At 28.1% G+C, this 72089-nt stretch overlaps 1 long non-coding RNA gene across 1 annotated transcript; it reads left to right on the top strand.

Moving 5' to 3' along the window:
- The first annotated feature begins 4711 nt into the window (after positions 1–4711).
- On the top strand, positions 4712–55086 carry LOC139864572 (uncharacterized). The gene is made up of 2 exons (XR_011764488.1): positions 4712–4777; positions 54886–55086. It is a non-coding gene; the product is annotated as an uncharacterized lncRNA (long non-coding RNA).
- Positions 55087–72089: the final 17003 nt, after the last annotated feature.

Here is a 72089-nt window from a genome sequence, read left to right on the forward strand (position 1 = left end):
ATCTTAAAAGTATGAAATATGGAAATATCAGTTTGCCTTAACTTTTGACATAATTAAAGGTGATTTCCGGAATTCAAGGGATTTAAAGGAAATCTTTATAATCTGTATAAGATTTGATTCTCCGGTAATTAAGGAAATTAAAATTGCCTTGATTGTTGTGTCTAGAATTTTGCTATAAATTAGCTTCTTTTGTTTCATTATCTTCACCACTTATATACTTTCTTTCTCGATTCATACTTCCAAAGATTGTGAAAATGCTCCATCCAGTTCTTATCCTGGATATTTTTCTGACTATCGTTTCTGTCATTCTTCTTTTTCATTTACCCCCAGAGGAATCTGTTTACTTCTACAATTACCTTGGGGTTATGGTGTTTTTAATTCTTCCGTGTCTTTATGTTGCTATACGCATTGATATACACGGTTTGTAATTTCCGTGTTATTATCGGGCTTTATATTTTCCCTTATATGTCAGAGCTCTATGCTCTTGTTTTTCCTTCCCGACTTCAAGTCAAGCGAATAATGGTCTAGAATTCGTAGGTATGGATGTCACACCCCCAAAATGGACCAGGGGTAATTGTGACCAATCATATCATAACACAGTTGTATAAGCGAGAACGACTCTAAATGAGACGTTTTATTTATTAAATAAACAGCGGAAGCATTATTCAAAGTTTTACATCATAAGAGTATAGTAAATGGAAAATGTCTTAAACAAAATGATAAATATGAATGATGGACTCCATGCAAGCAGCAAAGCATACATCAATCATCTAGTAGCAAGTAGCAGCTAGCTCAATCGTCACCTAAGACAAAACACGCTTAAAGTGTCAACCAAAAAGGTTGAGTGAAATTCATAGGTTTATAAATAATATCCAAAGTTTTAGACCACAAGATTTAGTTTAAAGTTGATTGATATAGAAATATCAATCTAAAAGTGTTGCTGCATTTTGTAATATCGCTACTAAACAAGTTTACCCTATGACACCTTGTACTGTCAGTGTCGTGGAATCATTATTATGTAACCAAAGACCAACGGTCGAATGGTTAGAGACGTTACTCTCAATAGGCCTACTCACAATAATTAAGTTTGTATTTAAACGTAGCAATTAACGATATTACGGTAGGCATTTAGCATGAATCAAAGCATGACAGCATAGTTAACAATTTAGTACTTGTGTCTAAGCGTAAAACAGTTATAAAGCAAGCATGTGTCTTACCCCAAAAGTTATAAAATAGTTATGAAACAGTAAAAAGTGGGGCTATGAAGTTCACCTTAGTAGCACACGAAAGAATTGAACGGAAGTACGTGACCGAGATCTCAACCTAGAGATAGAACGTATGATCAGACATTGCCTAACAGACAATAGTATATAGTACTATATTGATAGTAATGGTTCACTAAAGAATTTCCATTTTCGGAAGGTTACTATTTATGGAAAGTTTCCACTTATAGTAATTTTTTAATTTTAGAAAGTTCGGGTTAATCTTTAGCAAGATGTTGTACAACTCTACTCAAACTTCGTTGCTATCAAATAAGTCAGGAATGACCAGATGTTACCGGGGGCCCAGGATTCTTGACCAGAATCTAAGTCATGGCATTCTAGATCCACAAGCTTACCCATAAATGGCAACCTAGCATCATTCACTTACGACCGTGAGTAGCGATGAAGTTCACATGAATTATACATTAACTTTGATTAACCTTCACTTTAGGTGTATACACACAACGAATTATTAATGTACTTAATAATTATATATGTGATAATATAACCTAAGTTTTATTTAATATTTAGTTATTATACCTTAGTATGTCTTATATATATTAAATATAATTACCTTTAAATAAATACCTAAATTACTTCAAAAATAATAGTGTTTTATTAAAACAATGTAAAATTTGTAATAAATACTTTTAACCAAAAATAAAATATATATAATTTTTTTCTGAGTTTTTAAAACTTATATAGATCTGAAAAAATTATAAAAATAATTACTTGGGTCGAATTGGTATTTATTATATAATTAAACTCTATTATTATGTAATTCGAAGGTAAATTAAGAATAAATATAAAATAATAAAAAAAATTAAATATTTTTCTACGGGTTATTAGACTGATAGAAACTTATAAAAATTATAAAAATAATTATTTGGGTTTATTTAGTAATTATGTAGAATTAAAATTGTTTTGTGAATACATTAAGGGTAAAAATAAAAATAAATACAAAAATATAATAAAAACGTTTTCTTAAATTTTTCTACTAATCTATATGATTAACTAAGACTATAAAAATTATGTATGTAATTTTTACATATTTAATTTATTATTTAGACATTTTTTGAATAATGTTCTATTAATAAAACACTATTATTTTTGAAGTAATTTAGGTATTTATTTAAAGGTAATTATATTTAATATATATAAGACATACTAAGGTATAATAACTAAATATTAAATAAAACTTAGGTTATATTATCACATATATAATTATTAAGTACATTAAAAATTCGTTGTGTGTATACACCTAAAGTGAAGGTTAATCAAAGATAATGTATAATTCATGTGAACTTCATCGCTACTCACGGTCGTAAGTGAATGATGTCTAGGTTGCCATTTATGGGTAAGCTTGTAGATCTCGAATGCCATGACTTAGATTCTGGTCAAGAATCCTGGGCCTCCGGTTACATCTGGTCATTCCTGACTTATTTGATAGCAACGAAGTTTGAGTAGAGTTGTACAACATCTTGCTAAAGATTAACCCGAACTTTCTAAAATTGGAAAATTACTATAAGTGGAAACTTTCCATAAATAGTAACCTTCCGAAAATGGAAATTCTTTAGTGAACCATTACTATCAATATAGTACTATATACTATTGTCTGTTAGGCAATGTCTGATCGTACGTTCTATCTCTAGGTTGAGACCTCGGTCACGTCCTTCCGTTCAATTCTTTCGTGTGCTACTAAGGTGAACTTCATAGCCCCACTTTTTACTGTTTCATAACTGTTTTATAACTTTTGGGGTGAGACACATGCTTGCTTTATAACTGTTTTACGCTTAGACACAAGTATTAAATTGTTAACTATGCTATCATGCTTTGATTCATGCTAAATCCCTACCGTATTATCGTCAATTGCTACGTTTAAATGCAAACTTAATTATTGTGAGTAGGCCTATTGAGAGTAACGTCTCTAACCATTCGACCGTTGGTCTTTGGTTACATAATAATGATTTCACGACACTGACAGTACAAGGTGTCATAGGGTAAATTGTTTAGTAGCGATATTACAAATTGCAGCAACACTTTTAGATTGATATATCTATATTGATCAACTTTAAACTAAATCTTGCGGTCTAAAACTTTGGATATTATTTATAAACCTATGAATTTCACTCAACCTTTTTGGTTGACAATTTAAGCGTGTTTTGTCTCAGGTGATGATTGAGCTAGCTGCTACTTGCTACTAGATGATTGATGTATGCTTTGCTGCTTGCATGGAGTCCATCATTCTTATTTATCATTTTGTTTAAGACATTTTCCATTTACTGTACTCTTATGATGTAAAACTTTGAATAACGCTTTCGCTGTTTATTTAATAAATAAAACGTCTCATTTAGAGTCGTTCTCGCTTATACAACTGTGTTATGATATGATTGGTCACAATTAATTTTATATTGTTTTTATGTTTAAATACTACATAATTCGTATTTAATTATAAATAATATTCCATAAATTATCAAAATTATTTTTATACATCTTAATACTTATAATACTAATTATAACATGTAAAAATAATTTATATATATTAAATTCAAATTTTTAAAGAATATACCAAAAAATAAAAGCAATTCGATAAAAAATATAGAAAATATTTATTTAGGTCGATTTAATATTTATTACCTAATTAAATTTGAATAATATAAACCGAGTATATATATATAAAGAAAAGTGGGAAATAAATACAAAAACTTGATAAAATTATTTTTATAAAATATCCTACTGAATTGTATAATTAACTAAGTTTATAAAAATTATAAATATAATATTTAATGAATTAATATTCGAATTAACATATATTAGTATGATTTTCGATTAACATAAGTATATTACATATACTAAATTAATATTATTATTATAACTTACGGTTAATAACTAAGTATACTATATAATAAAGTATAATGCTTATAATGTAAGTTAATAACAATACATTATTAATAAACACTTATTTTATAACTATACTAATTTAATAATAATAACTTATAGTATATAATATAAGATAATCAAATTGTTAATACATTAATAAATATAATATAACATATAAAACTAAAATGAAGGTTAATCAAAGATAATGTGCAATTCATGTGAACTTCATCGCTACTCACGGTCGTAAGTGAATGATGTCTAGGTTGCCATTTATGGGTAAGCTTGTGGATCTCGAATGCCATGACTTAGATTCTGGTCAAGAGTCCTGGGCCCCCGGTTACATCTGGTCATTCCTAACTTATTTGATAGCAACAAAGTTTGAGTAAAGTTATACAACGTCTTGCTAAAGATTAACCCGAACTTTCTAAAATTGGAAAATTACTATAAGTGGAAACTTTCCATAAATAGTAACCTTCTGAAAATGGAAATTCTTTAGTGAACCATTACTATCAATATAGTACTATATACTATTGTCTGTTAGGCAATGTCTGATCATACGTTCTATCTCTAGGTTGAGATATCGGTCACGTCCTTCCGTTCAATTCTTTCGTGGAATACTCTTTTGTGCTACTAAGGTGATTTTCATAGCCCCACTTTTACTGTTTACTTAACTATTTATAACATTTAGGGTGAGATACATGCTTGCTTTATAACTATTTTACACTTAGACACAAGTACTAAATTGTTAACTATGCTGTCATGCTTTGATTCATGCTAAATCCATACCGTAATATCGTCAATTGCTACGTTTAAATGCAAACTTAATTATTGTGAGTAGGCCTATTGAGAGTAACGTCTCTAACCATTCTACCGTTGGTCTTTGGTTACATAATAATGATTTCACGACACAGACAGTACAAGGTGTCATAGGGAAAACTTGTTTAGTAGCGATATTACAAAATGCAGCAACACTTTTAGATTGATATTTCTATATCAATCAACTTTAAACTAAATCTTGTGGTCTAAAACTTTGGATATTATTTAAAAACCTGTGAATTTCACTCAACCTTTTTGGTTGACACTTTAAGCATGTTTTGTCTCAGGTGATGTTTGAGCTAGCTGTTTGCAACTTTGTGATGATAGATTTGATGCTTGCATGGATTCCACATCGCATAATATATTTTAGTTAATAAACATTGATTTTACGTTTTAATAATAATGTAAACATGTATTACTGCTTTCGCTGTTTTATTAACAAATGTTTTATTTAAAAAAGTCTCATATAGAGTCGTTCTCGTTTATACAACTGTGTTATGATATGATTGGTAACAATTACCCCTGGTCCATTTTGGAGGTGTGACAGATTGATACCAATCTGTCACACCCCCCAAAATGGACCAGGGGTAATTGTGACCAATCATATCATAACACAGTTGTATAAACGATAACGACTCTATATGAGACTTTTTAAATAAAACCTTTGTTAATAAAACAGCGGAAGCAGTAATACATGTTTACATTATTATTAAAACGTAAAATAAATGTTTATGAACTAAAATATAATATGCGATGTGGACTCCATGCAAGCATCAAATCTATCATCACAAAGTTGCAAACAGCTAGCTCAATCATCACCTGAGACAAAACATGCTTAAAGTGTCAACCAAAAAGGTTGAGTGAAATTCACAGGTTTATAAATAATATTCAAAGTTTTAGACCACAAGATTTAGTTTAAAGTTGATTGATATAGAAATATCAATCTGAAAGTGTTGCTGCATTTTGTAATATCGCTACTAAATAAGTTTACCCTATGACACCTTGTACTGTCAGTGTCGTGGAATCATTATTATGTAACCAAAGACCAACGGTCGAATGCTTAGAGATGTTACTCTCAATAGGCCTACTCACAATAATTAAGTTTGCATTTAAACGTAGCAATTGACGATATTACGGTAGGGATTTAGCATGAATCAAAGCATGACAGCATAGTTAACAATTTAGTACTTGTGTCTAAGTGTAAAACAGTTATAAAGCAAGCATGTGTCTCACCCCAAAAGTTGTAAAATAGTTATGAAACAGTAAAAAGTGGGGCTATGAAGTTCACCTTAGTAGCACACGAAAGAATTGAACGGAAGGACGTGACCGAGATCTCAACCTAGAGATAGAACGTATGATCAGACATTGCCTAACAGACAATAGTATATAGTACTATATTGATAGTAATGGTTCACTAAAGAATTTCCATTTTCGGAAGGTTACTATTTATGAAAAGTTTCCACTTATAGTAATTTTCCAATTTTAGAAAGTTCGGGTTAATCTTTAGCAAGATGTTGTACAACTCTACTCAAACTTCGTTGCTATCAAATAAGTCAGGAATGACCAGATGTAACCGGGGGCCCAGGATTCTTGACCAGAATCTAAGTCATGGCATTCGAGATCCACAAGCTTACCCATAAATGGCAACCTAGACATCATTCACTTACGACCGTGAGTAGCGATGAAGTTCACATGAATTATACATTATCTTTGATTAACCTTCACTTTAGGTGTATACACACAACGAATTATTAATGTACTTAATAATTATATATGTGATAATATAACCTAAGTTTTATTTAATATTTAGTTATTATTCCTTAGTATGTCTTATATATATTAAATATAATTACCTTTAAATAAATACCTAAATTACTTCAAAAATAATAGTGTTTTATTAATCGAACATTATTCAAAAATGTCTAAATAATAAATTAAATATCTAAAAATTACATACATAATTTTTATAGTCTTAGTTAATCATATAAATTAGTAGAAAAATTTAAGAAAATGTTTTTATTACATTTTTGTATTTATTTTTGTTTTTACCCTTAATGTATTCACAAAAAAATTTTAATTCTACATAATTACTAAATAAACCCAAATAATTATTTTTATAATTTTTATAAGTTTCTATCAGTCTAATAACCTGTAGAAAAATATATAAAAAATATTTTTTATTATTTTATATTTATTCTTAATTTACCTTCGAATTACATAATAATAGAGTTTAATTATATAATAAATACCAATTCAACCCAAGTAATTATTTTTATAATTTTTTCAGATCTGTATAAGTTTTAAAAACTCAGAAAAAAATTATATATATTTTAGTTTTGGTTAAAAGTATTTATTACGAATTTTACATTGTTTTTATGTTTAAACACTACATAATTCGTATTTAATTATATATAATATTCCATAAATTATCAAAATTATTTTTATGCATCATAACACTTATAATAATAATTATAACATATAAACATAATTAATTTCGAATTTTACAAAGAATATACCATAAATATAAATATAAATGACAATATTGAAAAAAAATTAATAAAAATAGAAAGTACCTCAAATTTTCTTCAAGGTTTTGAGAGAATAACTTAAGTTTTTGTATTTGGCAAGAAAAAATGAATGAGGAGCCATGTATTTATAGGTAAAAAATGGTTGGTAAAAAGAAAAAAAAAATAAAATAAAGGTACAAATTTTGACAAAATAATAAAAACATGTTAAAAATGTTTTTAATAAGTTTTTGTTTTTGAAAATATTTAGTCAAAATTCATCGGTTCATTATTTAATTTATAAAAAAAAATCTTATTTCTTTTTATTTTTATTTTTTTATAAGCTAAAAATATATATAAGGATTAAAATAACTTATCATTTAATTAATAGTTATGTTACATATAGTTTTAAATATAATACGCATTAATATTAACTAAAGTTATTTTATATAATTAGTGTAAACTTTAGTTAACAAAAAGTGTCGACTGAAAATAAATATTTGATCAATGTCAAATTTAATTATATATTACGTATGGATAACAACCCTATAGTCAAATTAGTCAATTCAGGCATGAAAATATGAGGGTTGTTATAGTACCTACCCGTTAAAAGAAATTTCGTCCCGAAATTTAGTTGTTGCCATTAATCGGTGTTGTTCGTACATAGACGAGGATATTTACGTTTTATTTAGTTTTCACGTTCCCAGGTATGCTCGGGGCCTTGCGTGAATTCCAACGGATAGAATATTGTTCTGTTTCAAGAATTAAAATCATACAAACCATAATTTCTACAAGTTCTTCTACGAAGTGCATTTTATTATTAATGCGGAGATCATTCAAAATGATAATGTTATACAAGTCATTTCAGTAAATTGGATATATAAAATGTGTTATGAATAATATCGAGCTCATTTAAACCTTGAGCGTTTATGCCACCACGCTAGGGTAGACAAAATAGAAAGGAGTTCATGAAAATCATAGTCGTGAAATTTGATAGAGATTGTCATTCTTTACAACAAGAATGATGAATATGAGTTGAAAATATTGTTTTATCAACATTGGGTAATATGGATAAAACGGTTCGATTGTAGGAAGAGTATAAATGAAGTTATCTTAAAAGTTTGAAATAAGAAAATATCAGTTTGCCTTAACTTTTGACATAATTAAAGGTGATTTCCGGAATTCAAGGGATTTAAAGGAAATCTTTATAATCTGTATAAGATTTGATTCTCCGATAATTAAGGAAATTAAAATTGCCTTAATTGTTGTGTCTAGAATTTTGCTATAAATTATCTTCTTTTGTTTCATTATCTTCACCACTTCTATACTTTCTTTCTCGATTCATACTTCCAAAGATTGTGAAAATGCTCCATCCAGTTCTTATCCTGGATATTTTTCTGACTATCGTTTCTGTCATTCTTCTTTTTCATTTACCCCCAGAGGAATCTGTTTACTTCTACAATTACCTTGGGGTTATAGTGTTTTTAATTCTCCCATGTCTTTATGTTGCTATACGCATTGATATACACGGTTTGTAATTTCCGTGTTGTTATCAGGATTTATATTTTCCCTTATATGTCGGAGCTCTATGCTCTTATTTTTCCTTCCCGACTTCAAGTCAAGCGAATAATGGTCTAGAATTCGTAGGTATGGAGTTTCAAATGATCATAATATACAAAGCAGAAGGAAAGGTAATAGCACGATTTGATTTGTCAAATTACTAGAATTACTAAGGATAGAACTATTAAGAATATATGTTCTTGATATGTTCAGAGATTAAGTAGAATGTAAAAGTCATGTAACATGGCAAATGATGATTATAAAGTCTATGAATCATCATCTTCCATTAAAAATTTAGCATGACTTACTGTAATATAATCACGTTGGCCTGACATCATTATATTATACTAACTCATGCTTCAATTCCCAACACTACCTCAAATCATTCAAAATTTAAACTTGTATGTTATAGAAATATAGAAACTAAAACAGTTTCCTTTATTATGTAACACAGAAAGTGCGAAGTGATAAATAATTTCGGACAAGAGTAGTTATGAATGTATCTTCAGAAATATGGAGGATATTTATAACGAAAGATACGATGATATCTTAGAATTTTCTAAGATCAAATGATAACAAAAAAAATTCTTCTGTAAGGATTTAGAATGCGTAAGGAGATCTTTTGTGATTTTCATCAGAAATCGAATCATCTAGATTCTTTGATTACAAGTTTAATCCTTGTGATTTGTCCACGGTCTCCTTCATGGTTTGCTCAATCCATTTTTCAGCACCAAATTTTCTATCGAGCGTTCCCAATACCCCATTATTTATCATCAAACTCCTGGCCATTTAGGCTATCTACAATTTTGTTGTTTCCTCTGCATTTAATGCAGCCATATTTGAATCGTCGGTTATCAATCTAAGATGGTTTCAAGAAATTTCGTTTTTAGATGATTGAACGCTGATTGTGATTATCAAGATTCAAAGGATGTTTTCAAAAATTTTGAATTTGAAGTGTTTAAGCGTAAGATGCATCCATCAATGGATCTAACAGTTGATGAAGAAATGTTTGTGATTTTCAAAAGTAAGGAATGGTAAGTTCGGTGGTTTGATGTGATAATTCATCATAGAATACGAATGAATATAATTCATGAATGTAGTGATCTTTAAGAAGATAACACTTGCTAAAGTTTTACTTAAATTCCGATATGTCAAAATCAGAATATGTATTTGAATTTGTATGAAAATGATTGTTCTTTAGTGAACGGATACATATGTGGATGTAAGTAGTATAGTTAATGACTGTTGAATCAGAATTGAAGAATGTACGGTGTAACATATTAATGTGAGATATAAATATTTCTCGGGTATTACCTACCCGTTAAAATATTTTCACCGTCAACAGTTTGTACAACAGAATATTTAATTACAATCTTTATGAAAATATACGTACATATATATTTTCTTTCAGATGTAATCATGGATTTAATGAGTTAATATAATATTAAACTCATTTGATTTAAGGTTGAAATGAGAATTAATAATCTCCAAAACCTTAGAGATTTAATAATTGTCGCGAAATATTTCGCTAATGAAGTTATGAATCAATACTTCATCGTTCATTGTTATTGATATATCTCGGTATATGATGTTGGTGCTCGTGGATTTCTTGTGAAATTCACAAGGCACGAATAATGTTTTCTAGAAAGTTTTGAGTACATCGAAAATGGAAGTGTAAAATCAAACATGTATTTGAATAATACACTTGATTTATTATGAAAATGGAGTTTAGTGTGCTGAAGCAGTGATTAACGATTGTTAAGTCATTAACGAAGGATGTACATCATAGCATATTAGTGATATGAATTATCCGAGTAGTATTTACTAGTTAAGATTCACACGTAATAGCTTAGTATGAAAATATTTATTATTGTTCTAAACCATATATATATAAAGTATACATATATAATTCTTTAGAAAGAATGAGTCAATACATCTTAACTCATTATTACTAATATTCCTTGGTATCTATGGGGCGTATGATGTTAATGTTTGAGGTACTGAGTGTGATGTTGAGGCGTGGAATGCAGATGTTGTTGTTGGTGAAGCTGATGCTGTTAGCGGTGATGCTGATGGTACTGGTGGTGCTGGTTATGCTGCTGGTGCTCGTAGGTTTTGAACCATATTTTCCAAAACCACTACTCGAGCGCAAAGCTCGTTGACTTCTTCTATTATTCCGGGATGATTGGCGGTTCGGACAAGGGGATGAATAAGATCTGAAATTCTAGATATTATATATTCGTGACGGGATATCCTGGAAATGAGGGTGAAAATAGTGTTCCGAACGGGTTCGCCGGTAAGTGCTTCAGGTTCTTCGCCAATAGGGCAATGTGGTGGGTGAAAAGGATCACCTTCTTCACTTCTCCATTGATTAAGTATACTACGAACTCACCCCCAATTCATCCGGAAAAGGTGATGACTAATTGGTTGGTTCATTCCGGTTACGCTGCCATTAGAGCTTGAGGAGTTGAAGGAATCAAGTGAGAAATCCATATTATCTGATCGGAATAAGGGTTTTTGTTATAAGATGAGTGTTGAATATTGAATGCTATATTTGTCTTCTTGATATACGTATATATAGCAAAAAGATTTCCGTAATTTACGGAGGAAATTTAGAAAAAGTGTTAGACAAAGTATATTAAGATAGATATGATAAGATATATTAAGATATGATGTGTCTATACTCCAATAATAGCAGTATGACGTGTCGAGATCATAAAATGATAAGTATGTAATCTGATAATCTTTCGATTAAAGACTTTCAATTCGTAATTGCCTATTCAGGTCTACGGCTTGAGCTATGGGATCCTTTAAATCGATAATCCAAACCCTTCTATTCTAGAGTTTCGTAGACGCCATCCGTCAAGAAAATTCAATGATAAAAAAATAACGAGAAATCAAAGATTTAAAAATAATGAATATGAGTAGTGATGACATTATAATGTCTTTGAGATAACTCAATGACATTTTCTGGTTCACAAACCGATGTATAAAGGCATAAAGCATATAGGTACGTGATATAACAAGGAGGTTATATACGTTTGAGTATGAATAGTAACAAATATAGGAGTTTCAAAAATCATGGATAACATTTCATGTAATACATATGTAAAACACAAAACTATGATAGATGACATAGGAATGTCGAGAACGGTGTCGCATTTAAATGTGGTGGCGGAATTGAATAGTACTTAGGAAAGTGAGCAGAGTTCTTAGGTTGGCTCGGCATTCTAAGATAAGTAAAGTTTCTAAAGTATAGTGTAGCATTTAACAGTTTAAGGCAAAAATTAAAGGCACTATAGTCAAGGAAAGTTATAGTCCTACATTGCTAAGGTACCTAATTGTATAAGGCACACATAAAATGCAATCCTAGTTCTCTACATCAGCCTGCTCTGATACCAATCTGTCACACCCCCCAAAATGGACCAGGGGTAATTGTGACCAATCATATGATAACACAGTTGTATAAACGAGAACGACTCTATATGAGACTTTTTAAATAAAACATTTGTTAATAAAACAGCGGAAGCAGTAATACATGTTTACATTATTATTAAAACGTAAAATAATGTTTATGAACAAAAATATAATATGCGATGTGGACTCCATGCAAGCATCAAATCTATCATCACAAAGTTGCAAACAGCTAGCTCAATCATCACCTGAGACAAAACATGCTTAAAGTGTCAACCAAAAAGGTTGAGTGAAATTCACAGGTTTATAAATAATATCCAAAGTTTTAGACCACAAGATTTAGTTTAAAGTTGATTGATATAGAAATATCAATCTAAAAGTGTTGCTGCAGTTTGTAATATCGCTACTAAACAATTTACCCTATGACACCTTGTACTGTCAGTGTCGTGGAATCATTATTATGTAACCAAAGACCAACGGTCGAATGGTTAGAGACGTTACTCTCAATAGGCCTACTCACAATAATTAAGTTTGCATTTAAACGTAGCAATTGACGATATTACGGTAGGGATTTAGCATTAATCAAAGCATGACAGCATAGTTAACAATTTAGTACTTGTGTCTAAGCGTAAAATAGTTATAAAGCAAGCATGTGTCTCACCCTAAAAGTTATAAAACAGTTATGAAACAGTAAAAAGTGGGGCTATGAAGTTCACCTTAGTAGCACAAAAGAGTATTCCACGAAAGAATTGAACGGAAGGACGTGACCGAGATCTCAATCTAGAGATAGAACGTATGATCAAACATTGCCTAACAGACAATAGTATATAGTACTATATTGATAGTAATGGTTCACTAAAGAATTTCCATTTTCGGAAGGTTACTATTTATGGAAAGTTTCCACTTATAGTAATTTTCCAATTTTAGGAAGTTCGGGTTAATCTTTAGCAAGACGTTGCATAACTTTACTCAAACTTCGTTGCTATCAAATAAGTCAGGAATGACCAGATGTAACCGAGGGCCCAGGACTCTTGACCAGAATCTAAGTCATGGCATTCGAGATCCACAAGCTTACCCATAAATGGTAACCTAGACATCATTCACTTACGACCGTGAGTAGCGATGAAGTTCACATGAATTGTACATTATCTTTGATTAACCTTCACTTTAGGTTTATATGTTATTATATATGTTATATTATATTTATTAATGTATTAACAATTTGATTATCTTATATTATATACTATAAGTTATTATTATTAAATTAGTATAGTTATAAAATAAGTGTTTATTAATAATGTATTGTTATTAACTTACATTATAAGCATTATACTTTATTATATAGTATACTTAGTTATTAACCGTAAGTTATAATAATAATATTAATTTAGTATATGTAATATACTTACGTTAATTGACAATCATACTAATATATGTTAATTTGAATATTAATTCATTAAATATTATATTTATAATTTTTATAAACTTAGTTAATTATACAATTTAGTAGTATATTTTATAAAAATAATTTTATCAAGTTTTTGTATTTATTTCCTACTTTTCTTTATATATATACTCGATTTATATTAATCAAATTAAATTAGGTAATAAATATTAAATCGACCTAAATAAATAATTTTATATTTTTTATAGGTTCTATATTATGTAAAAATATTATAAAAATTATTAAATCAAATTTTATATCAAAATATTATTTATTTAATGTTTTCTAATTATTTAACCATTGTAATTGGCCTATAATTAAATAAATAGGAAAATTAATTTAAAATTAATTTTTATATTTTTTTAAAGTATCTAGTGATGCTACTAATCATATAAAATTTTTATAAAAATATTTAATACACATTTGTATTTATTTTGTATTTTCTTTATTATTTCTCTCGGTTTAGAATATTGCAAAAGTAAATTCTTTTTAAATACTAATCTTCCCATTTATTTAATTTTTATAATTTTTGCTTGTTTGTAAAAGTATAATAATCTCAAAAAAATTTATAATTATTTTTATTACTGTTTAATATTTTATTACGAATTTTATATTGTTTTTATGTTTAAATACTACATAATTCGTATTTAATTATAAATAATATTCCATAAATTATCAAAATTATTTTTATACATCATAATACTTATAATACTAATGATAACATGTAAAAATAATTTATATATATTAAATTCGAATTTTTAAAGAATATACAAAAAAATAAAAGCAATTCGATAAAAAAATATAGAAAATACCTCAAGTACTTTCCCAAGTTTGTGAGAGAGTTTTTCCAAAGATTTGATACAAGTTTTTATGAAATGGAAGTGGGTATTTATAGGAAAAAAATGGTTGGTGAAAAGAAAAAACTTATTAAAAACATTTTTAACATGTTTTTATTATTTTATCAAAATTAGCACCTTTATTTTATTATTTTTTTTTCTTTTCACCAACCATTTTTTACCTATAAATACATAGCTCCTCATTCATTTTTTCTTGCCAAACACAAAAACTTAAGTTATTCTCTCAAAAGCTTGAAGAAAATTTGAGGTACTTTCTATTTTTATTAATTTTTTTCAATATTGTCATTTATATTTATATTTATTGTATATTCTTTGTAAAATTTGAAATTAATTATGTTTATATGTAATAATTAGTATTATAAGTGTTATGATGCATAAAAATAATTTTGATAATTTATGGAATATTATTTATAATTAAATATGAATTATGTAGTGTTTAAACGTAAAAACAATGTAAAATTCGTAATAAATACTTTTAACCAAAAATAAAATATATATAATTTTTTTCTGAGTTTTTAATACTTATATAGATCTGAAAAAATTATAAAAATAATTACTTGGATCGAATTGGTATTTATTATATAATTAAACTCTATTATTATGTAATTCGAAGGTAAATTAAGAATAAATATAAAATAATAATAAAAAAAAATTAAATATTTTTCTACAGGTTATTAGACTGATAGAAACTTATAAAAATTATAAAAATAATTATTTGGGTTTATTTAGTAATTATGTAGAATTAAAATTATTTTTTGAATACATTAAGGGTAAAAACAAAAATAAATACAAAAATATAATAAAAACGTTTTCTTAAATTTTTCTACTAATCTATATGATTAACTAAGACTATAAAAATTATGTATGTAATTTTTAGATATTTAATTTATTATTTAGACATTTTTTGAATAATGTTCGATTAATAAAACACTATTATTTTTGAAGTAATTTAGGTATTTATTTAAAGGTAATTATATTTAATATATATAAGACATACTAAGGTATAATAACTAAATATTAAATAAAACTTAGGTTATATTATCACATATATAATTATTAAGTACATTAATAATTCGTTGTGTGTATACACCTAAAGTGAAGGTTAATCAAAGATAATGTATAATTCATGTGAACTTCATCGCTACTCACGGTCGTAAGTGAATGATGTCTAGGTTGCCATTTATGGGTAAGCTTGTGGATCTCGAATGCCATGACTTAGATTCTGGTCAAGAATCCTGGGCCCCCGATTACATCTGGTCATTCCTCACTTATTTGATATCAACGAAGTTTGAGTAGAGTTGTAAAACATCTTGCTAAAGATTAACCCGAACTTTCTAAAATTGGAAAATTACTATAAGTGGAAACTTTCCATAAATAGTAACCTTCCGAAAATGGAAATTCTTTAGTGAACCATTACTATCAATATAGTATATAGTACTATATTGATAGTAATGGTTCACTAAATAATTTCCATTTTCGGAAGGTTACTATTTATGGAAAGTTTCCACTTATAGTAATTTTTCAATTTTAGAAAGTTCGGGTTAATCTTTAGCAAGATGTTGTACAACTCTACTCAAACTTCGTTGCTATCAAATAAGTCAGGAATGACCAGATGTAACCGGGGGCCCAGGATTCTTGACCAGAATCTAAGTCATGGCATTCGAGATCCACAAGCTTACCCATAAATGGCAACCTAGACATCATTCACTTACGACCGTGAGTAGCGATGAAGTTCACATGAATTATACATTATCTTTGATTAACCTTCACTTTAGGTGTATACACACAACGAATTATTAATGTACTTAATAATTATATATGTGATAATATAACCTAAGTTTTATTTAATATTTAGTTATTATACCTTAGTATGTCTTATATATATTAAATATAATTACCTTTAAATAAATACCTAAATTACTTCAAAAATAATAGTGTTTTATTAATTGAACATTATTCAAAAATATCTAAATAATAAATTAAATATCTAAAAATTACATACATAATTTTTATAGTCTTAGTTAATCATATAGATTAGTAGAAAAATTTAAGAAAATGTTTTTATTATATTTTTGTATTTATTTTTGTTTTTACCCTTAATGTATTCACAAAACAATTTTAATTCTACGTAATTATTAAATAAACCCAAATAATTATTTTCATAATTTTTATAAGTTTCTATCAGTCTAATAACCTGTAGAAAAATATTTAAAAAAATATTTTTTATTATTTTATATTTATTCTTAATTTACCTTCAAATTACATAATAATAGAGTTTAATTATATAATAAATACTAATTCGACCCAAGTAATTATTTTTATAATTTTTTCAGATCTATATAAGTTTTAAAAACTCAGAAAAAAATTATATATATTTTATTTTTGGATAAAAGTATTTATTATGAATTTTACATTGTTTTTACGTTTAAACACTACATAATTCGTATTTAATTATAAATAATATTCCATAAATTATCAAAATTATTTTTATGCATCATAACACTTATAATACTAATTATAAAATATAAACATAATTAATTTTGAATTTTACAAAGAATATACAATAAATATAAATATAAATGACAATATTGAAAAAAAATTAATAAAAATAGAAAGTACCTCAAATTTTCTTCAAGGTTTTGAGAGAATAAATATAAATATGAATGAGGAGCCATGTATTTATAGGTAAAAAATGGTTGGTGAAAAGAAAAAAAAATAATAAAATAAAGGTGCCAATTTTGACAAAATAATAAAAACATGTTAAAAATATTTTTAATAAGTTTTTATTTTTGAAAATATTTAGTCAAAATTCATGGGCTCGTTATTTAATTTATAAAAAAAATCTTATTTCTTTTTATTTTTATTTTTTTATAAGCTAAAAATATATATATATATATATATAATGATTAAAATAACTTATCATTTAATTAATAATTATGTTACATATAGTTTTAAATATAATACGCATTAATATTAACTAAAGTTATTTTATATAATTAGTGTAAACTTTAGTTAACAGAACGTGTCGATTAAAAATAAATATTTGATCAACGTCGAATTTAATTATATATTACGTATGGATAACAACCCTATAGTCAAATTAGTCAATTCAGGCTTGGAAATATGAGGGTTGTTATAGTACCTACCCGTTAAAAGAAATTTCGTCCCGAAATTTAGTTGTTGCCATTAATCGGTGTTGTTCGTACATAGACGAGGATATTTACGTTTTATTTGGTTTTCACGTTCTCAGGTATGCTCGGGGCCTTGCGTGAATTCCAACGGATAGAATATTGTTCTATTTCAAGAATTACAATCATACAAACCATAATTTCTACAAGTTCTTCTACGAAGTGCATTTTATTATTAATGCGGAGATCATTCAAAATGATGATGTTATACAAGTCATTTCAGTAAATTGGATATATAAAATGTGTTATGAATAATATGGAGCTCATTTAAACCTTGAGCGTTTATGCCACCACGCTAGGGTAGACAAAATAGAAAGGAGTTCATGAAAATCATAGTCATGAAATTTGATAGAGATTGTCATTCTTTACAACAAGAATGATGAATATGAGTTGAAAATATTGTTTTATCAACATTGGGTAATATGGATAAAACGATTCGATTATAGGAAGAGTATAAATGAAGTTATCTTAAAAGTTTGAAATAAGGAAATATCAGTTTGTCTTATCTTTTGACATAATTAAAGGTGATTTCCGGAATTCAAGGGATTTAAAGGAAATCTTTATAATCTGTATAAGATTTGATTCTCCGATAATTAAGGAAATTAAAATTGCCTTGATTGTTGTGTCTAGAATTTTGCTATAAATTAGCTTCTTTTGTTTCATTATCTTCACCACTTCTATACTTTCTTTCTCGATTCATACTTCCAAAGATTGTGAAAATGCTCCATCCAGTTCTTATCCTGGATATTTTTCTGACTATCGTTTATGTCATTCTTCTTTTTCATTTACCCCCAGAGGAATCTGTTTACTTCTACAATTACCTTGGGGTTATAGTGTTTTTAATTCTCCCGTGTCTTTATGTTGCTATACGCATTGATATACACAGTTTGTAATTTCTGTGTTGTTATCGGGCTTTATATTTTCCCTTATATGTCGGAGCTCTATGCTCTTGTTTTTCCTTCCCGACTTCAAGTCAAGCGAATAATGGTCTAGAATTCGTAGGTATGGAGTTTCAAATGATCATAATATACAAATCAGAAGGAAAGGTAATAGCATGATTTGATTTGTCAAATTACTAGAATTACTAAGGATAGAACTATCAAGAATATATGTTCTTGATATGTTCAGAGGTTAAGTAGAATGTAAAAGTCATGTAACATGGCAAATGATGATTATAAAGTCTATGAATCATCATCTTCCATTAAAAATTTAGCATGACTTACTGTAATATAATCACGTTGGCCTGACATCATTATATTATACTAACTCATGCTTCAATTCCCAACACTACCTCAAATCATTCAAAATTTAAACTTGTATGTTATAGAAATATAGAAACTAAAACAGTTTCCTTTTTTATGTAACACATAAAGTGCGAAGTGATAAATAATTTCGGATAAGAGTAGTTATGAATGTATCTTCAGAAATATGGAGGATATTTATAACGAAAGATACGATGATATCTTAGAATTTTCTAAGATCAAATGATAACGAGAAAAATTCTTCTGTAAGGATTTAGAATGCGTAAGGAGATCTTTTGTGATTTTCATCAGAAATCGAATCATCTAGATTCTTTGATTACAGGTTTAATCCTTGTGATTTATCCACGGTCTCCTTCATGGTTTACTCAATCCATTTTTCAGCACCAAATTTTCTATCGAGCGTTCCCAATACCCCATTCTTTATCATCAAACTCCTGGCCATTTAGGCCATCTACAATTTTGCTGTTTCCTCTGCATTTAATGCAGCCATATTTGAATCGTCGGTTATCAATCTGAGATGGTTTCAAGAAATTTCGTTTTTAGATGATTGAACGCTGATTGTGATCGTCAAGATTCAAAGGATGTTTTCAAAAATTTTGAATTTGAAGTGTTTAAGCCTAAGATGCATCCATCAATGGATCTAACAGTTGACGAAGAAATGTTTGTGATTTTCAAAAGTAAGGAATGGTAAGTTCGGTGGTTTGATGTGATAATTCATCATAGAATACGAATGAATATAATTCATGAATGTAGTGATCTTTAAGAAGATAACACTTGCTAAAGTTTTACTTAAATTCCGATATGTCAAAATCAGAATATGTATTTGAATTTGTATGAAAATGGTTGTTCTTTAGTGAACGGATACATATGTGGATGTAAGTAGTATAGTTAATGACTGTTGAATCAGAATTGAAGAATGTACGGTGTAACATATTAATGTGAGATATAAATATTTCTCGGGTATTACCTACCCGTTAAAATATTTTCACCGTCAACAGTTTGTACAACAGAATATTTAATTACAATCTTTATGAAAATATACGTACATATATATTTTCTTTCAGATGTAATCATGAATTTAATGAGTTAATATAATTTAAAACTCATTTGATTTATGGTTGAAATGAGAATTAATAATCTCCAAAACCTTAGAGATTTAATAATTTTCGCGAAATATTTCGCTAATGAAGTTATGAATCAATACTTCATCGTTCATTGTTATTGATATATCTCAGTATATGATGTTGGTGCTCGTGGATTTCTTGTGAAATTCACAAGGCACGAATAATGTTTTCTAGAAAGTTTTGAGTACATCGAAAATAGAAGTGTAAAATCAAACATGTATTTGAATAATACACTTGATTTATTATGAAAATGGAGTTTAGTGTGCTGAAGCAGTGATTAACGATTGTTAAGTCATTAACGAAGGATGTACATCATAGAATATTAGTGATATGAATTAACCGAGTAGTATTTACTAGTTAAGATTCACACGTAATAGCTTAGTACGAAAATATTTATTATTGTTCCAAACCATATATATATATAAAGTATATTTTACAAACATTGCATTGAATTCGTTTTTAAAAATACAATGAAAGTTGACGGCATGCATACCATTTCATAATATATTCAACTATAATTGACTTAATAATAATTCTGATGAACTTGACGACTCGAATGCAACGTCTTTTGAAATATGACATGAATGACTCCCAAGTAATATCTCTAAATTGAGCAAATGCACAGCGGAAGATTTCTTTCATACCTGAGAATAAACATACTTTAAAGTGTCAACCAAAAGGTTGGTGAGTTCATTAGTTTAGCATAAATAATCATTTCATAATTTTAGTAGACCACAAGATTTCATATTTCCATTTCTCATAAACATACGTCCCATGCATAGAGACAAAAATATCATTCATATGGATTGAACACCTGGTAACCGACATTCACAATATACATATAAGAATATCCCCATCATTCCAGGATCCTCCTTCGGATATGATATAAATTTCGAAGTACTAAAGCATCCGGTACTTTGGATGGGGCTTGTTGGGCCCGATAGATCTATCTTTAGAATTCGCGTCAATTAGGGTGTCTGTTCCCTAATTCTTAGATTACCAGACTTAATAAAAAGGGGGCATATTCGATTTCGATCATTCAACCATATAATGTAGTTTCGATTACTTGTGTCTATTTCGTAAAACAGTTATAAAAGCAGTGCATGTATTCTCAGTCCCAAAAAATATATATTGCAAAAGTATTTAAAAAGGGAGTAATGAAACTCACGCATGTAACTATTGTAAAACAGTTAATAAAGCATTTGCATGTATTCTCAGCCCAAAAACGTAAAGAGTAAAAAGGGCAAATGAAACTCACGCATATAAATATTGTAAAACAGTTATTAAAACAGTGCATGTATTCTCAGCCCAAAAATGTAATGAGTAAAAGGGAGCAAATGAAACTCACGCATATAAATATTGTAAAACAGTTATTAAAACAGTGCATGTATTCTCAGCTCAAAAATGTAATGAGTAAAAGGGAGCAAATGAAACTCACCGTATTGTATTTTGTAGTAAAAATACATATGACTATATTGAATGACGCAGGGTTGGCCTCGGATTCACGAACCTATATCAGTTGTATATTTATTAATATGTATAGTTGTAATCGAACATGTATATATATATAAAATTATTAGTTATAACCTTTTTATGTTAATAATATTTATATGTCTCATTTATTCATTTTGTTATATAAAAATGTTAATTTTTGTTATGTTATATGTATTAAATATATATTTATCTTTTGTTTGTTAAAATATAGTAACTACTATAATATTAATAATGGTGAAAATGATAATAACTATAATACTTAATATTACTAATAAAGTTATTAAAGTTAATAATTTTGTTAATAATAATATTGATAATAGTTTTTAATTATAAATTTCATAATGACAATATCAGTGTTAAAATGAATATATTAGTAATAATAATTTTTAATATTAGTACATAATACTTAATAATAATAATTATAACAATCTTATTATTAATGGTATTCTTAATAATAATACTTTTGTTAATAGCAATAAAAAATTTCTAAATATTTCTAATACTAATATTAATGATAATAAAATTTACTTTGTATCATAATAGTGACAATAAATAAACTTAGCAATAATAATAATAATAATAACTATAATTGTAACTAAAATCATAATAAGGATAATTACTACTTTATTTGTTTTGATAATTTATACTAATAATAATCATAATTGTAATTTTTAGTTATTAATAATAATATATGATAACTACTATTTTTATTAGTAATAATAATAATAATAATTAATAATCAATAATAATAATAATAATAATTAATAATAATAATAAATATGATAATACCTAATATAAAGGAATTACGCGTTTTATTTAGGGTTGGTTCCCAAAACAGATCGAACAGATTGAGCTAGCAGAATCAATCCGCAGAGAGGATTATCAAAAGCGAACACTCGATCATCAATCATCATCATCATCATCATCATCATCATATCGTTTACATTATTTTTCTTCATCGGCCATCAGATTCGATCCAATTCTCTGTTTCAATCGATACACACAATTAAGGATCTAAGTACGTAAGTTCGATTCACTTTTAAATTATTCGAATACTAGGGATCTTATTAGTTCAATTGATTTGTTTATGCCGAATTTTATGTATATAAAGTTGTTTGTTGTCGGTTCAAAATTAGAATTGGTTACAATAGATTACGTGATCGAATAAAATACTGCATAGTATTATCGTGAATTTGCAGTTTATAGGTTGGTTTAAAGAGAGGAAGAGAGGGATGTTGAGATGGTTTTTAGGTCTTGATTACAAGATTAAACAGAAAAGATACATAGCAGTTCTATATAGTTTTGTAGTGTTTGAGGGTTTCATAACGCGTACCGTAGTAAATCAGTAATATTGAAAGTGTGTTGTAGGTTCATTGAATAGGGTGATGGTGAATTACAGATAGTAGCATAAGAGCAGGAGCAGGAAAATAGGTTTGTGTTGATCGAATAGCGAAACAAGAGAGGTTGTAGGGATGTGTTTGTTGGGTGATGCACGACAATGGTTATCATAGGAAAAACTACAACCATTGTAGTAAGTGATGTGGTCTGTTTGAAGTTTTAAGGATGGTGGTGGTTTCGGTTTTTTTATGAGGGTTCTTTTCTTTAAACGTGATAATAGTTAAAACCCAATCAACGTGTCCTTCTTTTGATACCTCTCTCTTTACAATATATAATATACTTTAACGTTTCTTTTGTTCTTTGTATACTCATTTCACTCATGAGTTTGTTTAATTGTATGTAGTAGCAGTAGGAGATAAATGGTGATACATATGGTGGCTTTTGGGTGGTATTGACCTGCAGCAAGAGACGAGCAATAGCTATAATAACAGAAGCAAATGTGACGGGTTCAACAGCAAACAGTGGTGTTTTACTGGGTCATGGGTGACGGTTTTTGGACAGAAAAGTGGCGACAGCAGCTTTTGTACTAGCTATACTTAAATTTGCAGGCAACAAAACGGTTGGGATGGTGATTTAGTATTCGAGCTTGAATCAAAATAGAAGACAGGAAAGAATTTGAATAATTCATGATAATACTTGCCATATAATAGCATATATATATATATATATATATATATATATATATATATATATATATATATATATATATATATATATATATATATATATATATATATATGGTATTTTATATATAAAGTATGATGGTGATATCAAAAGTTAAAAAAAAATGTGTATGAGATACAAAGCAGCCATTAGTTTTGTCACCATCTAGTCGACATATTAATATGGGAAGTGGTGGGGTTTTTCTTGGAAAATAAAGAAAGAGAAAGAGATATTCATATTTTTGATTTGGTTTAGATTTCATGGAAATACCAAGTGGCCGATAGTGGTTTGATATATTTATTTTAGTGATGATAATTTGAGTAGAATTTAGTGATCCAATGAAAATGATTTTTGGTAGTGATCATTGATGTAATAAAATTGACTAAGTATAATTGATTGTTGTCGAAAAGGAGAAAGCGCATCAGAAGTCGGGTAACAGAAAAAAAAGAAATGAAGAGATGGTGTCGATGATTATGGTTCATTATATATGTATGACATATAATAAAATAACAAGGATCAATCCAAAAACAATGTCATAATTATAATATATCTAAATTATCTTATGATAGAGGTAAAAGCAACTAGTTGTTTGTTAATAATTTCAATTATTAATCAAGAAGCAGGGATACCGGTTATGTGTAAATAAAAAGTGATTGAGTGGTATGTAATATAATATATATATATATATATATATATATATATATATATATATATATATATATATATATATATATATATACATATATATATATATATACATATATATATATATATATATATATATATATATATATATTCGTGTGTGTGTTCAACAATACAAGAATCAAAAGGAAAATAGGGACAACTTGTGTTATTATTTCTTTTAATAACAAAGGCTTGCATAAGGAATTAGCATCCAAGGTTGTCGACAATTTAATTCGTATTTACGAACTAATGTTTGTCTTAAGGTTCTCATAAGTCTATAATATACTTGTTCAATACAACTAATTAACAAACGAGTGTTACAATCATTTAATATTTATTTTTAATATACTACTTATTTATATAGAGATATGTTTTAAATAATAATTATTATAATATCCTATTTTTATTTTATTCATTTTGATAACAACAACATTTAATATTTCAATTTATATTTCAATTTATTATTTATATAAATACACACATATTTATTTACAATTAATTATTCGTGAATCGTCGAAAATAATCGAAGGTTAATTGAATACATGAATATAGATTTCAAAACTTTCGAGACTCAACATTACAGATTTTACTTATCGTGTCGGAAACATATAAAGATTAAGTTTAAATTTGATCGGAAATTTCCGGGTCATCACAGTACCTACCCGTTAAAGAAATTTCGTCCTGAAATTTGAGTGTGGTTGTCATGGCTAACAATAAAAATGTTTTCATGACGAATATGAGTCAATAATTAAAGTTTTATCACCATCAGGTGATTTGAATAAAAACAACTCAATTATTCGAAGCGTACGAGTGAAATTATCACAAAAGATTGAAATAGGATAAGTAAAGATTCGTCGTAACTTTTGACAGAGTCAGGGTTGAATTCCGGAATTCAAGGGATTTAAAGAAAATCTTCGAAATCTATAAGATTTGATTCTTCGGCGAGTAAGGAAATTAAAATCTCTATCATTAAATACCATGACCTGCCTCGATTACTCTGTCTGATATTTCCTTTATAAATTAAACTCTTTCGTTCCATTTGTTTCCACCACTTCTATGCCTTCTTTCTCAGTTCATATATCCAAAAGATTATAATAATGCTTAATCCGGTTCTGATCCTTGTCCTCATCCTTATTATCGCAACAATTATTCTTCTTTTCCAACTTCCACCAGAGGAATCTGCTTACTTCTACTTTGCCCTTGGGGTTATAGTACTTATAATTCTCCCGTGTCTTTATGTTGCGATAAACATTGATATACACGGTTTGTAATTTAGGTGTTGTTATCGGCTTTATATCTTTCCTTATATTTCAATGTCCCTATATCTGTTTTCTATAATCATTGTCATCCACAGTTAATACTCCTTCCTCTTTGCTGCGATTTATACTCCAATTTCTATTTCTTTTGGAGCTTTGTCCCTTCGTTTCTTCTTTTTACGATTTGAAACCTCTTGTAATGGTCTAGAATTCGTAAGTATGGAGTTTCGAATGAATATAATGTTCTAAACAAGAAAGAACGTAATAACATGATTTAATTTGTCAAATTACCAGAGTCACTGAGAATAGAACTATCAAGAATATATTTTCTTGATATGTTCAGAAGTTAATCAGAATGAAAGAGTTATGTAACATGTCACATGATGACGTTATAATCTGTGAATTATCATGTTCCATTTAGAAACTCAGCATGACTTACTGTAATATAATCACGTTGATCAAGTGTCATTATATTATACTAACTCATACATCAGTTCCCAACATTACTTCAATAACATTCATATTTTTAAGCTTGAAAGTTTACAGAATATAGAAACTAACAGTTTCTATATGATGTAACACTGATATCAGGAAGAGATTAATAATTTCAGATAAGAGTAGTTATGAAAATATCTTCAGAAATATGGAGGATATTTATAATGAAAGCTACGATGATATCTTGGAATTTCTAATATTAATGGATGATGAAGAAGATTTATCCCTAAGGGTTTAGAGTAAGGAGCAAAATATTCGCTAAAGACTTCAGCAGGCATTGAATCTTTTGGATTCTTTGAAGTCAAACTTATTCTTTGTGATTTGTCCACGGCTTCCTTCATAGTTTCGCATAATCCGCTTTTCGGTTCTAAATTTTCTATTGAATGTTTCCAATATAATGATACACAGGAAGCACGAAGAGGTATATAATTTCGGACGAGAATATTTATGAAATATTTTCGATATTTCTGAGGATATTTTGAAATTTCTAAGTTCGATGGTTGATGGAGAAAGATTTTCCGCAAGATTTTAACATGACATCTGAGCAAGATATTCTTTGAAGGTTTCATCGGATCCAGAATTACCTGGATTCTTTGAATATATGGTATGGTCCTTGTATTTATCCTCGGTCTCCTTCGTGGTTTGCTCAATCCGTTTTCCAGTTCCAACTTTTCTGAGCTTTTCCAACATACTATTCTTTATCATCAAACTTTCGATGATTATGGTCGTTTACAGTTGTCTATGGTTTCTGTTGCTTCATTCAGCTTTTTCAACATTCAGAGTATTGATTTGTGACTGAGTGCTTTTCAGAATTTCAGAATGAGAGATCATAATTCTAAGAGATAAATGTCATATATATAACTGTTGATGTAGATATGCTGTGAGTTTTCAAAGTACTGATTGCTGATTCCCGGTAATTGTTATGGCAATTATTGTTACAGTGTGTAGATGAATACAAGATGGAGTTTCAATGAATAAATATAATGATTCTTCGGAGAAATTAAGTTGATGAGTAATGAAGTTGCTGATAAGTTTCTGTTAATGTGGTGAAATATAAACAGTTCCCCGGTAACGATGACGAAAGGTGGGCTTATAAATCAAGTTATAATAAGTTTAATCCGAATGAAAGTCAAAGTTGATTTGCTGGAGCTATGACAAAATTGGCTAATTGGGAAAGGAATTGTAAAGTTATTTTCGGTAGTAACAACGCCAAAGGAGCTAGCACAGATATGTGTTAAACGTTTACTCATGTTCTGAGTGTTTCCAGGTGCATAACTATATGCATCAATCTTTTCTTCCGTAGATGAAATGCTGTTGATTCATCCTATCGATTGAGGTGTTTTCAAGAATTATGAAAGGTTTGAATGCAGATTGTAATCGTCAAGATACAAATGAGGTTTGAAATGAAATCAAGTGGCAAACTTGAAGAATTGTTTAGTTTCATATGTTATAATCAATATTTTAATTCATTTTAATTGTCCATTGTTGGTAGTCCTCAGTTGATTATTCCACAATTAGCTAGAAACAGTTAGCTAAGATTTTGTTAGCGTGGATTCTTAACAAAATTTCTCATAGTTAATTTGTTTGTTTCTAACAAATTTTTATTTTGTCCAATGTTTCCTCATTATGCCACTTGTCGAATTCTGATAGGTCAAAATTCAAATATGAAATTGAATGAAAATGGTTATTCTGTGGTGAACGAATACGTATGTCTGTGGATGTAAATAGGATAGTAAATGACTATTGAATCAGCTTCGAAGAATGTACAGTGTAACTTATTAAAGTGAAATTTAAATATTCCTTGGGTATTACCTACCCGTTAAAATATTTTCACCATTAATAGTTTGTACAAGAGAATTTTTAATTACAATCTTTATGAAAACATATATATATATACATATATATTTTCTTCAGATGTATTCATGGATTTAATGAGTTAATATGATATTAAACTCATTTGCTTTTCGGTTGGAACTAGAATAAATAATCTCTAAAACTTTAGAGATTACATATTCGCCATGTCGAACGAAGATAAATGAGATAGAACGATACGTAGAACGAAGATCATAATCAAAGTACAGATGATGATATTGAAGCATGGATTATTGATGGTACTAGTGCTGTTATTGATGGTACCATTGGTGCCGGTGATGTTGCTGAAGCTGGTAAATTTTGCACCATATTCTCCCAAATGATTACTCGAGCGCGAAATTCGTTGACTTCTTCTATTAATCCGGGATGATTGTCGGTTGAAACGAGCAGATGAATAAGGTTCAGAATTATGGATAGAATATAATCGTGTCGAACTACTCTGGAACTGAGGCTGAAAATGGTGTTACGAACAGGTTCGCTGGTAAGTGCTTCAGGTTCTTCATCAAAAGGTGAATTCGGTTAGTAGAAGGGATTGCCTTCTGCGCGTTTCTATTAATTAAGTCGACTACGAACCCATCAGATGAATTGATAATGGCTGATTGGTTGGTTCATTCTGGTGTCGTTGCTTCCGAAGCTTAGATGACTATCCATTCTGAATAACTGTCGGGATAACTATCGGAATAGCTGTCGGAATCCGAGGGACTCGATCTAGTTGAGAGATTCATCTCGTATGATCAGATGAAGGATTTTTCGATAAGAAATAGATTATAGGATGTAGATTAATATTCTGCAATACATAATTTACATATACATATATAATACTAAAATCCCATAAGTTACGGAGGAATCTACGGATGCTGTCAGGCAAAGGTAACAATAACAGATGTGGTAAGATGTGGATTAGCAGATACGCTAAGATATGAATTTGTCTATACACTATTCATGCAATCATAGCAGTAAAATGTGTCTAGACTAAGAATGATAAGCAGGTAATTTACTAAGGATGATAAGCAAATGATTTTCGACTAGAAATGATAAGCAAAACTTATGACATGCAGACACGGTCGAAGTCCAGACTCACTAATGCCTCCTAACGACTTATCAGTTAGACACACTAATGCAGACCTAGTTCGCTAAGACCTCTGCTCTGATACCAACTGTAGAGACCCGTCCTAATCCATCCGGACGAAGTCCTTATCGACTATAAACGATTCACAACAGTTGATTACATCGCGAGCTACTTGACCTCTATATGATACATTTTACAAACATTGCATTCGTTTTTTAAAATACAATCTTTTCATTACATTGAAAGTTGACGGCATGCATACCATTTCATAATATATTCAACTATAATTGACTTAATAATAATTCTGATGAACTTGACGACTCGAATGCAACGTCTTTTGAAATATGACATGAATGACTCCAAGTAATATCTCTAAATTGAGCAAATGCACAGCGGAAGATTTCTTTCATACCTGAGAATAAACATACTTTAAAGTGTCAACCAAAAGGTTGGTGAGTTCATTAGTTTAACATAAATAATCATTTCATAATTTTAATAGACCACAAGATTTCATATTTCCATTTCTCATAAACATACGTCCCATGCATAGAGACAAAAATATCATTCATATGGATTGAACACCTGGTAACCGACATTCACAATATACATATAAGAATATCCCCATCATTCCGGGATCCTCCTTCGGACATGATATAAATTTTGAAGTACTAAAGCATCCGGTACTTTGGATGGGGTTTGTTGGGCCCGATAGATCTATCTTTAGGATTCGCGTCAATTAGGGTGTCTGTTCCCTAATTCTTAGATTACCAGACTTAATAAAAAGGGACATATTCGATTTCGATCATTCAACCATATAATGTAGTTTCGATTACTTGTGTCTATTTCGTAAAACAGTTATAAAAGCAGTGCATGTATTCTCAGTCCCAAAAATATATATTGCAAAAGTATTTAAAAAGGGAGTAATGAAACTCACGCATGTAACTATTGTAAAACAGTTAATAAAGCATTTGCATGTATTCTCAGCCCAAAAACGTAAAGAGTAAAAAGGGCAAATGAAACTCATGCATATAAATATTGTAAAACAGTTATTAAAACAGTGCATGTATTCTCAGCCCAAAAATGTAATGAGTAAAAGGGAGGAAATGAAACTCACGCATATAAATATTGTAAAACAGTTATTAAAACAGTGCATGTATTCTCAGCCCAAAAATGTAATGAGTAAAAGGGAGCAAATGAAACTCACCGTATTGTATTTTGTAGTAAAAATACATATGACTATATTGAATGACGCAGGGTTGGCCTCGGATTCACGAACCTATATCAGTTGTATATTTATTAATATGTATAGTTGTAATCGAACATGTATATATATATAAAATTATTAGTTATAACCTTTTTATGTTAATAATATTTATATGTCTCATTTATTCATTTTGTTATATAAAAATGTTAATTTTTGTTATGTTATATGTATTAAATATATATTTATCGTTTGTTTGTTAAAATATAGTAACTACTATAATATTAATAATGGTGAAAATGATAATAACTATAATACTTAATATTACTAATAAAGATATTAAAGTTAATAATTTTGTTAATAATAATATTGATAATAGTTTTTAATTATAAATTTCATAATGACAATATCAGTGTTAAAATGAATATATTAGTAATAATAATTTTTAATATTAGTACATAATACTTAATAATAATAATTATAACAATCTTATTACTAATGGTATTCTTAATAATAATACTTTTGTTAATAGCAATAAAAAATTTCTAAATATTTCTAATACTAATATTAATGATAATAAAATTTACTTTGTATCATAATAGTGACAATAAATAAACTTAGCAATAATAATAATAATAATAACTATAATTGTAACTAAAATCATAATAAGGATAATTACTACTTTATTTGTTTTGATAATTTATACTAATAATAATCATAATTGTAATTTTTAGTTATTAATAATAATATATGATAACTACTATTTTTATTAGTAATAATAATAATAATTAATAATCAATAATAATAATAATAATTAATAATAATAATAAATATGATAATACCTAATATAAAGGAATTACGCGTTTTATTTAGGGTTGGTTCCCAAAACAGATCGAACAGATTGAGCTAGCAGAATCAATCCGCAGAGAGGATTATCAAAAGCGAACACTCGATCATCAATCATCATCATCATCATCATCATCATCATATCGTTTACATCATTTTTCTTCATCGGCCATCAGATTCGATCCAATTCTCTGTTTCAATCGATACACACAATTAAGGATCTAAGTACGTAAGTTCGATTCACTTTTAAATTATTCGAATACTAGGGATCTTATTAGTTCAATTGATTTGTTTATGCCGAATTTTATGTATATAAAGTTGTTTGTTGTCGGTTCAAAATTAGAATTGGTTACAGTAGATTACGTGATCGAATAAAATACTGCATAGTATTATCGTGAATTTGCAGTTTATAGGTTGGTTTAAAGAGAGGAAGAGAGGGATGTTGAGATGGTTTTTAGGTCTTGATTACAAGATTAAACAGAAAAGATACATAGCAGTTCTATATAGTTTTGTAGTGTTTGAGGGTTTCATAACGCGTACCGTAGTAAATCAGTAATATTGAAAGTGTGTTGTAGGTTCGTTGAATAGGGTGATGGTGAATTACAGATAGTAGCATAAGAGCAGGAGCAGGAAAATAGGTTTGTGTTGATCGAATAGCGAAACAAGAGAGGTTGTAGGGATGTGTTTGTTGGGTGATGCACGACAATGGTTATCATAGGAAAAACTACAACCATTGTAGTAAGTGATGTGGTCTGTTTGAAGTTTTAAGGATGGTGGTGGTTTCGGTTTTTGGATGAGGGTTCTTTTCTTTAAACGTGATAATAGTTAAAACCCAATCAACGTGTCCTTCTTTTGATACCTCTCCCTTTACAATATATAATATACTTTAACGTTTCTTTTGTTCTTCGTATACTCAGTTCACTCATGAGTTTGTTTAATTGTATGTAGTAGCAGTAGGAGATAAATGGCGATTTGTTTAATTGTATGTAGTAGCAGTAGGAGATAAATGGCGATACATATGGTGGCTTTTGGGTGGTATTGACCTGCAGCAAGAGACGAGCAATAGCTATAATAATAGAAGCAAATGTGACGGGTTCAACAGCGAACAGTGGTGTTATGCTGGGTCATGGGTGACGGTTTTTGGACAGAAAAGTGGCGACAGCAGCTTTTGTACTAGCTATACTTAAATTTGCAGGCAACAAAATGGTTGGGATGGTGATTTAGTATTCGAGCTTGAATCAAAATAGAAGACAGGAAAGAATTTGAATAATTCATGATAATACTTGCCATATAATAGCATATATATATATATATATATATATATATATATATATATATATATATATATATATATATATATATATATATGATATTTTATATATAAAGTATGATGGTGATATCAAAAGATAAAAAAAAATGTGTATGAGATACATAGCAGCCATTAGTTTTGTCACCATCTAGTCGACATATTAATATGGGAAGTGGTGGGGTTTTTCTTGGAAAATAAAGAAAGAGAAAGAGATATTCATATTTTTGATTTGGTTTAGATTTCATGGAAATACCAAGTGGCCGATAGTGGTTTGATATATTTATTTTAGTGATGATAATTTGAGTAGAATTTAGTGATCCAATGAAAATGATTTTTGGTAGTGATCATTGATGTAATAAAATTGACTGAGTATGATTTATTGTTGTCGAAAAGGAGAAAGCGCATCAGAAGTCGGGTAACAGAAAAAAAAGAAATGAAGAGATGGTGTCGATGATTATGGTTCATTATATATGTATGACATATAATAAAATAACAAGGATCAATCCAAAAACAATGTCATAATTATAATATATCTAAATTATCTTATGATAGAGGTAAAAGCAACTAGTTGTTTGTTAATAATTTCAATTATTAATCAAGAAGCAGGGATACCGGTTATATGTAAATAAAAAGTGATTGAGTGGTATGTAATATATATATATATATATATATATATATATATATATATATATATATATATATATATATATATATATATATATATATATATATATATATATATATATATTCGTGTGTGTGTTCAACAATACAAGAATCAAAAGGAAAATAGGGACAACTTGCGTTATTATTTCTTTTAATAACAAAGGCTTGCATGAGGAATTAGCATCCAAGGTTGTCGACAATTTAATTCCTATTTACGAACTAATGTTTGTCTTAAAGTTCTCATAAGTCTATAATATACTTGTTCAATACAACTAATTGACAAACGAGTGTTACAATCATTTAATATTTATTTTTAATATACTACTTATTTATATAGAGATATGTTTTAAATAATAATTATTATAATATCCTATTTTTATTTTATTCATTTTGATAACAACAACATTTAATATTTCAATTTATATTTCAATTTATTATTTATATAAATACACACATATTTATTTACAATTAATTATTTGTGAATCGTCGAAAATAATCGAAGGTCAATTGAATACATGAATATAGATTTCAATACTTTCGAGACTCAACATTACAGATTTTACTTATCGTGTCGGAAACATATAAAGATTAAGTTTAAATTTGATCGGAAATTCCCGGGTCATCACAGTATACATATATAATTCTTCAGGAAGAATGAGTCAATACATCTTAACTCATTATTACTAATATTCTTTGGTATCTATGGGGCGTATGATGTTAATGTTTGAGGTACTTAGTGTGATGTTGAGGCGTGGAATGCAGATGTTGTTATTGGTGAAGCTGATGCTGTTGGCGGTGATGCTGATGGTACTGGTGGTGCTGGTTATGCTGCTGGTGCTGCTGTTGGTGCTCGTAGGTTTTGCACCATATTTTCCAAAGCCACTACTCGAGCGCGAAGCTCGTTGACTTCTTCTATTATTCCGGGATGATTGGCGGTTCGGACAAGGGGATGAATAAGATCTGAAATTCTAGATATTATATATTCGTGACGGGATATCCTGGAAATGAGGGTGAAGAACCTGAAGCACTTACCGGCGAACCCGTTCGAAACACTATTTTCACCCTCATTTCCAGGATATCCAGTCATGAATATATAATATCTAAAATTCTAGATCTTATTCATCCACTTGTCCGAACCGCCAATCATCCCAGAATAATAGAAGAAGTCAACGAGCTTCGCGCTCGAGTGGTGGCTCTGGAGAATATGGTGCGAAACCTACGAACACCAGCAGTAGCACCAGCAGCATAACCAGTACCATCAGCATCACCACCAACAACATCTGCTTCACCACTAACAACATCTGCATCCCACGCCTCAACATCACACTCAGTACCTCGGATATCAACATCATACGCCCCATAGATACCAAGGAATATTAGTAATAATGAGTTAAGATGTATTGACTCATTCTTCCTGAAGAATTATATATGTATACTTTATATATATGGTTTGGAACACTAATAAATCTTTTCGTACTAAACTATTACGTGTGAATCTTAACTAGTATGTACTACTTGATTAATTCATATCACTAATATGCTATAATGTACATCCTTCGTTAATGACTTAATGGTCGTTAATCACTGCTTCAGCACAATAAACTCCATTTCATAATAAAACAAGTGTATTATTCAAATACATGTCTGATTTTACACTTCCATTTTCGATGTACTCGAAACTTTTTAGAAAACATTATTCGTGTCTTGTGAATTTCGCAAGAATTCCACGAGCACCAACATCATATACCGAGGTATATCAATAACAATGAACGATGAAGTATTGATTCATAACTCCATTAAAGAAATATTCCGCGACAATTATGTAATCTCTCAAGTTTTGAAGATTATTTATTCTTGTTCCAACCGCAAATCAAATGATTTTAATATTATATTAACTCATTAAATCTATATTATATTTGAAGAATACATATATGAACGTATATCTCCATAAAGATTGTAATTAAAGTTCTTTTGTACAAACTGTTAATTGTGAAAATATTTTAACGGGTAGGTAATACCCGAGAAATATTTATATCTCACATTAATATGTTGCATTGTACATTCTTCAATTCTGATTCAATAATCAGTAACTATACTACTTACATTCACAAGATATATGTATCCGTTCACTAAAGAACAACCATTTTCGTACAAATTTAATTACATATTCTAATTTTGACATATCAGAATCCAAGTAAAGCTTTAGCAAGTGTTATCTTCCTAAAGATTACTAAATTCATGAATTATATTCATTCGTATTCTATGATGAATTATCACACCAAACCACCGAACTTACCATTCCTTACTTTTGAAAATCACAATATTTCTTTGTCAATCGTTAGATCCATTGATGGATGCAACTTACGCTTAAACACTTCAAATTCAAAATTCTTGAAAACATCCTTTGAATCTTGACGATCACAATCAGCGTTTAATCATCTAAAAACGAAATTTTTTGAAACCATCTCGGATTGATAACCGATAATTCAAATATGGCTGCATTAAATGCAGAGGAAACAGAAAAATTGTAGATGGTCTTAAGGGCCAACAGTTTGATAATAAAGAATGGTACGTTGGAAAAGCTCAAAAGAAAATTTAGAACTGAAAAACGGATTGACCTAACCATGGAGGAGACCAAGGACAAACACAAGGGCCAAACCCTATATTCAAAGAATCCAGGTAATTCTGGATCCGGTGAAATCTTTAGAGAATATCTTGCTCCGAAGTTATGTTAAAAGCTTGCGGAAAATTTTTCTTCATCAACTTTCGAACTTAGAAATTCCAAAATGTCGTTATAAATATCCTCTATATTTCTGAAGATATTTTCATAATGATTTTTGTCCGCAATTAATTATCTCTTTGCGATATCTTTAATACATCATAAAGGAAACTGTATTAGTTTCTATATTCTGTAAAATTCAAGTTTAAATTATAAATGTTTTAAAGAAGTGTTGAGAATTGAAGCATGAGTTAGTATAATATAATGACGTCAGGCCAACGTGATTATATTACAGTAAGTCATGCTAAATTTTTAATGGAAGATGATGATTCATAGACTTTATAATAATCATTTTCCATGTTACACGACTCTTACATTCTATTTAACCTCTAAACATATCAAGAAAATATTTTTTTGACTATTCGGTCTTTTTCGGATATTCTGGTAATATGACAAATCAAATTGTGCTATTACCTTTCCTTTCTACTTTATATATTATGATCATTCGAAACTTCATACCTACGAATTCTGGACCATTACTTGCTTTACAAAAGCATAAAGCTCCGACATATAAGGGAAAATATAAAGCCCGATAACGACTCTGAAATTACAAACCGTGTATATCAATGCGTATAGCAATATAAAGACACGGGATAATTAAAAACACTATAACCCCAAGGGCATAGTAGAAGTAAACAGATTCCTCTGGTGGTAAAAGAAAAAGAAGAATGACTGCATATATGGTCAATATAATAACAAGTATCAATACGGGATTGAGCATATTAACAAATCTTTTGAAAGTTTGAATTGAGGAAGAAAGTATAGAAGTGATAAAGATAATGAAACGGAAGAAGCTAATTTATAGCAAAATTTCCGAACACATCAATCGAGGCAATTCACCGCATTTAATCAAAGAAATCTCAAAATTCTGTAAATACCGGAGAATCAAATCTTAAAGATTACGAAGATTTCCTTTAATCCCTTGAATTCCAGAAATCAATCGTGACTACGTCAAAAGTTAAGGCGAACATTTAATTTTCTCATTCGCTCTTTTAAGATAACTTCATTTATACTCTTCCTATAATTGAATCGTTTTATCCATATTACCCAATTTTGATAAAACAATATTTTCAACTCATATTCATCATTCTTGTTGTAAAGAATGACAATCTCTATCAAATTTCACGACTATGATTTTCATGAACTCCTCTCTATTTTGTCTACCCTATCGTGGTGGCATAAACGCTCAAGGTTTAAATGAGCTCGATATTATTCATAACACATTTTATATATCCAATTTACTGAAATGACTTGTATAACATCATCATTTTGAATGATCTCCGCATTAATAATAAAATGCACTTCGTAGAAGAACTTGTAGAAATTATGGTTTGTATGATTCTAATTCTTGAAACAGAACAATATTCTATCCGTTGGAATTCACGCAAGGCCCCGAGCATACCTGGGAACGTGAAAATCAAATAAAACGTAAATATCCTCATCTATGTACGAACAACACCGATTAATGGCAACAACTAAATTTCGGGATGAAATTTCTTTTATCGGGTAGGTACTATAATAACCCTCATATTTCCATACCTGAATTGACTAATTTGACTATAGGGTTGTTATCCATACGTAATATATAATTAAATTTGACATTGATCAAATATTTATTTTTAGTCGACACTTTTTGTTAACTAAAGTTTACACTAATTATATAAAATAACTTTAGTTAATATTAATATTAATGCGTATTATATTTAAAACTATATGAAACATAATTATTAATTAAATGATAAGTTATTTTAATCATTATATATATATTTTTAGCTTATAAAAAAAGAGATTTTTTTTATAAATTAAATAATGAGCCCATGAATTTTGACTAAATATTTTTAAAAACAAAAACTTATTAAAAACATTTTTAACATGTTTTTATTTTTTGTCAAAATTGGCACCTTTATTTTATTTATATTTTTTCTTTTCACCAACCATTTTTTTCTTATAAATACCCACTTCCATTTCATAAAAACTTGTATCAAATCTTTGGAAAAACTCTCTCACAAACTTGGGAAAGTACTTGAGGTATTTTCTATATTTTTTATCGAATTGCTTTTATTTTTTGTATATTTATTGAAAATTCGAATTTAATATATATAAATTATTTTTACATGTTATAATTAGTATTATAAGTATTATGATGTATAAAAATAATTTTTATAATTTATGGAATATTATTTATAATTAAATACGAATTATGTAGTATTTAAACATAAAAACAATATAAAATTCGTAATAAAATATTAAACAGTAATAAAAATAATTATAATTTTTTTTTGAGATTATTATACTTTTATAAACAAGCAAAATTGTAAAAATTAAATAAATCGGACGATTAGTATTTAAAAAGAATTTACTTTTGCATTATTCTAAACCGAGAGAAATAAGAAAGAAAATACAAAATAAATACAAACGTGTATTAAATATTTTTATAAAATTTTTATATGATTAGTAGCATCACTAGATACTTTAAAAAAAATATAAAAATTAATTTTAAATTATTTTTCTTATTTATTTAATTATAGGCCGATTACAATGGTTAAATAATTAGAAAACATTAAATAAATAATATTTTGATATAAAATTTGATTTAATAATTTTTATAACATTTTTACATAATATAGAACCTGTAAAAAATATAAAATTATTTATTTAGGTCAATTTAATATTTATTACCTAATTAAATTTGATTAATATAAATCGAGTATATATATAAAGAAAAGTGGGAAATAAATACAAAAATTTGATAAAATTATTTTTATAAAATATCCTACTGAATTGTATAATTAACTAAGTTTATAAAAATTATAAATATAATATTTAATGACTTAATATTCGAATTAACATATATTAGTATGATTTTCGATTAACATAAGTATATTACGTATACTAAATTAATATTATTATTATAACTTACGGTTAATAACTAAGTATACTATATAATAGAGTATAATGCTTATAATATAAGTTAATAATAATACATTATTAATAAACACTTATTTTATAACTATACTAATTTAATAATAATAACTTATAGTATATAATATAAGATAATCAAATTGTTAATACATTAATAAATATAATATAACATATAAACCTAAAGTGAAGGTTAATCAAAGATAATGTACAATTCATGTGAACTTCATCGCTACTCACGGTCGTAAGTGAATGATGTCTAGGTTGCCATTTATGGGTAAGCTTGTGGATCTCGAATGCCATGACTTAGATTCTGGTCAAGAGTACTGGGCCCCCGGTTACATCTGGTCATTCCTGACTTATTTGATAGCAACGAAGTTTGAGTAAAGTTATACAACCTCTTGCTAAAGATTAACCCAAACTTTCTAAAATTGGAAAATTACTATAAGTGGAAACTTTCCATAAATAGTAACCTTCCGAAAATGGAAATTCTTTAGTGAACCATTACTATCAATATAGTACCATATACTATTGTCTGTTAGGCAATGTCTGATCATACGTTCTATCTCTAGGTTGAGACCTCGGTCACGTTCTTCCGTTCAATTCTTTCGTGAAATACTCTTTTGTGCTGCTAAGGTGATTTTCATAGCCCCACTTTTACTATTTACTTAACTATTTATAACTTTTGGGGTGAGACACATGCTTGATTTATAACTGTTTCACACTTAGACACAAGTACTAAATTGTTAACTATGAGGTCATGCTTTGATTCATGCTAATTCCTACCGTAATATCGTTAATTGCTACGTTTAAATGCAAACTTAATTATTGTGAGTAGGCCTATTGAGAGTAACATCTCTAACCATTCGACCGTTGGTCTTTGGTTACATAATAATGATTCCACGACACTGACAGTACAAGGTGTCATAGGGTAAACTTGTTTAGTAGCGATATTACAAAATGCAGCAACACTTTTAGATTGATATTTCTATATCAATCAACTTTAAACTAAATCTTGTGGTCTAAAACTTTGGATATTATTTATAAACCTGTGAATTTCACTCAACCTTTTTGGTTAACACTTTAAGCATGTTTTGTCTCAGGTGATGATTGAGCTAGCTGTTTGCAACTTTGTGATGATAGATTTGATGCTTGCATGGATTCCACATCGCATATTATATTTTAGTTCATAAACATTTATTTTACGTTTTAATAATAATGTAAACATGTATTACTGCTTCCGCTGTTTTATTAACAAATGTTTTATTTAAAAAGTCTCATATAGAGTCGTTCTCGTTTATACAACTGTGTTATGATATGATTGGTCACAATTACCCCTGGTCTATTTTGGGGGGTGTGACAGACCAGGGGTAATTGTCACCAATCATATCATAATACAGTTGTATAAACGAGAACGACTCTATATGAGACTTTTTAAATAAAACCTTTGTTAATAAAACAGCGGAAGCAGTAATACATGTTTACATTATTATTAAAACGTAAAATAAATGTTTATGAACTAAAATATAATATGCGATGTGGACTCCATGCAAGCATCAAACCTATCATCACAAAGTTGCAAAAAGCTAGCTCAATCATCACCTGAGACAAAACATGCTTAAAGTGTCAACCAAAAAGGTTGAGTGAAATTCACAGGTTTATAAATAATATCCAAAGTTTTAGACCACAAGATTTAGTTTAAAGTTGATTGATATAGAAATATCAATCTAAAAGTGTTGCAGCATTTTGTAATATCGCTACTAAACAAGTTTACCCTATGACACCTTGTACTGTCAGTGTCGTGGAATCATTATTATGTAACCAAAGACCAACGGTCGAATGGTTAGAGATGTTACTCTCAATAGGCCTACTCACAATAATTAAGTTTGCATTTAAACGTAGCAATTAAGGATATTACGGTAGGGATTTAGCATGAATCAAAGCATGACAACATAGTTAACAATTTAGTACTTGTGTCTAACCATAAAACAGTTATAAAACAAGCATGTATCTCACCCCAAAAGTTATAAAACAGTTATGAAACAGTAAAAAGTGGGGCTATGAAGTTCACCTTAGTAGCACAAAAGAGTATTCCACGAAAGAATTGAACAGAAGGACGTGACCGAGATCTCAACCTAGAGATAGAACGTATGATCAGACATTGCCTAACAGACAATAGTATATAGTACTATATTGATAGTAGTGGTTCACTAAAGAATTTCCATTTTTGGAAGGTTACTATTTATGGAAAGTTTTCACTTATAGTAATTTTCCAATTTTAGAAATTTTGGGTTAATCTTTAGCAAGACGTTGTATAACTTTACTCAAACTTCGTTGCTATCAAATAAGTCAGGAATGACCAGATGTAACCGGGGGCCCAGAATTCTTGACCAGAATCTAAGTGTGACGACCCAGAAATTTCTGACCAAATTTAAACTTTAATCTTTATATTATTCCGACACGATAAGCAAAGTTTGTTAAGTTAAATCTCAAGAATTTTAAACTGTGTTCATACATTCATTATAACCTCGACCAAATTCCGACGATTCACGAACCGTTATATATAAATAGATATGTATATGTATATATATACTATAACTTGAGAATATTAATAAAGTATTAAACGTATAATACTTTATACGAACGTATTTGTTTCAATATGATTTTCGGCGAAATTAAAAAAAATATATATTAAATGATTGAATTATCAGAAACATTGAATTATGATTACAAGTCTCTGTTGAGAGGTCCACTATGATTTGAGAAAATCTATTCCTCTTAACGATATTCAGAATAATTTGTAAAGCTATTTATAAATAAAAACAAAAAGTGTCATTTACGAAAGTTAGACAAAAATTAGTGGAGAATTGGTTTCCATAATATTCTATTAATCTATTTTCAAACCTACAAAGACGTTTTCAGTTTAAAAAGAACTTTATTATTAAAATGTATATAACTTTTATAAATATATAGAATCACTTTTGACAACTCATTACTTAACCAGGATAATAAATATAACGATATTTATATTTTATTTCATTAAATATATATAACAATTTAAATTAATATTATATATATTTATACGCGTATTATACATACATAGTTTTTATACTTTTACTATACTTTAACTTTACCTTTACTTTACTTTTACTTTACTTTAACTTTAATAATTCACTTTAATAATTCATACTTTAATAATTTACTTTAATAATTCACTTTAATAATTCATACTTTAATAATTCACTTTAATAATTCATATTTTAATAATTCACTTTAATAATTCATACTTTAATAATTCACTTTAATAATTCATACTTTAATAATTCATACTTTAATAATTCACTTTAATAATTCACTTTAATAATTCATACTTTAATAATTCACTTTAATAATTCATACTTTAATAATTCACTTTAATAATTCATACTTTAATAATTCACTTTAATAATTCATACTTTAATAATTCACTTTAATAATTCAAAAATCTATTATAAATAGAATTCAATAGGTTTCATTATTTCATAGAAACTTGAAAATATATTTCCCTAAACTCTCTCAATCGATTTATATATATATATATATATATATATATATATATATATATATATATATATATATATATATATGTATATATATATATATACATATTTGCTCTGTATTATTTCCAGATATTATTAGTATACATAAAATATTACGACGGAGTGGTGTCCGAGTGATTTCAAAATAGTTTTTTTGAATGAGTCGAAGCTAAGGAAATTATGGGTTATAGCTATGGAGGTGATGAGTATGGTTCATGGGTATGCTCGTGAGGTCAATCTAGTGTTTATCATCTCAGTTGCGTCTACGTACTTTCCTGCAATATTGAATCTAAATATTGATACGTTCGTGAATCCGAGGCCAACCTTGCACTTGTTAAATAACGTTATATGTATTTTTACTACGAAATACAGTATTGTGAGTTTCATTTGCTCCCTTTTTAATTGCTTTTGCAATATATATTTTTGGGCTGAGAATACATGCGCTGTTTTATAAATGTTTTACGAAGTAGGCACAAGTACTAAAACTAATTCTATGTGGGTTTAAACCAGAAATATACCCTTAGCTTGGTAACATTAAACTACTTGTCTATGTACGGTAGGCGCGAATCCTAAAGATAGATCTGTTGGGCCTGACAAACCCCATCCTGACTATGGGATGCTTTAGTACTTCGAGGTTATTTTAAACACACCTGATCGGGTGTACTTCAGAGGGTAAAACATGAACGTTAAGGCTTGTTACCGGGTGCCTACAACTTATAGGATACTTTTATACACTTGCGAGTGTACATATATTTATAAACGGAAATCTTGTGGTCTATTAATATATTGAAATGATTGTTATGATAAACCTATGAACTCACCAACCTTTTGGTTGACACTTTAAAGCATGTTTATTCTCAGGTATTAAAGAAATCTTCCGCTGTGCATTAGCTTATTTTAAGGATATTACTTGGAGTCATTCATGGCATATTTTGAAAGACGTTGCATTCGAGTCATTGAGTTCATCAAGATTATTATTAAGCCAATTATAGTTGGATGTATTATGAAATGGTGTGCATGCCGTCAACTTTCGTTATAAAGAAAGTTTATCCTTTAAAAACGAATGCAATGTTTGTAAAATGTATCATATAGAGGTCAAATACCTCGCGATGTAATCAACTATTGTGAATCGTTTATAATGTATATGAACGGGTCCTTTCAGTTGGTATCAGAGAGGTGGTCTTAGCGAACCAGGTTTGCATTAGTGTGTCTGACTGATAGTCGTTAGGATGCATTAGTGAGCCTGGACTTCGACCGTGTCTGCATGTCAAAAGTTTTGCTTATCATTTTTGTCGAAAATTGCCTGCTTATCATTCTTAGTCTAGACACGTCTTACTGTATTGATTGCATGAATAGTGTATAGACAAAATTCATATCTTAGTATATCTGCTAATCCATATCTTAGCGTATCTGTTACTGTAAACTTTGCCTGACATATCCCGTAAATTCCTCCGTAATCTACGAAATCTTTTGCGCTATATATATATAGATATTCTATGTAATTAGAATACCACCCGATAGCTGAAAAATCATTTCATATCGAAAAATCCTTTATTCAATCGAACGAAATGGAATTCATCATTAGTTCAAGTCCCTCGAATTCCGATATGGAATCCCACTCAAGCTCCGAAAGCAGTGTGACCGGAATGGATCAACCAATTAGCCATCATCTATTCTGGATGAATTGGGGATAGGTTCGTAGCCTCCTCAATAATTGGAGACAAGAAGAAGGTGATCCCTTCCATCCACCACATTGCCCTCTTGGCGATGAACCTGAAGCACTTACCGGCGAACCGGTCCGAAACACCATTTTCTCTCTCATTTCCAGAGTTTCTCGTCATGATTATATACTACATCAAGTTCTAGATTTTATTTATCCGCTCGTCCGAACTGATAATCACCCCGGTGTAATAGAAGAAGTCAACGCGCTTCGCGCTCGAGTAGTGGCTTTAGAGAATATGGTGCAAGGGTTACAAACACCAACAAATAACGAAGTATTAATTCATAATTTCAATTTTATTGAATAAATACTCCGTAAAAGTTATGTAATTTCTAAAGTCTTTAGCGATTATTCAGTTCTAGTTTCAACCGTAAATCAAATGAGTTTAATTTAATATTAACTCATTAAATCTATGTTACATCTGAAGAAAATATGCACATATATATTTTCATAAAGACTGTAATAAAATTCTGTTGTACAAAATATTAATTGTGAAATTTTTTTTAACGAGTAGGTAATACCCGAGAGATATATAAATTCACAATTAATATATTACATTTTTCGAAACTGATTCAGCAATCATCAACTATACTCCCTACTTTCACAACAATATCCATTCTTTCATATAAATCAAAACAATCATACTCATTCAAATTCAATTACATATTCTGATTTTGAAATCGCATAATTCAATTCTAAATATAACCAGTATCATCACTCTTAGATTCCTATATCTTTCAAAGCTATACTTTGACTTCAAAACTGTGTTAGAACATCATATGTATTAACGATTACAGTATGTGCTCAAACCCTTCGAAATTCCTGAAGACACTTCAACTAAGGAACAATCGAGATGATGATCCAACCACATGTTACCCACAGTTATACACCTGAAAAACTCTCAAAACTCAAGTCATAGTTCGACACGTATCCGTGTTAGACCCTTTGGCATTTACTAGCTAACATAACTTTTCAATTCCGTTTAAAAATAGTCAGTTTTGTCACAGCTCCAACAAGTCAACTTCGACTTCTCAATCAAAAAAAGTCTTATTATAACCTCGATAGATACGTTGCCCTTTCGCCAACGTTACCGGGGAATCGTTTACATTCACCACATTAGCAATAAACTTACCAACAACTTCACTGATCTTTGACTTTCCAAAAAAAAAATCATTATAATTATCGAAACCCTATCATATAGTCATTCGTACCTTATAACAAGAATTGCCATACCAATAATTGAGAATCAGCAATCAGTATTTTGAAACCTCGCAGCATGTCTACATCAACAATTACATATACACACAACGTCTACCTCCAAGACTTACATTCTTTGAATGAGAAATTTCTGAAAAACACCCTAAACATTAACCAGTTTTTGAAATTTTGAAAAATGCTGATGAAGCAGCAAAAAAAAACTGTAAACGACCTTAACAGTAAAAAGTTGGATGATAAAGGATAGTATATTGGCAAAGCTCAGAAAAAGAGAAGATTTGGAACTGGAAAACGGATTGAGCAAAGTATGAAGGAGGCTGTGGACAAATCACAAAGGCTGAACCTGCCTTCAAAGAATCCAAATGATTCAGTACTTGCTGAAGTCATTAACGAATACCTTGCTCCTGACTCTAAACTCCTGCGGACAATATCCTTCATCATCCTCTGATATTAGACATTCTAAGATATCATCGTATCTTTCATTATAAATATCATCCATACTTCTGAAGATATATTTTTATAATTATTTTTATCTGAAATCATTTACCTCTTCGCGCTATCTGTATTATATCATAAAAGAAACTATTTTAGTTTCTAAATTCTGAAACATTCGAGTTTAAAATAGGAATATTCTTGAAGAAGTGTTGGGAGCTGAAGCATGAGTTAGTATAATATAATGACACTTGATCAACGTGATTATATTACAGTAATTCATGCTGAGTTTCTAAATGGAACATGATGATTCACAGATCATAACGTCATCATGTGCTATGTTACACGACTCTTGTATTCTCTTTGATCTCTAAATATCAAGAAAATATTTCTTGATGATTCGGCCTTTTCCGAGGTATTCTGGTAATTTGACAAGTCAAGATCGTGTCATTACAATTTCCTTCCTAGAACATTAACAATGTTCATTCCGAAATTTATATCTGCGAATTCTGAACCATTACAAGCGGTGCTTAATCGCAAGAAGAAGAAACGAAAGGACAAAGCTCCGAACTAGAAATGGGAGTATAAATCATAGCAAATAGAAGAGAGCATTAACTGTGGATGACAATGATTATAGAAGAAGCAAGGACTTTGAAATATAAGGGAAGATATAAAACCCAACAACAAACCAGAAATCACAAACCGTATATATCAATGCATATAGCAATATAAAGACACCGGAGAACTAAAAACACTATAAAACCAAGAGTATAGTAGAAGTAAATAGATTCTTCCGGAGGCAGATGAAAAAGAAGAGCGACAGATATGAAAGTGAGGAGTATATCAAGAATCAGCACTGGATGAAGCATATTGACAAATACTTTAAAATATGAGTTGAGAAGGTGTGAGTTGTAAGAAAACAAATGAGGTGGATTTATAGTGAAATATCCGACAGAGAAATCAAAATGGATTATCGCATTAATTCGAAGAGGATCATAATTTCCTTAATCGCCGAATAATCAAATCCAATATAGATTACAAAGATTTTCTTTTCAGAGATCAATCGTGATGACGTCAAAAGATACGACGAATCACTATGATCTTATTTCATTCATTTACGATAACTTCACTCACACGCTTCGAGTAATTGAATTATTTTATCCATTCTTCTTGAACATGATAAAACTCTATAATCGTTATAATAACATTCTCATTGTTAGTCATGACGACCTCTATCAAATTTCAGGGACGAAATTTCTTTAACGGGTAGGTACTGTGACGACCCAGAAATTTCTGACCAAATTTAAACTTTAATCTTTATATTATTCCGACACGATAAGCAAAGTTTGTTAAGTTAAATCTCAAGAATTTTAAACTGTGTTCATACATTCATTATAACCTCGACCAAATTCCGACGATTCACGAACCGTTATATATAAATAGATATGTATATGTATATATATATATATATTATAACTTGAGAATATTAATAAAGTATTAAACTTATAATACTTTATACGAACGTATTTGTTTCAATATGATTTTCGGCGAAATTAAAAAAAATATATATTAAATGATTGAATTATCAGAAACATTGAATTATGATTACAAGTCTCTGTTGAGAGGTCCACTATGATTTGAGAAAATCGATTCCTCTTAACGATATTCAGAATAATTTGTAAAGCTATTTATAAATAAAAACAAAAAGTGTCATTTACGAAAGTTAGACAAAAGTTAGTGGAGAATTGGTTTCCATAATATTCTATTAATCTATTTTCAAACGTACAAAGACGTTTTCAGTTTAAAAAGAACTTTATTATTAAAACGTATATAACTTTTATAAATATCTAGAATCACTTTTGACAACTCATTACTTAACCAGTATAATAAATATAACGACATTTATATTTTATTTCATTAAATATATATAACAATTTAAATTAATATTATATATATTTATACGCGTATTATACATACATAGTTTTTATACTTTTACTATACTTTAACTTTACCTTTACTTTACTTTTACTTTACTTTAACTTTAATAATTCACTTTAATAATTCATACTTTAATAATTCACTTTAATAATTCACTTTAATAATTCATACTTTAATAATTCACTTTAATAATTCATACTTTAATAATTCACTTTAATAATTCATACTTTAATAATTCACTTTAATAATTCATACTTTAATAATTCATACTTTAATAATTCACTTTAATAATTCACTTTAATAATTCATACTTTAATAATTCACTTTAATAATTCATACTTTAATAATTCATTTTAATAATTCATACTTTAATAATTCACTTTAATAATTCAAAAATCTATTATAAATAGAATTCAATAGGTTTCATTATTTCATAGAAACTTGAAAATATATTTCTCTAAACTCTCTCAATCGATTTATATATATATATATATATATATATATATATATATATATATATATATATATATATATATATATATATATATATATATATATATATATATATATATATATATATATATATATTTGCTCTGTATTATTTCAAGATATTATTAGTATACATAAAATATTACGACGGAGTGGTGTCCGAGTGATTTCAAAATAGTTTTTTTGAATGAGTCGAAGCTAAGGAAATTATGGGTTATAGCTATGGAGGTGATGAGTATGGTTCATGGGTATGCTCGTGAGGTCAATATAGTGTTTATCATCTCCGTTGCGTCTACGTACTTTCCTACAATATTGAATCTAAATATTGATACGTTCGTGAATCCGAGGCCAACCTTGCACTTGTTAAATGACGTTATATGTATTTTTACTACGAAATACAGTATTGTGAGTTTCATTTGCTCCCTTTTTAATTGCTTTTGCAATATATATTTTTAGGCTGAGAATACATGTGCTGTTTTATAAATGTTTTACGAAGTAGGCACAAGTACTAAAACTAATTCTATGTGGGTTTAAACCAGAAATATACCCTTAGCTTGGTAACATTAAACTACTTGTCTATGTACGGTAGGCGCGAATCCTAAAGATAGATCTATTGGGCCTGACAAACCCCATCCTGACTATGGGATGCTTTAGTACTTCGAGGTTATTTTAAACACACCTGATCTGGTGTACTTCAGAGGGTAAAACATGAACGTTAAGGCTTGTTACCGGGTGCCTACAACTTATAGGATACTTTTATACACTTGCAAGTGTACATATATTTATAAACGGAAATCTTGTGGTCTATTAATATATTGAAATGATTATTATGATAAACCTATGAACTCACCAACCTTTTGGTTGACACTTTAAAGCATGTTTATTCTCAGGTATTAAAGAAATCTTCCGCTGTGCATTAGCTTATTTTAAGGATATTACTTGGAGTCATTCATGGCATATTTTGAAAGACGTTGCATTCGAGTCATTGAGTTCATCAAGATTATTTTTAAGCCAATTATAGTTGGATGTATTATGAAATGGTGTGCATGCCGTCAACTTTCGTTATAAAGAAAGTTTATCTTTTAAAAACGAATGCAATGTTTGTAAAATGTATCATATAGAGGTCAAATACCTCGCGATGTAATCAACTATTGTGAATCGTTTATAATGTATATGAACGGGTCCTTTCACTAAGTCATGGCATTCGAGATCCACAAGCTTACCCATAAATGGCAACCTAGACATCATTCACTTACGACCGTGAGTAGCGATGAAGTTCACATGAATTATACATTATCTTTGATTAATCTTCAATTTAGGTGTATACACACAACGAATTATTAATGTACTTAATAATTATATATGTGATAATATAACCTAAGTTTTATTTAATATTTAGTTATTATACCTTAGTATGTCTTATATATATTAAATATAATTACCTTTAAATAAATACCTAAATTACTTCAAAAATAATAGTGTTTTATTAATCGAACATTATTCAAAAATGTCTAAATAATAAATTAAATATCTAAAAATTACATACATAATTTTTATAGTCTTAGTTAATCATATAGATTAGTAGAAAAATTTAAGAAAACGTTTTTATTATAGTTTTATATTTATTTTTGTTTTTACCCTTAATGTATTCACAAAAAAATTTTAATTCTACATAATTACTAAATAAACCCAAATAATTATTTTTATAATTTTTATAAGTTTCTATCAGTCTAATAACCTGTAGAAAAATATTTATAAAAATATTTTTTTATTATTTTATATTTATTCTTAATTTACCTTCGAATTACATAATAATAGAGTTTAATTATATAATAAATACCAATTCGACCCAAGTAATTATTTTTATAATTTTTTCAGATCTATATAAGTTTTAAAAACTCAGAAAAAAATTATATATATTTTATTTTTGGTTAAAAGTATTTATTACGAATTTTACATTATTTTTACGTTTAAACACTACATAATTCATATTTAATTATAAATAATATTCCATAAATTATCAAAATTATTTTTATGCATTATAACACTTATAATACTAATTATAACATATAAACATAATTAATTTTGAATTTTACAAAGAATATACAATAAATATAAATATAAATGACAATATTGAAAAAAATTAATAAAAATAGAAAGTACCTCAAATTTTCTTCAAGGTTTTGAGAGAATAACTTAAGTTTTTGTGTTTGGTAAGAAAAAATGAATGAGGAGCCATGTATTTATAGGTAAAAAATGGTTGGTGAAAAAAAAAATAATAAAATAAAGGTGTCAATTTTGACAAAATAATAAAAACATGTTAAAAATGTTTTTAATAAGTTTTTATTTTTGAAAATATTTAGTCAAAATTCATGGGCTCATTATTTAATTTTTTAAAAAAATCTTATTTCTTTTTTTTATATAAGCTAAAAATATAAATAATAATTAAAATAACTTATCATTTAATTAATAATTATGTTACATATAGTTTTATATATAATACACATTAATATTAATATTAACTAAAGTTATTTTATATAATATTATTCATAACATATTTCATGTATCTAATTTACTGAAATGACTTGTAAAACATCATCATTTTGAATGATCTCCGCATTAATAATAAAATGTACTTCGTAGAAGAACTTGTAGAAATTATGGTTTGTATGATTTTAATTCTTGAAACAGAACAATATTCTATCCGTTGGAATTCACGCAAGGCCCCGAGCATACCTGGGAACGTGAAAACCAAATAAAACGTAAATATCCTCGTCTATGTACGAACAACACCGATTAATGGAAACAACTAAATTTCGGGACTAAATTTCTTTTAACGGGTAGGTACTATAACAACCCTCATATTTCCATACCTGAATTGACTAATTTGACTATAGGGTTGTTATCCATACGTAATATATAATTAAATTTGACATTGATCAAATATTTATTTTTAGTCGACACTTTTTGTTAACTAAAGTTTACACTAATTATATAAAATAACTTTAGTTAATATTAATATTAATGCGTATTATATTTAAAACTATATGAAACATAATTATTAATTAAATGATAAGTTATTTTAATCATTATATATATATTTTTAGCTTATAAAAAAATAAAAATAAAAAGAAATAAGGTTTTTTTTATAAATTAAATAATGAGCCCATAAATTTTGACTAAATATTTTTAAAAACAAAAACTTATTAAAAACATTTTTAACATGTTTTTATTATTTTGTCAAAATTGGCACCTTTATTTTATTTTATTTTTTTCTTTTCACCAACCATTTTTTACCTATAAATACATGGCTCCTCATTTATTTTTTCTTGCCGAACACAAAAACTTAAGTTATTCTCTCAAAACCTTGAAGAAAATTTGAGGTACTTTCTATTTTTATTAATTTTTTTCAATATTGTCATTTATATTTATATTTATTGTATATTCTTTGTAAAATTCGAAATTAATTATGTTTATTTGTTATAATTAGTATTATAAGTGTTATAATGCATAAAAATAATTTTGATAATTTATGGAATATTAGTTATAATTAAATACGAATTATGTAGTGTTTAAACGTAAAAACAATGTAAAATTCGTAATAAATACTTTTAACCAAAAATAAAATATATATAATTTTTTCTGAGTTTTTAAAACTTATATAGATCTAAAAAAATTATAAAAATAATTACTTGGGTCGAATTGGTATTTATTATATAATTAAACTCTATTATTATGTAATTCGAAGGTAAATTAAGAATAAATATAAAATAATAAAAAAAATTTAAATATTTTTCTACAGGTTATTAGACTGATAGAAACTTATAAAAATTATAAAAATAATTATTTGCGTTTATTTAGTAATTATGTAGAATTAAAATTGTTTTGTGAATACATTAAGGGTAAAAACAAAAATAAATACAAAAATATAATAAAAATGTTTTCTTAAATTTTTCTACTAATCTATATGATTAACTAAGACTATAAAAATCATGTATGTAATTTTTAGATATTTAATTTATTATTTAGACATTTTTGAATAATGTTCGATTAATAAAACACTATTATTTTTGAAGTAAATTAGGTATTTATTTAAAGGTAATTATATTTAATATATATAAGACATACTAAGGTATAATAACTAAATATTAAATAAAACTTAGGTTATATTATCACATATATAATTATTAAGTACATTAATAATTCGTTGTGTGTATACACCTAAAGTGAAGGTTAATCAAAGATAATGTATAATTCATGTGAACTTCATCGCTACTCACGGTCGTAAGTGAATGATGTCTAGGTTGCCATTTATGGGTAAGCTTGTGGATCTCGAATGCCATGACTTAGATTCTGGTCAAGAATCCTGGGCCCCCCGTTACATCTGGTCATTCCTGACTTATTTGATAGCAACGAAGTTTGAGTAGAGTTGTACAACATCTTGCTAAAGATTAACCCGAACTTTCTAAAATTGAAAAATTACTATAAGTGGAAACTTTCCATAAATAGTAACCTTCCGAAAATGGAAATTCTTTAGTGAACCATTACTATCAATTAACTGTTTTATAACTTTTGGGGTGAGACACATGCTTGCTTTATAACTGTTTTACACTTAGACACAAGTACTAAATTGTTAACTATGCTGTCATGCTTTGATTCATGCTAAATCCCTACCATAATATCGTCAATTGCTACGTTTAAATGCAAACTTAATTATTGTGAGTAGGCCTATTGAGAGTAACCTCTCTAACCATTCGACCGTTGGTCTTTGGTTACATAATAATGATTCCATGACACTGACAGTACAAGGTGTCATAGGGTAAACTTGTTTAGTAGCGATATTACAAAATGCAGCAACACTTTTAGATTGATATTTCTATATCAATCAACTTTAAACTAAATCTCGTGGTCTAAAACTTTGGATATTATTTATAAACCTATGAATTTCACTCAACCTTTTTGGTTGACACTTTAAGCGTGTTTTGTCTCAGGTGATAATTGAGCTAGCTGCTACTTGCTACTAGATGATTGATGTATACTTTGCTGCTTGCATGGAGTCCATCATTCATATTTATCATTTTGTTTAAGACATTTTCCATTTACTATACTCTTATGATGTAAAACTTTGAATAATGCTTCCGCTGTTTATTTAATAAATAAAACGTCTCATTTAGAGTCGTTCTCGCTTATACAACTGTGTTATGATATGATTGGTCACAATTACCCCTGGTTCATTTTGGGGGTGTGACAGATTAATACATGTTTACATTATTATTAAAACGTAAAATAAATGTTTATGAACTAAAATATAATATGCGATGTGGAATCCATGCAAGCATCAAATCTATCATCACAAAGTTGCAAACAGCTAGCTCAAACATCACCTGAGATAAAACATGCTTAAAGTGTCAACCAAAAAGGTTGAGTGAAATTCACAGGTTTATAAATAATATCCAAAGTTTTAGACCACAAGATTTAGTTTAAAGTTGATTGATATAGAAATATCAATCTAAAAGTGTTGCTGCATTTTGTAATATCGCTACTAAACCAGTTTACCCTATGACACCTTGTACTGTCATTGTCGTGGAATCATTATTATGTAACCAAAGACCAACGGTCGAATGGTTAGAGACGTTACTCTCAATAGGCCTACTCACAATAATTAAGTTTGCATTTAAATGTAGCAATTAACGATATTACAGTAGGGATTTAGCATGAATCAAAGCATGACAGCATAGTTAACAATTTAGTACTTGTGTCTAAGCGTAAAACAGTTATAAAGCAAGCATGTGTCTCACCTCGAAAGTTATAAAACAGTTATGAAACAGTAAAAAGTGGGGCTATGAAGTTCACCTTAGCAGCACAAAAGAGTATTTCATGAAAGAATTGAATGAAAGGACGTCTTTAGTGATTGAGCTAAATTAAGAATAGTAACCTTCCGAAAATGGAAATTCTTTAGTGAACCATTACTATCAATATAGTACTATATACTATTGTCTGTTAGGCAATGTCTGATCATACGTTCTATCTCTATGTTGAGATCTCGGTTACGTCCTTCCGTTCAATTCTTTCGTGTGCTACTAAGGTGAACTTCATAGCCCCACTTTTTACTGTTTCATAACTGTTTTATAACTTTTGGGGTGAGACACATGCTTGCTTTATAACTGTTTTACGCTTAGACACAAGTACTAAATTGTTAACTATGCTGTCATGCTTTGATTCATGCTAAATCCCTACCGTAATATCGTTAATTGCTATGTTTAAATGCAAACTTAATTCTTGTGAGTAGGCCTATTGAGAGTAACGTCTCTAACCATTCGACCGTTGGTCTTTGGTTACATAATAATAATTCCACGACACTGACAGTACAAGGTGTCATAGGGTAAACTTGTTTAGTAGCGATATTACAAAATGCAGCAACACTTTTAGATTGATATTTCTATATCAATCAACTTTAAACTAAATCTTGTGGTCTAAAACTTTGGATATTATTTATAAACCTATGAATTTCACTCTACCTTTTTGGTTGATACTTTAAGCGTGCTTTGTCTCAGGTGATGATTGAGCTAGCTGCTACTTGCTACTAGATGATTGATGTATGCTTTGCTGCTTGCATGGAGTCCATCATTCATATTTATCATTTTGTTTAAGACATTTTCCATTTACTGTACTCTTATGATGTAAAACTTTGAATAATGCTTCTGCTGTTTATTTAATAAATAAAACGTCTCATTTAGAGTCGTTCTCGCTTATAATCCCTACCGTAATATCGTTAATTGCTACGTTTAAATGCAAACTTAATTATTGTGAGTAGGCCTATTGAGAGTAACGTCTCTAACCATTCGACCGTTGGTCTTTGGTTACATAATAATGATTCCACGACACTGACAGTACAAGGTGTCATAGGGTAAACTTGTTTAGTAGCGATATTAAAAAATGCAGCAACACTTTTAGATTGATATTTCTATATCAATCAACTTTAAACTAAATCTTGTGGTCTAAAACTTTGGATATTATTTATAAACCTATGAATTTCACTCAACCTTTTTGGTTGACACTTTAAGCGTGTTTTGTCTCAGGTGATGATTGAGCTAGCTGCTACTTGCTACTAGATGATTGATGTATGCTTTGCTGCTTGCATGGAGTCCATCATTCATATTTATCATTTTATTTAAAACATTTTCCATTTACTGTACTCTTATGATGTAAAACTTTGAATAATGCTTCCATTGTTTATTTAATAAATAAAACGTCTCATTTAGAGTCGTTCTCGCTTATAGTAATTTTCCAATTTTAGAAAGTTCGGGTTAATCTTTAGCAAGATGTTGTACAACTCTACTCAAACTTTGTTGCTATCAAATAAGTCAGGAATGACCAGATGTAACCGGGGGCCCAGGATTCTTGACCAGAATCTAAGTCATGGCATTCGAGATCCACAAGTTTACCCATAAATGGCAACCTAGACATCATTCACTTACGACCGTGAGTAGCGATGAAGTTCACATGAATTATACATTATCTTTGATTAACCTTCACTTTAGGTGTATACACACAACGAATTATTAATGTACTTAATAATTATATATGTGATAATATAACCTAAGTTTTATTTAATATTTAGTTATTATACCTTAGTATGTCTTATATATATTAAATATAATTACCTTAAAATAAATACCTAAATTACTTCAAAAATAATAGTGTTTTATTAATCGAACATTATTCAAAAAATGTCTAAATAATAAATTAAATATCTAAAAATTACATACATAATTTTTATAGTCTTAGTTAATCATATAGATTAGTAGAAAATTTTAAGAAAACTTTTTTATTATATTTTTGTATTTATTTTTGTTTTTACCCTTAATGTATTCACAAAACAATTTTAATTCTACATAATTACTAAATAAACCCAAATAATTATTTTTATAATTTTTATAAGTTTCTATCAGTCTAATAACCTGTAGAAAAATATTTAAATTTTTTTTATTATTATTTTATATTTATTCTTAATTTACCTTCGAATTACATAATAATAGAGTTTAATTATATAATAAATACCAATTCGACCCAAGTAATTATTTTTATAATTTTTTCAGATCTATATAAGTTTTAAAAACTCAGAAAAAATTATATATATTTTATTTTTGGTTACATAATAATGATTCCACGACACTGACAGTACAAGGTGTCATAGGGTAAATTGTTTAGTAGTGATATTACAAACCACAGCAACACTTTTAGATTGATATGTCTATATTGATTAACTTTAAACTAAATCTTGTGGTCTAAAACTTTGGATATTATTTATAAACCTTTGAATTTCACTCAACCTTTTTGGTTGACACTTTAAGCATGTTTTGTCTCAGGTGATGATTGAGCTAGCTGTTTGCAACTTTGTGATGATAGATTTGATGCTTGCATGGATTCCACATCGCATATTATATTTTAGTTCACAAACATTTATTTTACGTTTTAATAATAATGTAAACATGTATTACTGCTTCCGCTATTTTATTAACAAATGTTTTATTTAAAAAGTCTCATATAGAGTCGTTCTCGTTTATACTACTGTGTTATGATATGATTGGTCACAATTACCAGTACTTATGTCTAAGTGTAAAACAGTTATAAAACAAGCATGTGTCTCACCCCAAAAGTTATAAATAGTTAAGTAAATAGTAAAAGTGGGGCTATCAATATAGTACTATATACTATTGTCTGTTAGGCAATGTCTGATCATACGTTCTATCTCTAGGTTGAGATCTCGGTCACATCCTTCCATTCAATTCTTTCGTGTGCTACTAAGGTGAACTTCATAGCCCTACTTTTTACTGTTTCATAACTGTTTTATAACTTTTGGGGTGAGACACATGCTTGCTTTATAACTGTTTTACGCTTAGACACAAGTACTAAATTGTTAACTATGCTGTCATGCTTGGATTCATGCTAAATCCCCACCGTAATATCGTTAATTGCTACGTTTAAATGCAAACTTAATTATTGTGAGTAGGCCTATTGAGAGTAACATCTCTAACCATTCGACCGTTGGTCTTTGGTTACATAATAATGATTCCACCACACTGACAGTACAAGGTGTCATAGGGTAAACTTGTTTAGTAGCGATATTACAAAATGCAGCAACACTTTTAGATTGATATTTCTATATCAATCAACTTTAAGCTAAATCTTGTGGTGTAAAACTTTGGATATTATTTATAAATCTATGAATTTCACTCAACCTTTTTGGTTGACACTTTAAGCGTGTTTTGTCTCAGGTGATGATTGAGCTAGCTGCTACTTACTACTAGATGATTGATGTATGCTTTGCTGCTTGCATGGAGTCCATCATTCATATTTATCATTTTGTTTAAGACATTTTCCATTTACTGTACTCTTATGATGTAAAACTTTGAATAATACTTCCGCTGTGAGAACGACTCTAAATGCGACGTTTTATTTATTAAATAAACAGTGGAAGTATTATTCAAAGTTTTACATCATAAGAGTACGGTAAATGGAAAATGTCTTAAACAAAATGATAAATATGAATGATGGACTCCATGCAAGCAGCAAAGCATACATCAATCATCTAGTAGCAAGTAGCTGTTTCATAACCCGAACTTTCTAAAATGGAAAAATTACTATAAGTGGAAACTTTCCATAAATAGTAACCTTCCGAAAATGGAAATTCTTTAGTGAACCATTACTATCAATATAGTACTATATACTATTGTCTGTTAGGCAATGTCTGATCATACGTTCTATCTCTAGGTTGAGATCTCGGTCACGTCCTTCCGTTCAATTCTTTCGTGTGCTACTAAGGTAAACTTCATAGCCCCACTTTTTACTATTTCATAACTGTTTTATAACTTTTGGGGTGAGACACATGCTTGCTTTATAACTGTTTTACACTTAGACACAAGTACTAAATTGTTAACTATGTTGTCATGCTTTGATTCATGCTAAATCCCTACCGTAATATCGTCAATTGCTACGTTTAAATGCAAACTTAATTATTGTGAGTAGGCCTATTGAGAGTAACGTCTCTAACCATTCGACCGTTGGTCTTTGGTTACATAATAATGATTCCACGACACTGACAGTACAAGGTGTCATAGGGTAAATTGTTTAGTAGCGATATTACAAACTACAGCAGCACTTTTAGATTGATATATCTATATTGATCAACTTTAAACTAAATCTTGTGGTCTAAAACTTTGGATATTATTTATAAATCTATGAATTTCACTCAACCTTTTTGGTTGACACTTTAAGCATGTTTTGTCTCAGGTAATGATTGAGCTAGCTGCTACTTGCTACTAGATGATTGATGTATGCTTTGCTGCTTGCATGGAATCCATCATTCATATTTATCATTTTATTTAGACATTTCCCATTTACTGTACTCTTATGATGTAAAACTTTGAATAATGCTTCCGCTGTTTATTTAATAAATAAAACGTCTCATTTAGAGTCGTTCTCGTTTGACGTTTTATTTATTAAATAAACAGCGGAAGCATTATTCAAGTTTTACATCATAAGAGTACAGTAAATGGGAAATATCTAAACAAAATGATAAATATGAATGATGGATTCCATGCAAGCAGCAAAGTATACATCAATCATCTAGTAGCAAGTAGCAGCTAGCTCAATCATTACCTGAGACAAAACATGCTTAAAGTGTCAACCAAAAAGGTTGAGTGAAATTCATAGGTTTATAAATAGCCCCACTTTTTAGGTATTTATTTAAAGGTAATTATATTTAATATATATAAGACATACTAAGGTATAAATAGTAAAAAGTTTGGGTATTATTTATAAACCTGTGAATTTCACTCAACCTTTTTGGTTGACAATTTAAGCATGTTTTGTCTCAGGTGATGATTGAGCTAGCTGTTTGCAACTTTAGAATGATAGATTTGATGCTTGCATGGATTCCACATCGCATATTATATTTTAGTTCATAAACATTTATTTTACATTTTAATAATAATGTAAACATGTATTACTGCTTCCGCTGTTTTATTAACAAAGGTTTTATTTAAAAAGTCTCATATAGAGTCGTTCTCGTTTATACAACTGTGTTATGATATGATTGGTCACAATTACCCCTGGTCCATTATCATAACACAGTTGTATAAGCGAGAACGACTCTAAATGAGATGTTTTATTTATTAAATAAACAGCGGAAGCATTATTCAAAGTTTTACATCATAAGAGTACAGTAAATGGAAAATGTCTTAAACAAAATGATAAATATGAATGATGGACTCCATGCAAGCAACAAAGCATACATCAATCATCTAGTAGCAAGAAGCAGCTAGCTCAATCATCACCTGAGGTAAAACACGCTTAAAGTGTCAACCAAAAAGGTTGAGTGAAATTCATAGGTTTATAAATAATATCTAAAGTTTTAGACCACAAGATTTAGTTTAAAGTTGATTGATATAGAAATATCAATCTAAAAGTGTTGCTGCATTTTGTAATATCGCTACTAAACAAGTTTACCCTTTGACACCTTGTACTATCAGTGTCGTGGAATCATTATTATGTAACCAAAGACCAACGGTCGAATGGTTAGAGATGTTACTATCAATAGGCCTACTCATAATAATTAAGTTTGCATTTAAACGTAGCAATTAACGATATTACGGTAGGGATTTAGCATGAATCAAAGCATGACAGCATAGTTAACAATTTAGTACTTGTGTCTAAGCGTAAAACAGTTATAAAGCAAGCATGTGTCTCACCCCAAAAGTTATAAAACAGTTATGAAACAGTAAAAAGTAGGGCTATGAAGTTCACTATTTAGTTATTATTAAATCTTGTGGTCTAAAACTTTGGATATTATTTATAAACCTGTGAATTTCACTCAACCTTTTTGGTTGACACTTTAAGCATGTTTTGTCTCAGGTGATGATTGAGCTAGTTGTTTGCAACTTTGTGATGATAGATTTGATGCTTGCATGGATTCCACATCGCATATTATATTTTAGTTCATAAACATTTATTTTACATTTTAATAATAATGTAAACATGTATTACTGATTCCGCTGTTTTATTAACAAATGTTTTATTTAAAAAGTCTCATATAGATTCGTTCTCGTTTATACAACTGTGTTATGATATGATTGGTCAAAATTGTACAAACGAGAACGACTCTAAATGAGACGTTTTATTTATTAAATAAATAGCGGAAGCATTATTCAAAGTTTTACATCATAAGAGTACAGTAAATGGGAAATGTCTAAATAAAATGATAAATATGAATGATGGATTCCATGCAAGCAGCAAAGCATACATCAATCATCTAGTAGCAAGTAGGAGCTAGCTCAATCATTACCTGAGACAAAACATGCTTAAAGTGTCAACCAAAAAGGTTGAGTGAAATTCATAGATTTATAAATAATATTCAAAGTTTTAGACCACAAGATTTAGTTTAAAGTTGATCAATATAGATATATCAATCTAAAAGTGCTGTTGTAGTTTGTAATATCGCTACTAAACAATTTACCCTATGACACCTTGTACTGTCAGTGTCGTGGAATCATTATTATGTAACCAAAGGCCAACGGTCGAATGGTTAGAGACGTTACTCTCAATAGGCCTACTCACAATAATTAAGTTTGCATTTAAACGTAGCAATTGACGATATTACAGTAGGGATTTAGCATGAATCAAAGCATGACGACATAGTTAACAATTTAGTACTTGTGTCTAAGTGTAAAACCGTTATAAAGTAAGCATGTGTCTCACCCCAAAAGTTATAAAACAGTTATGAAATAATAAAAAGTGGGGCTATGAAGTTCACCTTAGTAGCACACGAAAGAATTGAACGGAAGGACGTGACCGAGATCTCAACCTAGAGATAGAACATATGATCAGACTTTGCCTAACAGACAATAGTATATAGTACTATATTGATAGTAATGGTTCACTAAAGAATTTCCATTTTCGGAAGGTTACTATTTATGGAAAGTTTCCACATATAGTAATTTTTCAATTTTAGAAAGTTCGGGTTAATCTTTAGCAAGATGTTGTACAACTCTACTCAAACTTCGTTGCTATCAAATAAGTCAGGAATGACCAGATGTAACCGGGGCCCAGGATTCTTGACCAGAATCTAAGTCATGGCATTCGAGATCCACAAGCTTACCCATAAATGGCAACCTAGACATCATTCACTTACGACCGTGTGTAGCGATGAAGTTCACATGAATTATACATTATCTTTGATTAACCTTCACTTTAGGTGTATACACACAACGAATTATTAATTTACTTAATAATTATATATGTGATAATATAACTTAAGTTTTATTTAATATTTAGTTATTATACCTTAGTATGTCTTATATATATTAAATATAATTACCTTTAAATAAATACCTAAATTACTTCAAAAATAATAGTGTTTTATTAATCGAACATTATTCAAAAATGTCTAAATAATAAATTAAATATCTAAAAATTACATACATAATTTTTATAGTCTTAGTTAATCATATAGATTAGTAGAAAAATTTAAGAAAATGTTTTTATTATATTTTTGTATTTATTTTTGTTTTTACCCTTAATGTATTCACAAAACAATTTTAATTCTACATAATTACTAAATAAACCCAAATAATTATTTTTATAATTTTTATAAGTTTCTATCAGTCTAATAACCTGTAGAAAAATATATAAAAAAATATTTTTTATTATTTTATATTTATTCTTAATTTACCTTCGAATTACATAATAATAGAGTTTAATCATATAATAAATACCAATTCGACCCAAGTAATTATTTTTATAATTTTTTTCAGATCTATATAAGTTTTAAAAACTCAAAAAAAAATTATATATATTTTATTTTTGGTTAAAAGTATTTATTACGAATTTTACATTGTTTTTACGTTTAAACACTACATAATTCGTATTTAATTATAAATAATATTCTATAAATTATCAAAATTATTTTTATGCATCATAACACTTATAATACTAATTATAAAATATAAACATAATTAATTTCGAATTTTACAAAGAATATACAATAAATATAAATAAAACGTCTTGCTTAACTATTATAAAACTATATTCATAGCCCCACTTTTTACTGTTTCATAATTGTTTTATAACTTTTGGGGTGAGACACATGCTTGCTTTATAACTGTTTTACTCTTAGATACAAGTACTAAATTGTTAACTATGCTGTCATGCTTTGATTCATGCTAAATCCCTACCGTAATATCGTTAATTGCTACGTTTAAATGCAAACTTAATTATTGTGAGTAGGCCTAATGAGAGTAACGTCTCTAACCATTCGACCGTTGGACTTTGGTTACATAATAATGATTCCACGACACTGACAGTACAAGGTGTCATTGGGTAAACTTGTTTAGTAGCGATATTACAAAATGCAGCAACACTTTTAGATTGATATTTCTATATCATTCAACTTTAAACTAAATCTTGTGGTCTAAAACTTTGGATATTATTTATAAACCTATGAATTTCACTCAACCTTTTTGGTTGACACTTTAAGCGTGTTTTGTCTCAGGTGATGATTGAGCTAGCTGCTACTTGCTACTAGATGATTGATGTATGCTTTGCTGCTTGCATGGAGTCCATCATTCATATTTATCATTTTGTTTAAGACATTGTTCATTTACTGTACTCTTATGATGTAAAACTTTGAATAATGCTTCCGCTGTTTATTTAATAAATAAAACGTCTCATTTAGAGTCGTTCTCGCTTATACAACTGTACAAACGAGAACTACTCTAAATGAGACGTTTTATTTATTAAATAAATAGCGGAAGCATTATTCAAAGTTTTACATCATAAGAGTACAGTAAAAGGGAAATGTCTAAATAAAATGATAAATTTGAATGATGGATTCCATGCAAGCAGCAAAGCATACATCAATCATCTAGTAGCAAGTAGCAGCTAGCTCAATCATTACCTGAGACAAAACATGCTTAAAGTGTCAACCAGAAAGGTTGAGTGAAATTCATAGATTTATAAATAATATCCAAAGTTTTAGACTACAAGATTTAGTTTAAAGTTGATCAATATAGATATATCAATCTAAAAGTGCTGCTGTAGTTTGTAATATCGCTACTAAATAATTTACCCTATGACACCTTGTACTCTCAGTGTCGTGGAATCATTATTATGTAACCAAAGACCAACAGTCGAATGGTTAGAGACGTTACTCTCAATAGGCCTACTCACAATAATTAAGTTTACATTTAAACGTAGCAATTGGCGATATTACGATAGGGATTTAGCATGAATCAAAGCATGACAGCATAGTTAACAATTTAGTACTTGTGTCTAAGTGTAAAACAGTTATAAAGCAAGCATGTGTCTCACCCCAAAAGTTATAAAACAGTTATGAAATAGTAAAAAGTGGGGCTATGAAGTTCACCTTAGTAGCACACGAAAGAATTGAACGGAAGGACGTGACCGAGATCTCAACCTAGAGATAGAACGTATGATCATACATTGCCTAACAGACAATAGTATATAGAACTATATTGATAGTAATGGTTCACTAAAGAATTTCCATTTTCGAAAGGTTACTATTTATGGAAAGTTTCCACTTATAGTAATTTTCCAATTTTAGAAAGTTCGGGTTAATCTTTAGCAAGATGTTGTACAACTCTACTCAAACTTCATTGCTATCAAATAAGTCAGGAATGACCAGATGTAACCGGGAGCCCAGGATTCTTGACCAGAATCTAAGACATGGCATTCGAGATCCACAAGCTTACCCATAAATGGCAACCTAGACATCATTCACTTACGACCGTGAGTAGCGATGAAGTTCACATGAATTATACATTATCTTTGATTAACCTTCACTTTAGGTGTATACACACAACGAATTATTAATGTACTTAATAATTATATATGTGATAATATAACCTAAGTTTTATTTAATATTTAGTTATTATACCTTAGTATGTCTTATATATATTAAATATAATTACCTTTAAATAAATACCTAAATTACTTCAAAAATTGAAAAATAGCTACGAAGAAAATTCTTTAGTGAACCATTACTATCAATATAGTACTATATACTATTGTCTGTTAGGCAATGTCTGATCATACGTTCTATCTCTAGGTTGAGATCTCGGTCACGTCCTTCCGTGCAATTCTTTCGTGTGCTACTAAGGTGAGCTTCATAGCCTCACTTTTTACTATTTCATAACTATTTTATAACTTTTGGGGTGAGATACATGCTTGTTTTATTACTGTTTTATGCTTAGACACAAGTACTAAATTGTTAACTATGCTGTCATGCTTTGATTCATGCTAAATCCCTACCGTAATATCGTTAATTGCTACGTTTAAATGCAAACTTAATTATTGTGAGTAGGCCTATTGAGAGTAACGTCTCTAACCATTCGACCGTTGGTCTTTGGTTACATAATAATGATTCCACGACACTGACAGTACAAAGTGTCATAGGGTAAACTTGTTTAGTAGCGATATTACAAAATGCAGCAACACTTTTAGATTGATATTTCTATATCAATCAACTTTAAACTAAATCTTGTGGTCTAAAACTTTGGATATTATTTATAAACCTATGAATTTTACTCAAACTTTTTGGTTGACACTTTAAGCGTATTTTGTCTCAGGTGATGATTGAGCTAGCTGCTACTTGCTACTAGATGATTGATGTATGCTTTGCTGCTTGCATGGAGTCCATCATTCATATTTATCATTTTGTTTAAAACATTTTGCATACATCAATCATCTAGTAGCAAGTAGCAGCTAGCTCAATCATCACCTGAGACAAAACACGCTTAAAGTGTCAACCAAAAAGGTTGAGTGAAATTCATAGGTTTATAAATAATATCCAAAGTTTTAGACCGCAAGATTTAGTTTAAAGTTGATCAATATAGATATATCAATCTAAAAGTGTTGCTGCAGTTTGTAATATCGCTACTAAACAATTTACCCTATGACACCTTGTACTGTCAGTGTCGTGAAATCATTATTATGTAACCAAAGACCAACGGTCGAATGGTTAGAGACGTTACTCTCAATAGGCCTACTCACAATAATTAAGTTTGCATTTAAACGTACCAATTGATGATATTACGGTAGGGATTTAGCATGAATCAAAGCATGACAGCATAGTTATCTATTTAGTACTTGTGTCTAAGCATAAAACAGTTATAAAGCAAGCATGTGTCTCACCCCAAAAGTTGTAAAACAGTTATGAAACAGTAAAAAGTGGGGCTATGAAGTTCACCTTAGTAGCACACGAAAGAATTGAACGGAAAGACGTGACCGAGATCTCAACCTAGAGATAGAACGTACGATCAGACATTGCCTAACAAACAATAGTATATAGTACTATATTGATAGTAATGGTTCACTAAAGAATTTCCATTTTCGGAAGGTTACTATTTATGGAAAGTTTCCACTTATAGTAATTTTCCAATTTTAGAAAGTTCGGGTTAATCTTTAGCAAGATGTTGTACAACTCTACTCAAACTTCGTTGCTATCAAATAAGTCAGGAATGACCAGATGTAACCGGGGGCCCAGGATTCTTGACCAGAATCTAAGTCATGGCATTCGAGATCCACAAGCTTACCCATAAATGGCAACCTAGACATCATTCACTTACGACCGTGAGTAGCGATGAAGTTCACATGAATTATACATTATCTTTGATTAACCTTCACTTTAGGTGTATACACACAACGAATTTTTAATGTACTTAATAATTATATATGTGCTAATATAACCTAAGTTTTATTTAATATTTAGTTATTATACCTTAGTATGTCTTATATATATTAAATATAATTACCTTTAAATAAATACCTAAATTACTTCAAAAATAATAGTGTTTTATTAATCGAACATTATTCAAAAAATGTCTAAATAATAAATTAAATATCTAAAAATTACATATATAATTTTTATAGTCTTAATTAATCATATAGATTAGTAGAAAAATTCAAGAAAACATTTTTATTATATTTTTGTATTTATTTTTGTTTTTACCCTTAATGTATTCACCAAACAATTTTAATTCTACATAATTAATAAATAAACCCAAATAATTATTTTTATAATTTGTATAAGTTTCTATCAGTCTAATAACCTGTAGAAAAATATTTAAATTTTTTTTATTATTTTATATTCATTCTTAATTTACCTTCGAATTACATAATAATAGAGTTTAATTATATAATAAATACCAATTCGACCCAAGTAATTATTTTTATAATTTTTTCAGATCTATATAAGTTTTAAAAACTCAGAAAAAAATTATATATATATTTTATTTTTGGTTAAAAGTATTTATTACGAATTTTACATTGTTTTTACGTTTAAACACTACATAATTCGTATTTAATTATAAATAATATTCCATAAATTATCAAAATTATTTTTATGCATCATAACACTTATAATACTAATTATAACATATAAACATAATTAATTTCGAATTTTACAAAGAATATACAATAAATATAAATATAAATGACAATATTGAAAAAAATTAATAAAAATAGAAAGTACCTCAAATTTTCTTCAAGGTTTTGAGAGAATAACTTAAGTTTTTGTGTTTGGCAAGAAAAAATGAATGAGGAGCCATGTATTTATAGGTAAAAAATGGTTGGTGAAAAGAAAAAAAAATAATAAAATAAAGGTGCCAATTTTGACAAAATAATAAAAACATGTTAAAAATGTTTTTAATAAGTTTTTGTTTTTGAAAATATTTAGTCAAAATTCATGGGCTCATTATTTAATTTATAGAATTTCCATTTTCGGAAGATTACTATTTATGGAAAGTTTCCACTTATAGTAATTTTCCTAATTTAGAAAGTTCGGGTTAATCTTTAGCAAGACGTTGTATAACTTTACTCAAACTTCGTTGCTATCAAATAAGTCAGGAATGACCATATGTAACCGGGGGTCCAGGACTCTTGACCAGAATCTAAGTCATGGCATTCGAGATCCACAAGCTTACCCATAAATGGCAACCTAGACATCATTCACTTACGACCGTGAGTAGCGATGAAGTTCACATGAATTGTACATTATCTTTGATTAACCTTCACTTTAGGTGTATACACACAACGAATTATTAATGTACTTAATAATTATATATGTGATAATATAACCTAAGTATTATTTAATATTTAGTTATTATACCTTAGTATGTCTTATATATATTAAATATAATTACCTTTAAATAAATACCTAAATTACTTCAAAAATAATAGTGTTTTATTAATCGAACATTATCCAAAAATGTCTAAATAATTAGTTAAATATGTAAAAATTATATACATAATTTTTATAGTCTTAGTTAATCATATTTATTAGTAGAAAAATTTAAGAAAACATTTTTATTATATTTTTATATTTATTTTTGTTTTTACCCTTAATTTATTTACAAAAAAATTTAATTCTACATAATTACTAAATAAACCCAAAAAATTATTTTTATAATTTTTATAAGTTTCTATCAGTCTAATAACTTGTAGAAAAAATATTTAAAAAATATTTTTTATTATTTAATATTTATTCTTAATTTACCTTTGAATTACATAATAATAGAGTTTAATTATATAATAATTACCAACTCGACCCAAGTAATTATTTTTATAATTTTTTTTCAGATCTATATAAGTTTTATAAACTCATAAAAAAATTATATATATTTTATTTTTGGTTAAAAGTATTTATTACGAATTTTACATTGTTTTTACGTTTAAACACATAATTCGTATTTAATTATAAATAATATTTCATAAATTATCAAAATTATTTTTATACATCATAATACTTATAATACTAATTATAACATATAAACATAATTAATTTCGAATTTTACAAAGAATATACAATAAGTATAAATATAATCGACAATATTAAAAAAAATAATAATAAAAATAGAAAGTACCTCAAATTTTCTTCAATGTTTTAAGAGAACAACTTCAGTTTTAGTTTTTGGCAAGAAAATATGAATGAGGAGCCATATATTTATATGTAAAAATAGTTGGTGAAAAGAAAAAGTTAATAATAAAATAAAGGTGCCAATTTTGATAAAATAATAAAAATATGTTAAAAATTATAAAAACAATTCTTTTGGGGTGAAAAATTATAAAAATTATGAAATATCAATTTAGGTAAATTAAATGTAGCAATTAACTATTTTTATATACTTTGAAGAATTCTTAATTACTGTTAAGTATATGTACTATTTTGTAATATGGTAGGGATTGTCTAAAACTATCACAGGTTTATAAAACAGTTAAGTAAATGCTACTATAACAACCCTCATATTTCCATGCCTGAATTGACTAATTTGACTATAGGGTTGTTATCCATACGTAATATATAATTAAATTCGACGTTGATCAAATATTTATTTTTAGTCGACACGTTCTGTTAACTAAAGTTTACACTAAAAATATAAAATAACTTTAGTTAATATTAATGCGTATTATATTTAAAACTATATGTAACATAATTATTAATTAAATAATAAATTATTTTAATCATTATATATATTTTTAGCTTATAAAAAAAATAAAAATAAAAAGAAATAAGATTTTTTTTTATAAATTAAATAATGAGCCCATGAATTTTGACTAAATATTTTCAAAAACAAAAACTTATTAAAAACATTTTTAACATGTTTTTATTATTTTGTCAAAATTGGTACCTTATTTTATTATTTTTTTTCTTTTCACCAACCATTTTTTACCTATAAATACATGGCTCCTCATTCATTTTTTCTTGCCAAACACAAAAACTTAAGTTATTCTCTCAAAACCTTGAAGAAAATTTGAGGTACTTTCTATTTTTATTAATTTTTTTCAATATTATCATTTATATTTATATTTATATTTATTGTATATTCTTTGTAAAATTCGAAATTAATTATGTTTATATGTTATAATTAGTATTATAAGTGTTATGATGCATAAAAATAATTTTGATAATTTATGGAATATTATTTATAATTAAATACGAATTATGTAGTGTTTAAACGTAAAAACAATGTAAAATTCGTAATAAATACTTTTAACCAAAAATAAAATATATATAATTTTTTTCTGAGTTTTTAAAACTTATATAGATCTGACAAAATTATAAAAATAATTACTTGGGTCGAATTGGTATTTATTATATAATTAAACTCTATTATTATGTAATTCGAAGGTAAATTAAGAATAAAAATAAAATAATAATAAATATTTTTTTATATATTTTTCTACAAGTTATTAGACTGATAGAAACTTATACAAATTATAAAAATAATTATTTGGGTTTATTTAGTAATTATGTAGAATTAAAATTATTTTGTGAATACATTAAGGGTAAAAACAAAAATAAATACAAAAATATAATAAAAACATTTTCTTAAATTTTTCTACTAATCTATATGATTAACTAAGACTATAAAAATTATGTATGTAATTTTTAGATATTTAATTTATTATTTAGACATTTTTGAATAATGTTCGATTAATAAAACACTATTATTTTTGAAGTAATTTAGGTATTTATTTAAAGGTAATTATATTTAATATATATAAGACATACTAAGGTATAATAACTAAATATTAAATAAAACTTAGGTTATATTATCACATATATAATTATTAAGTACATTAATAATTCATTGTGTGTATATACCTAAAGTGAAGGTTAATCAAAGATAATGTATAATTCATGTGAACTTCATCGCTACTCACGGTCGTAAGTGAATGATGTCTAGGTTGCCATTTATGGGTAAGCTTGTGGATCTCGAATGCCATGAATTAGATTCTGGTCAAGAATCCTGGGCCCCGGTTACATCTGGTCATTCCTGACTTATTTGATAGCAACGAAGTTTGAGTAGAGTTGTACAACATCTTGCTAAAGATTAACCCGAACTTTCTAAAATTGAAAAATTACTATAAGTGGAAACTTTCCATAAATAGTAACCTTCCGAAAATGGAAATTCTTTAGTGAACCATTACTATCAATATAGTACTATATACTATTGTCTGTTAGGCAATGTCTGATCATACGTTCTATCTCTAGGTTGAGATCTCAGTCACGTCCTTCCGTTCAATTCTTTCGTGTGCTACTAAGGTGAACTTCATATCCCCACTTTTTACTGTTTCATAACTATTTTACAACTTTTGGGGTGAGACACATGCTTGCTTTATAACTATTTTACGCTTAGACACAAGTACTAAATTGTTAACTATGCTGTCATGCTTTGATTCATGCTAAATCCCTACCGTAATATCGTTAATTGCTACATTTAAATGCAAACTTAATTATTGTGAGTAGGCCTATTGAGAGTAACGTCTCTAACCATTCGACCGTTGGTCTTTGTTTACATAATAATGATTCCACGACACTGAGAGTACAAGGTGTCATAGGGTAAACTTGTTTAGTAGCGATATTACAAAATGCAGCAACACTTTTAGATTGATATTTCTATATCAATCAACTTTAAACTAAATCTTGTGGTCTAAAACTTTGGATATTATTTATAAACCTATGAATTTCACTCAACCTTTTTGGTTGACACTTTAAGCGTGACTATAACAACCCTCATATTTCCATGCCCGAATTGACTAATTTGACTATAGGGTTGTTATCCATACGTAATATATAATTACATTTGACATTGATCAAATATTTATTTTTAGTCGACACTTTTTGTTAACTAAAGTTTACACTAATTATATAAAATAACTTTAGTTAATATTAATGCGTATTATATTTAAAACTATATGTAACATAATTATTAATTAAATGATAAGTTATTTTAATCATTATATATATTTTTAGCTTATAAAAAAATAAAAATAAAAAGAAATAAGATTTTTTTTATAAATTAAATAATGAGCCCATGAATTTTGACTAAATATTTTCAAAAACAAAAACTTATTAAAAACATTTTTAACATGTTTTTATTATTTTGTCAAAATTGGCACCTTTATTTTATTATTTTTTTTTCTTTTCAGCAACCATTTCTTACCTATAAATACATGCTCCTCATTCATTTTTTCTTGCCAAACACAAAAACTTAAGTTATTCTCTCAAAACCTTGAAGAAAATTTGAGGTACTTTCTATTTTTATTAATTTTTTTTCAATATTGTCATTTATATTTATATTTATTGTATATTCTTTGTAAAATTCGAAATTAATTATGTTTATATGTTATAATTAGTATTATAAGTGTTATGATGCATAAAAATAATTTTGATAATTTATGGAATATTATTTATAATTAAATACGAATTATGTAGTGTTTAAATGTAAAAATAATGTAAAATTCGTAATAAATACTTTTAACCAAAAATAAAATATATATAATTTTTTTCTGAGTTTTTAAAACTAATATAGATCTGAAAAAATTATAAAAATAATTACTTTGGTCGAATTGGTATTTATTATATAATTAAACTCTATTATTATGTAATTCGAATGTAAATTAAGAATAAATATAAAATAAAAAAAATATTTTTTTATATATTTTTCTACAGGTTATTAGACTGATAGAAACTTATAAAAATTATAAAAATAATTATTTGGGTTTATTTAGTAATTATGTAGAATTAAAATTGTTTTGTGAATACATTAAGGGTAAAAATAAAAATAAATACAAAAATATAATAAAAACATTTTCTTAAATTTTTCTACTAATCTATATGATTAACTAAGACTATAAAAATTATGTATGTAATTTTTAGATATTTAATTTATTATTT

Source organism: Rutidosis leptorrhynchoides, chromosome 1 (genome assembly GCF_046630445.1).
Source record: "Rutidosis leptorrhynchoides isolate AG116_Rl617_1_P2 chromosome 1, CSIRO_AGI_Rlap_v1, whole genome shotgun sequence".
NCBI classification, from domain to species: domain Eukaryota; kingdom Viridiplantae; phylum Streptophyta; class Magnoliopsida; order Asterales; family Asteraceae; genus Rutidosis; species Rutidosis leptorrhynchoides.